At 35.9% G+C, this 64,118-nt stretch overlaps 3 protein-coding genes across 3 annotated transcripts; 1 reads left to right on the plus strand and 2 right to left on the minus strand.

Moving 5' to 3' along the window:
* Positions 1 to 5,442: 5,442 nt before the first annotated feature.
* On the plus strand, positions 5,443 to 10,124 carry LOC113286077 (methyltransferase-like protein 23). Its single transcript, XM_026534794.1, has 8 exons — positions 5,443 to 5,686; positions 5,803 to 5,907; positions 6,148 to 6,234; positions 6,650 to 6,700; positions 6,977 to 7,070; positions 7,174 to 7,258; positions 7,365 to 7,525; positions 9,250 to 10,124. Exons 1-7 carry the CDS (start codon positions 5,555 to 5,557, stop codon positions 7,510 to 7,512), a joined length of 702 nt encoding a protein of 233 aa, XP_026390579.1. The 5' UTR covers positions 5,443 to 5,554; the 3' UTR covers positions 7,513 to 7,525; positions 9,250 to 10,124.
* A 24,001-nt stretch (positions 10,125 to 34,125) lies between these two features.
* Positions 34,126 to 39,911, minus strand: LOC113288986 (probable ubiquitin-conjugating enzyme E2 23). The gene is made up of 8 exons (XM_026538147.1): positions 39,783 to 39,911; positions 37,256 to 39,381; positions 36,833 to 36,976; positions 36,044 to 36,550; positions 35,543 to 35,609; positions 35,297 to 35,436; positions 34,872 to 35,183; positions 34,126 to 34,606 (listed from the first exon to the last, which is right to left on the minus strand). Exons 2-8 carry the CDS (start codon positions 39,353 to 39,355, stop codon positions 34,355 to 34,357), a joined length of 3,522 nt encoding a protein of 1,173 aa, XP_026393932.1. The 5' UTR covers positions 39,356 to 39,381; positions 39,783 to 39,911; the 3' UTR covers positions 34,126 to 34,354.
* Positions 39,912 to 40,705: 794 nt separating this feature from the next.
* LOC113288987 (peroxidase 64-like) lies at positions 40,706 to 42,290 on the minus strand. Its single transcript, XM_026538148.1, has 4 exons — positions 42,003 to 42,290; positions 41,721 to 41,909; positions 41,462 to 41,624; positions 40,706 to 41,352 (listed from the first exon to the last, which is right to left on the minus strand). The coding sequence occupies exons 1-4, from the start codon at positions 42,201 to 42,203 to the stop codon at positions 40,958 to 40,960; spliced, it is 948 nt and encodes a 315-aa protein (XP_026393933.1). The 5' UTR covers positions 42,204 to 42,290; the 3' UTR covers positions 40,706 to 40,957.
* Between the last annotated feature and the right edge of the window lie 21,828 nt (positions 42,291 to 64,118).

Below are 64,118 nucleotides of genomic sequence, written 5' to 3' on the forward strand. Positions count from 1 at the left end.
CTTGCAAAATTGTATATACCTATCAAAAATGAAAACATTCCAAAACATATAGCATCATCATTATTTTGAAAATTAGCCGTGAAAATCAACAGATTTTTAACCGTCAAAAATAAGATTGGTTGATGGTAAGATTTAATATTTCGGAATACGCTCATATTTTGTACGAACACAAACCTTTGTAAGAGGAACATACTGCCAAAATATTAGCTTCAAATCCGCAATTGTTTGGTTTTTATTCACAAAGATGGCGTTTAATGTGTGAGGAGATCCTCAATCAAATTACAACTTTACTTCTTTTACTTAAATAAAAAATTATGTTTCTTCCCTTTCTTTGTTTATTGGATTCAAAGTACCACGAAATAATTTTTATATTCATTTAAAAAAATAAAAAATAAAAAGAGGCAAGACTTAAATGTAGGTAGATAGTACTGATACGAAATGGGATTCGATACATGGATGATCAAATTACAATCAATAAGACTTCGGAATTTTTTCCGGTTCTTGACTATTCCTACAATTCCAGCCATACCATAAATTCTTAAAGAAATACTACAGAGGCGTAATAAGATTAATGCATACCAAATTTATATTGTTTGATTTTTTTTTTTTGCACCACTACAATATTGCAGTAGTGGGATTTTAAAAGATCCAGGCAAGTTATCTTGAAAACCAAAGAATTTTGATCACTTGGAGATAAAATTAACATGTTGAGTAACATAAGTGTTAGAGCATGGCTTGATCGAACTCGCGAGTTTTGCTGTCTCAAGCTTGTTGTCAATATACAAAATTATTTCTTGGTTTCTAGTCTACTAAAGTCAAGTCGCACACTAGGGTTAAAGTATGGTAGTGGAGTATCAAATGTCACTTAATAACCCTCGAAGATTGAAGACTGAAGAACAAACAAAGACATTTACGAGAACTTCATAAACAAAGATATGTGAAGATTGACCTATCCTATTTACTCATGAGTCCATGACATATACCATTTCATCTAATGAGGATATGTCATATAATTTTAATAGATTTAATATTGCAAAGAAGAAATTTCAAGGTCAAGCTTGTCTTGGTTAAACTCTCGAAATATGATTCAAACAATGGAATTTATAGATCCTTAGCAATCTTAGTTAGATAATTCATTGTTCGCAAACTGTTTTTATTTCAAGTTGATCATTTGGAAATTGCACAAGAAACAATGTATACTATCTATGGTTATTAGGAATGTTTCAAATTGATTTATGAGATATTTAGAACTGCTTGGATCAAGGTACATATGCTTGTTTAATTCCGCGAACTGTATATGTTTTGCAAACCCTTACATCTGACGTTCAGGAATGGGTAGGTTTACAAACCTCTGTGGTATGAACACGTGAGCTGTCAGTGTTTGCAAACCTGTCCAGTTTCAGTATTAGAAGAAGTTCATGAACTACTCTATATGATTATGTTTTCTTTTGCTACGATTCTTATAGACACTTCTAAAACAACTTTATTCACAAAATAACTTTGGGATTGTGGATTATTGTTTAATATTGAGTGTTTTTAAACACCTCTATGTGCATGTAAGTTCATGGGCATACTTGCCGCTATTGACTATCATTGTGCACGGTTCTGGAATCCTTGACCATAGTGCATATTCTTTAGTGTAATTTCAAGGAGGAATGGACTTTTCATATGCTTATATGAATTCCGAATAAAAATTTCATCTAAACTGGGAAAGTGTATGTTTGGATCTCAAGTTAATTTAGCTTGAATTCAAATTTATTTGTAGCCTTGAAATTTTATAAATAGAGAGACTCTTGCAATATGATATCTCAATCTCTGGATTTGTGTCCTAGTTACAAAGCTAGAGTCATTCTCTATAACCTAGATTCTTCATAAAACTGTATTCTATATCACGATCTTGAAGACTTCACTTAGGACTTCGTGAAACCCGGTCATATTATCTTTTTACCTGATAGTTCTTCTATCCGTATCTTATTTTACTGGTTATGACATCGCTCATGGTCTTATCTTATTACATTTATAAATTGCATTGAATATATTGGTGGAGGTGCATGCTCCCAATTTTTACATTACTCTCAAAGATTAAAATTTCCAATGTTTTACTACACAATAAAAAGTAGTGTACTTTGAAAAGATTCTTTGTGTCTTAGTAAAATATAATCTGTTGTTGCTAAAAAAGATAATAATAAAAAATACTAAGTAGTTTTCAACCTTTAAATATACCCAAGTATGTTCTGAGTTGGTGTGATCTTTATACTCGGTACGTTACTGAAAAATCTCTCAAGCTTATTGATAAGCAGAGTCTGTATTACTCCAAACTGATCCAACATAAGAATCTCCCAAGTTACAATTTTTGACTTATAAGCAACTTTGGAAGTTGATTTGTTTGGCATCTAAAAGAGAACTTGTTTTCAGAGTTACAAGCGAAAAAACTTGCTTCGGAATTTGAGTACCAGTAGCAAAAATCAATCATAGAAATCTGAAGTAAATTTTTTTTTGCTTCACAAGAAGTTAATTTTTTGTTTTTTAGAAATCATTCTGAAATCAAATTTCTGACTTTTTTATTTATAGAAGTCTTTTTTTTTTAATAAGAAAATTTTTATTGGATAAGTCAAATTACACAGGATTATCCTCGTGTATACATAATTGTATCCAGGTGGAGTTTTATCGGACCATTATTGATCATTTATGATGCCAGTGTCGTATTTGGCCAGAGAGTATGCAACATGGTTTGCTTCTCTATGAACAAAAGTGCAAATCCAACTATCAAAACTATATAGGATACTTAGACTATCGATTACAATGTTTTCAGTAGTCCATTTTATCGACTCAAATCTACCATTAACTGCTGATATCACATTTGAACAATCTCCTTCCATACGAAGATTTCGAATTCCTTTTCTTTTATCCCATAAAACATCCTCCAATAGCGCCTTTCCTTCTGCTTGCTCGGGATCTAAAGCTTTTAAGTGGCAGCATCGAGATCCATTGTTTCACTTGCAATGGAACGACAAGTTAGGCTTACCCCAACATCTTTATTAGCCAATTTAAATGTTGCATCGAAGTTTAATTTGATAAAGGGATTTGTAGGCTTGAGCCATGGTTCAACAGTTCTGTTTACAGTAGAGTTACTGTGTTGAAATCTAGTAGCTTGTGCTCTATTCCATTCAGAATGATATGAATATATCATAAATACTACTTGGTTTATCTTTGGTTTAATGTTTTCAAATACTTTGAGACATCTTGATGTCCAAAGTTCCCACATTATAAATCCAAATCACTCGAATAGTTTGGTGTAAAGAGTACCTGCATTATTATTCTCAAAAAGAGAAACAATCACATCATACAAATCAATGTTAGCAACATCATTATCTAAATCAATATCAATAACTCTCCAAACATTCCTAGTAAATGAGCAATCCAGAAAAATATGTTGGAAATATCCATGCCATTGTTACAAAAAGGATAATGAGTATTAGTATTGGGGAGAAATATAGCTAGTTTTTCATCAGTAGGAAGGCATTGTTGGATACATTTCCATAGAAAATGACGAATGTTGGGGGGAAGAGTTGTTTTCTATAATTTCCTCCAAGAGATTTGGCTTTGATTCCTTATGCCTATTTCAGAATTTCTACAATTCAAAATGGCTTTATATGCCGACTTTACAAAAAATAACCCATTAGAGCTAGGGAGCCATCTCAGGTAATCTTGCCCACTAAAGGGAATTGTGATCTCTATGATTTTTTCAACAGTTTCATCGTCAAACAAATAAAGTAATACATGTAAATTCCAGATTCTAGAATTTTGATCAATCAATTGAGAAACATAAATGATATTAGAAGATTAATTTTGAGTATTATGGGTAGTGGGGATAGATGGAACCCATCTATATTTCCAAATATGACTTTTCTCACTATTATCTACTTTCCAACAAGAGAATTGTTTTAAAATTTCCATACCTTCGCATATGCCTTTCCAAATCCAGCTGCCATTAGTGCTTACCGAATCAGAGAGAGGATCACAATTGTTGAAATACTTACCTTTCTGAATTGTTACCCACAAATCATTAGGAGAATGCATCATTCGCCAAACAAGTTTAGCAAGTAAGGCCTTGTTCATTACTGCGGTTTTCTTAATATTCATGCCACCTAACTCTCTCCCAGGTTGGGCTTCTCTCTCCCATTTTTTCAAGTAAATACCTTTAACACCTTTTTTCTTATTCCACGAGAATCTCATCCGGATGGAATCAATTTTGTTTGTTAGTTTTTTAGGAATTTGGAAAACGGACAAATGGTAAGTTGCCAAACTTCCAAGAATAGACTGAGCAAGAATGGTCCGATCAGGTTGGTTTAGGAATAAAGACTTCCAACTAGCAAGTCTTTCACCATACTTATCTACAAGGGGATTAAAGGACTGAACTTTACTCCTTTACAAGAGTAGAGGCACCTTTAGGTACTTGTCATTGAGAGCTAGTTTTTTAATGTTCAAGATGTTAGAAATATTTATAGAAATCGAAAGGTAACTTTTTAAGTCGAGAAACACAATAACAATTTTTTTTCCTTCTAAAAGTAAACTTGATTCCCAAACTAAAATTTTCTTTTTCACTTAAGAAGTGCCTCTGCTTGTGAAAATTAGTCGGTAGAAGTTGTACTAAACATATCCCACATGACTTTCCCACTCAAGCGACTTTTTAGATGTTGGATCATCAAAAAAACGGTTGGATTCATTCCCCCACTGGTTAATTCACATTCAGTCCAGGACCCACCACTGGTCCCCAAAGGGTTCAAGGCTTCCATATCTGAGTTTTAGATGTGGGACACACCCGATCTAACGTCTTATAAGTCGCTTGAGCAGGAAACCGTGCTGCAAAGTCGTGTTATTAGCTTGCTTTTAGGAAGGTGAAAATTGACTTCTTTTATGGTTGCCAAACACCCTCTTAGAGCAAGTCTTATGGTGGAATCCATCCATCTTCCATCTTCCACGCCACCTCAGCACTTGGAACTGTGGATGGAAGCGCAAGTGTAATATTGGAATAGTAGAAACGCTATTCTTAATGGAGCTAAAAAAATGCAATTAAGAATGGAGCTAAAAAAACGCAATTAAGAATGGAGCTTTTTTTTTCAGCCGTTAGATTTCAACAACTCATTTTAAATCTACGAATAAAAGAAAAACGCCATTCTTAATTGCGTTTTTTTAGCTCCATTCTTAATTGCGTTTAACGCTATTCTTATTGTGGTTTAGATGGATTCCACGAACCCTTCCACGAAACCGTGGAACCTTGCTTGAATTTTCTGTGGAATACCCCAACTTGAAAGCCACTAGACTTGACATTTCATGATTTTTCCACACTTGGAATAGTTTGGATTCCACCGTAAGACTTGCTCTTAGAGTGTTATTAGTACTTCATAATTATATTCTTCTTCCCAGTCCGAGACTCCGAGCTAATTGTCTCTTCAGGACACTCGGAACTTTCTACAAACACCTGGTGTTTGAGATTGAAAAGTACCGCTATTGAGAAAATTTCATCAATTGCTACGAAAAGAAAGGAAAAACAATGAATGAAGATAACGATGAAAAAAGGTCAGCTACATCCCAGAAACAAATGACCACAATTTCGCAACATAGTTTTGGGTTTTCTGAGCCAGGCCAAACTAATGAAGAAGCTTTCTCTATTAGTATCTTGGAGGTAACTTTTCTCTCTATTCTCTCTTTAGAAAAAAAGAACCAAGTAAGGCTTTTTAAATACTTGGTTTGAATACAACATTTCTGCAACTTAATTTGATTTGTGTGGAGTATTTTTAGAACATAGAGGAAGAGTATGGAATGTTTGTGTGGCCATGTAGTATTGTTTTGGCTGAGTATATCTGGCAACAAAGATCATTCGTTACTGGGAAATCTGTTCTTGAGGTACATTTGTCCATACCCATTGCACTATTTCGCTTTTATTTTGTTGCTTTTGTTAGAGACTTCGCAAAATCCTGTATGTAAATTTTTGATTCTGATGTTCAAAATCTACGGGTTGTCATGAAATTTGGTTTTTTTCCCCTCAGCAACAGCTAATTTGTATATCTTTGACTTTGGGTACATAAATTGGTTCATGTAGATTCTATCTCAGCTTTAAAATATTGTGTTCATTTCTTGGAGCAGCTTGGTGCTGGAACTTCTTTGCCTGGTTTAGTAGCTGCAAACGTTGGGTCCGATGTCACATTAACAGATGATTCAACCAGACCAGAGGTGTGTATTGTGATGATTAGTTATAGCTGTTCCATTTTTATAGAGACGTTAGAGTTAAGTAATACGCAATTAGGAATGTCATGGAGCTGGCATGAAGAAATTTTCTAAAGGAAGGAGGCTAGTAGCAGTCTAGCACACATATGAACTATTTTCTCATTCTAAATAATGTTGATTACTTAACACACAGTGTGACCTTACATGGACCACGTGTACAAAGCAAGATTGTAGTGAATATTTTGTGTAAGTGATAGTAATCAAATTGTGAATATGTATTATGTAGGTTGCTCATGAGTTCAAATATCAGTTTTCAAAACTTTTTCTACTTGAAAGTATTTTGCACGTTCTATGTGGTCTTTCGCAAATTTGCTTATTTGTTCTTAGTTATTGCATCTAAAGCATTGGGACTTGCTTCCAGGTACTGGGAAACATGAGAAGAGTTTGTCATCTCAATAAACTCAACTGTAAGGTAAGCCGTCTTTTTCTTTGTTTTTATCATATGTACAAAATCTTAAATCTGCAAAAATAGCTTGTTTTCCTTGAGCACTTGTTATTCGAGGCTTACTCTCAGTCTGATCTTCATCAGACGGTAATTTAAGCTTGGGAGTGTGACCCATTACCCGCAACAAGTAAAAGAACTAGAAGTCTAGAATGCATTCGAACAGTGCAGGTCACGACCACATACCGCACTCCACGGGTTTCCATATTAATATAGCTCTTTAAAGTTTCTCCTTCGCTTGTGTAGATAATGGGAATCACTTGGGGTGAATGGGATCTACCTATATTCAATCTACAACCGAGCATCATCCTGGGAGCTGATGTATTATACGACTCAAAAGGTGCATTTGCCTTTCTTAATGATTGCATGCCTTGATAACCTTACAGCATAAAGTTGTTTCTAATAGTTTTCGATGAAATGCTGACATATTTGTGTTTGCGTAGACTTCGATAATCTCTTCACGACAGTCACTTTCCTGCTTCAGAATACCCCTGGATCCGTCTTTATAACATCTTACCATAACCGAAGGTATTTCTTTCGTCCTTTTACCAATCCTATTAGGTTTTATCTTGGAACAGACTTAAGATTAAGTTATCTACCAATTTTAATCAGTGACTTTGTTTATAATTTGCAGTGGTCATCATCTTATAGAATATTTAATGGTGAAATGGAGCTTAAAATGCACTAAACTTCTTGATGCATTTTCTTTCATGCCATCTTGCAAGTCTTCCAGCCTAACGGGGAACATTCTATTAGTAGAAATAACATTGGATGGTCAATAGTCACGAGCATGAGGTAACCAGCTTATTTCTCTTGTTGAAGTCTTTCCAGTGCGGATTAAGTGGTTGGTGATACTCGTGTTCCAAAACCATGAGAAGCAAATCGGACACCTAAGATCCAAATCCATGACTTCCCCTTCATGAATTGCATGCTCAAAGTAACAATAATTTTGCTGGTGTTAGAATTTTCTTAAAAAACTGTCCTGTGATATTCCATCTTTTGTTTGCTAATAATTGTTTAATTTTTTGTAAAGCGGATGTGGCTGAGATTAGAAATCTGATGCAAAATCTTGACACTAGTATCTCTTCTGGTCAAACTATTAACCATCTCAAAACTGGTGTGTATTTCAGTAAATATGTCCACAATAAGCATTGTAAGATTCTTGCTATGATGCTTAGAGTAAAATGTACAGTATATCTAAAGATGAGAAATACCTAGGAACTCCTCTGTTTTACTACAAGAATAGAGCTTTAAATTTTGAACCATTTTTGGAGAGAGCTTATATAGCTTTACATGGATGGAAGGCTAAAATGCCATCTCAAGCTGGTAGAACAGTGCTTATAAATTCCACTTTGTCTGCTTATCCGAGTTATCAGATGCAATGTCTAGAATTTCCTAAAAAAACTCTAGATAAACTAGATAGGATTCAAAGAGATTTTTGGTGGAATAAAGATAACCCTAGAAAGGCTGTTTACACCAAGGCTCTGTAGCTCTAAAAATAGAGGTGGTTTAGGATTAAAGAATCCTCATAGAGTTAATGTCATTATTGACAAAGTTAGCTTGGAGGATGTTGAATAGCCCAAATGACTTTTGGGTCGGGATTCTTAAAGGTAAGTACTTCCCTAGAACTTATCCCTTCCACAAAAATTGATCTTACAACATCTCTTGATTTTGGTCTGGCATTAAGAAAAGTTTAATGATTATAAAAGAAAATAGCATGAGGGACATTGGAAATGGTTTAGATAATTGGATTTCAGAGGTGGGAATTCGAAGTGATTGGCAGCATGAAGACATAAAATGGGTGTCAGGCCTCATTGATGATTCTGGGAATCGGAATAATAGTGTGATTGATGCTGTTTTTAGTCCTGAGATTGGTGGGAAACTAAAACACCCTGACAAGATTAGATAGACTGGAATTAGAAATGGTGAATTGTCCAATAGAACTCCAACGATAAAACCTGTGTCCTATGGCAGATGTTCTTCCTTTAAAAGCTAAAATTACAGGGTTTAATCAGAAATAGTGACCCATGTTGTCTTATGTGTGATATTCCAAAGCATGAATCTGCTGCTCCTGTTTTTATATTCTGTGACTTCACTAGGGCTGTTTGGTTTGCTTCAAACATTCCAACCCCTATTTACAATTCAGACTTTTTAGCTTAGTGTAAATCTTTGTTTAATGATCCTTTTAAGGGTTGGGAAGAAGTTTTTAGCATCACTTGTTGGCATATTTGGAAACATAGAAACACTGTTATCTTTGAAAATGTTCAACAAAATCCCATTGAATGCATAAATTCCATAAGACAATCCCTTAAGGATTGGAACATTAATCCTAATTTGGGTGATAGTTTACTGTATTCTGGGAATAAAAGCGGAGCCAAAAAAGAAAAAAAGTGGTATCACCAGAGTTAGAATTAATGGTTTCCAAGTAGATGCTTCTTTTAATGAATCTGACAATCTGTATGGGATTGGGATTCTGTATTGGATTGAAAATCAAATCATTGATATCAAAGTGTTTGCAGGTATCACATCAAGTGCAGAAGCCTTTGCGATTCAGAAGGCGGTGAAGTGGGCTTTAAAACTACAACTCAGAGAATCCAAGCTTCAAAGCAATATAGCAAAGGTGTGGTTTTCCTTTTGAACAAGAAGCCTGCAAGTTGTGATTAGAGAGCAAAGACTATCTTATCAAATGTCCAAGGTTTTGAGGAGAATTTTGCAAGATGGTAAGGTAGCCATGGGAGTGCACATTTACTAGAAGTTTGGAGTACGTCCAAAAGTTAAATTACCAAAGTTAACTTCCAACTGGGCCCACCTTGGTATTTTAAGAGAAGGAAACCTCTTCTTTCAAAACCTCCCTACTCTCAAGAAACCAAAAGACTTGTATTCTTTGCTCGTCATGTCATGTGTGCTGAATTAATCTCATATATGCCTTTCAATTAGGTTTTTTTTCTTCTATTTGTGCGGTACCAATTGAAGAGCAGATCAAAAAGATGAATTATATTTGTGCAGAATATGGTGGCCTTCCCGAGGAATTATATTTGGAAAATATTCTCACCATATTACCAGCTAAGGATCTAGCTATGTGCAGTTGTGTCTGTAAGTTATGGTACAAGACAATTTTCAAAGATTCAAGATTTGCTTCTTCTCATCTAATGCAGAATGCAAGTAAATATCGACTAGTTTTTAATCTCCTTAATGTGTTGTTTTGGAAAGATTTCAGGAATTACTTTTTCAATTTAGAAAAGGAATATGATGATGACAAATTTCTAAGTTACAGAGATATTTCATGGAATTTGGATATGATTATTTTCGCAGACAGGAAATAGTTGGTTATTGTAATGGTTTAACTTGTCTTAAATCAGAGAGTAAATACAGAGACAAGGATGGTTCATTTTCTATTGTTAACCCGACCAGGGGCAGGGATGAATCTCTTACCCTCTTCTATGTAACTCCCACATACAGAGACGGCTGGCAATTATGCAATTATTTGTGTCATGGTTTTGGTTTTGATATACTGGCGCAAAAATATAAGGTTGTGATTATCTTCGCTACTCTTTATTCAATAAAAAACAGCAAGTTTTTTGCTACTACTTCGAAAGAAGCCGATCATCAGGAGATTGTTTGCATTGGGAGGAACTAACTCATGGAGAAATATAGTCATTAGTATTTCGCAAGTCTCACCTCCACCATCACCAGGTTCTACTCCTTTTCTTAGTCCAATGTTGACAAAAGCTACGATAGTTACTTACAAATCAGCCACCCTCTGTGGGGGTGATCTTTTTTGGAGGATAACTTATTGTAGTGCCACTTGTAAGAATGATAGGATTGAGATGTTGCTCTTGTTCGACATCCACAGTGAGAAGATTCAGCTCATTGTACTCCCAACTGAATGTAGTCTGACACCCCGACGTCAACAGTGAATGAGCACTGGAATTTGGTGGTTCATCATCATCTTCTCGATTTGAAAATAGAATATCTATGGCGTGGTAGTGGTTCTTGTCGTTGTTCTGTTAAGGTTCGTCTGTCTATATTAAAGGATAAGGTCAATCAAGAATGGAATGAAGGGGAGATATTCTATTTTCAAATCGAGGAGGAAGGCTTACAACCGTTCTGTAGGCACTTAGACACAACTACTACTAAACCTCCTCCTAATACACGTATGCTAAGTTTTTCTGATCAGTTTTTAATGTATTGGTTTGATGGCAAATGTCTTGTATTCTACAATTTGCAAACGAAACACCTCCAGATGGTAAAATGTTGTGGTAAATGGATTCATAATATTTTTGAAACTAAAAAGAATGACGAGCACCTGGCAAAAGGACTTCACCCAGGCGATTATCAGCTGCAGGCTCAAGCAGAGAACATCCTTTCTCTGAAAACCTTCCTTCCTGAAGGAGAGACTAGGAAATTTTATTCTTGGAAAGATTTTAGACAGTGTATACGTAAGGGTAATCCATTTGCAGGTTGGATGAGCACGGCAAGGGAGTTGGTGAAAGTTTATTGCTTCTTCTAGTTACTTCTGTCCTATCGTTGGCATCACAGCACTAGGCAGCTTACTACTCAAACTGTTAAGCTTATGGTTGTTTGTTTGTCTTTTGAGTTCTGGCCTAATAAACTGCATTTCTAAGATATTTTGATAATTCCGTCCAGTCTCTGATTAGTCTGAATATCCTGATCGTTTCTTTCATACTGCATGCGAAATGGCCTTATCAATGTATTATCTCATTGACACTCCCGGAAAAGAAAACGTCTTGCTGCCGCCAAATTAATCAAAGAGAACATATAAACTTATAATTACTTCAGCGACTCGAGGCCAACTAATGATGCCTCAAACATACAACCAAACAACCCAAGACCAAACGACCTACAGTTATCTCGAGGACATCCCCAAACACTGAAACCATATTCGAAAAACTCTTTAGCAGCTTCTAATACTCCTTGAGGACCTTCACCCTGCTCGATTTTCTGAAGATATTTGCTGCGCAAACAAATGCAAGTCTCAAAAGAAACACACCGTGTATATAAAGGAGGAAAATATTTTCAATATTTGAACCACAAATAGTCAACTTGTGTTTTACCTGTCAATCTCATACTCATTATAACCAAGGCCAATAATTCTCTCGGTAATCCCTGGCTTAATTGTTAAGCGTGGTTTGAACATACAGTTCAATTAAACAGAATCTGAGCATGACACCAATGATAAGATGAAAACCAAAGATGCAGGGTTACTAGCAGACGTTTTAAGCCAAAGGCTTGATTAACAAGACACTCATTTCTTGAGTGATAAAATAGTCTTTAAAGTCCCTGAAAAACGAAATTATGAGTAAATGGAAAAGGTGATTAACCAGCATCAAGGGAAACTACTTAATGGAAGTACCAAGTACATAATTTGGAGCACTATAAAGCCAAGCAAACTAAAAAGTTGCTCTACGACAAAATTCAGACTCTGTGAATGTTTAGCTTTGACGTGTTGCCCTTCAGGAAGTTCAAGTTGCTCCTGTGGGCCGTGTATTTCCCCCGTTGGAAGAATGAATACGGCCTTTGTACTTTCAGGAATTTTAAAGTTAACCTGACGGAACCACAACTTGATATCTCGTTGCGCCTGCTCAGCTGTTTTGCTGGTATAAACCGTCGTTCTGCTGACACTGTAGAAACGGAGATATATGAAGAAGCATAAAAAACAGAGGCTTGATGCATTCCGTTAAATATATTGAAAATAGTAATGAGTTATAGGCTTACTAGTAAGACCCAAAGGGATATTTATCACTGAATGCCATCAATTCATTAACTCTATCAATAGAGTTATCTCCCTCCACAATCATAGCAACAACAGGACCAGAAGTTATGTACTCAATCCAATCCTTAAACGTGAATCTACGAAATCCGGTTTCGTTTCAAGTTTCTGATCAATACTACGAAGGTGCTCCCGAGCGAAACCTTCAACCACGTTCATACATCTCATCTCTTGCAAAAAGACAGTCAACAATTCAGACAACAACAAGAAGAACACCAAAGAAATAAAAAAATTTAAAGAAAATCTTTTGTACCTGTAATCTTCAAACCCGGTTCCTCAAATTGGGACAACAAACGACCGAAACATTGATAGTGGAAGTAGATAGGATAGGCCAAGACGAAAGTCTTTTCCAGTTTTTGATCTATCATTCTTTCTTCTGTCCTCCGGCTTTTGTTGTTAGAATACACCCATCCAACTCAAAACCAATTGGTTATGAGTGGAGAGGCCCTAATAATCTCAACACGCCCTTTCACGTGTAGCCTCGTTGGGTCTAACACGTGGACAATTAAATCGGGTGACGCGGAGTAAAAGCGCGGTCAATGACTCGACGCAAATAGCCTGCTCTGATACCATGTTATAATACGGGGCTATGAGTGGAGAGGCCCTAAGAGATTATAACCGCAGGATCTTAGATAACCCAACAATGTGGGACTAATAATCTCAACACACCCTCTCACGTGTAGCCTCATTAGGTTTAACACGTGGACAAACAACTAAATCGGGTGACGCGGAGTAAAGGCGCGGTCAAATGACTCGTCGCAAATAGGCTGCTCCGATACCATGTTAGAATCCAGGCATCCAACTCAAAACCAATTGGCTATGAGTGGAGAGGCCCTAAGAGATTATAAACCGCAGGATCTTAGATAACCCGACAATGTGGGACTAATAATCTCAACATTTGTTGCACTCCTCCATCCTCGATGAATCTACCATAACTATTCACGGAAAAAGAAAAACCAATAATATATCCATATATATATACACATATATGAAAACACAGGAAATCATAATCCCAAAACTCTAAATTAAATACTGAAAACCATAAAATCAATTTTTAGATTGAAAGTAAGGAAAGCATAACCTCTGAGACAAGGTTGTTACGAATTGAATGAAAATTACCTAATTGCAGACGGCAGAGTTGTAGAGGAGATAGAGAGGAACTTTTTTTTTTCTTCTTTACTTTAGTATTTTTCGACAAATAACCTAGACGAACGAAAACAAAGGAACAAAACCTCGTTCGATTGGGGCTGGACTCTGGAGGTTTTAGAGGGAGTGAGACTATGAATCTCACCCAAAATCAAATTTACCGAGGGGGCGTCAAAATTTAATGAAAATACTATATTTCCTTTCTCTAATAAATAATTCTGAAAACCTATTATTAACACTTAAACCCAAGCCCCTTATTATTTCGTTCTCAAAACGTAAAATCCATTTCCTCTCCTCTCCATGACGATAGTCGCTGATTCAGATGGTGGAACCAAACATTACTTGCTTGTAACGAGAAGTTGGAGTACATGTATGTCATGTAGATCAGTCTCTTGTGTTATACGTTATTCAAGAACTATCGGTCAGGAAATAAGAGTTTTTGTCGTTGACTTTGTAGTTTCGCAAGATTGACATCTGAACTTAATTTAGATTAATCTTGTAAGGTAGAATCAATTAGGTATATTTTTAAGTTTTGAAGAGATTAAACCCTAATTCTTGAGAATTGTTTTGATAACTCTTTTTTCTTTGGAGTTCCTTCGAAGCAAATATTTCCATTACCTTGTGAAAAAGAAAGGGTACCAAGTACACCATCAACTTTTTCTCTTGATAGGATTATGAAACTATGTAATATTCCCTCCGTTCTTTTTTAATAGGCCGGCTTGGGATAGCAGGAAGATTAAGGTTTTGAATAAAACCAATCAGTTCCGCCGTAATTCCTGTTTTTTCTTTTTTTTTTCCCTCTCACCCAATAAATACCTCTTTCCGAAAACAAACGAAACTGAGAAACCAATTTTCCAAATTCAAAATTCGAAAGTTAATCACCCCGTCAATAATTTTCCATGGATTCTAATCTGCTTCTGTTTTTAATTTAGGGTTTTCACCCAATTCAAATCTGTTGTCAGATATCTTATTCTTCTTCATCTCCTTCTTTCGGTCGTTTTACTTCCTCCTGCTGGTTTTCACCCAATTTAAATCTGTTCAATTGATTGGTTAGATTGAGGTTTATCAAGAGCTTGGGTTGGTCTTAAAGAAAGTCTGTGTTTAGTTTGTAGGTCTGCTTGGTTAAGTACAAATGCAATAAGATGGGTTTCAAGTAGTTTCTGCTATAGAGGTTCTTCTGCTACGGATTGTGAAGAGAAGTTTGTGATTGGTTTCAAGTAGTTTCTGCTACAGAGGGTGCTTCTGATGGATGTTGGTGATTTGATTTTCATGTATTGATGAAGAAGAACTTAGTGTCGATAAATTCTTTTAGGCAATAACAACAAGTGGCTAATATTCTCAGTGTGTGTCAATGGGGATTCAACCTTTAAGTGTTTGATAAAATTACCAAGTGAAATGGGTTTTGACTTGAATCAAACTCCTGAGGATACTTTATCTCAAGGTAATTTTCCATCAACTACTCCAATTACAATTCCATCTCCAATTACTACAATTCCATCTCCAACTATTATTGATTTAAATCAATATTGTCTCATCGATTTAAACGAATGTTACCCGGAAGAAAATGATGATGGTGATAGTGAAGAAGAAGAAGAAGAATAAGAAGAAGAAGATGAAGAAGAGGAGGAGATACACTGTCCCATTAACACCATTGCAAAACCACAACCTATTCGCCATGGAAATAAGAAGAATAATTTAACTTCTGATATGAAGAGAAGGATTCTTGAAAAATTGATGCAAGGAAGCACATATGGGAGACTTCACAGGGGAGTTATCACTTGCCGCTTGGTTTGATGTTGGTTTTAGAACGGTTTCGAGATTATGGCATGATACAAAACTGGCTAATGCAAATAGAGATGTGGTTGATATCTCTTCTAAGATAATCAATAGAGTTGGTAGAAAGAGAATTGAATTAGATTTACATAGAATTAAGTTGTATCTCTTCGCAAGCGAGAAACAATAAGAGGAATAGCACACGAACTAAACTTGTCAACATCAACCGTACATCGACTAATCAAGGATATAAATCTTCGACCACATTCAAATGCCTTGAGGCCGGGACTTACGGATGAAAACAAGATAGCAAGGGTGAATTTTTTGTTAAATGATAGACAAAGGTATGACCCAATATTCAAATTCATTCATTGACATGTTGGATCGGATTCATATAGATGAAAAATGGTTTTACATTACAAAAAGAGCACAAAAGTATTATCTTCATGCCGAAGAAGAAGAGCCTTTACGCATGTGCAAAAGAAAAATTTTATCACCAAAATCATGTTTTTAACGACCGTGGCACGTCCTCGCTTGGGTTTTGATGGTAAGATCGGAATATGGCCTTTTGTGGTTAAAGAAGCCGCAGAAAGAAGCAGCAAAAACCGCAAAGCTGGGACAATGGAAACCAAGGCAATGAAATCTGTTGATAAAGAGGTTATGAGGTTTTTTTTATTGAGAAATTGTTGCCTGCTATCAAGAAGAAATGGCCATTTAATAATTGTAAGAAAATCTTTATACAACAAGATAATGCAAAACCACATGTCCACGAGAATGATAAAAAAAAATTGTGGAAGCGGTTAGAAGTTATGGGTTAGATATCCAGTTGTTGTGTCAACCTCCGAACATCCCCGACTTGAATGTTTTAGACCTTGGGTTCTTCAACGCTATTTTTGCACTTCATCATACTGATGCTCCAACCACAGTAGACGAGTTTATCGCAAGTGTTACGAGAGCGTTTGAAAATTTCTCAGTTGAAGACGCAAACAATGTTTTCATAACATTACAATCTTGCATGAAGGAGATTCTTAGAATCAAGGGTGGGATTCACTACAGGATTCCTCATATGTATAAATGGCGTTTAATTAGAGATGGCCAACTCCCTAATGTACTTGAGTGTGATCCTCAAGTATTGGATGAGGCAAGGGAATTTATAAAGGAGTATGACATTATGCAACAAAGTTCTTCAGGTATGTGATTTCAAACTTGTTTTTTCTTTGCCTTGTTACTTGAGTCTGCGTGTTTGTGCCTTGGCTTTGTAGATTCTTAACACTTAAAGAAACTGGGGTGTCACAATTGTATTATTGTCTCATTGGTTTCTTTGGATAATTTTGAGGCGTTGGGTGCTAAAAAGGTCTTCATAATTTGATAACCTGAGCATTTGTTATGAATTGGAATCACATTATCCGTGGGTTATAGCGGTAGAGATGTTCCCTGAACTTCTGTTGGATTATCTCTGTGCTGTATTACTTAGACAAAGTTTAGTAAACTCCATGAATTTTTAAATGCCAAGAATTGTCAATGATTTTTAATTATTCACCGTGTACTACCAGTATCGCATTCACCTGATGCTCGTGCAATGAGTTTTATTATCCAAGCTCAAAGCCTTTATGATGAAATGAAGCACTCACTGAATTTGACTGTGCTTGTGTTTTATAAACTTTCAGTTGACCATAAGTTCTTGTCCTTATCCTTAGTGGTTGTAATTTGTTAGCTCTTTGAACCAGTTTGCACTAAATTATCTTCTGTGTCATACCCATTTTCAAAATAGAAGAGTCTTCTTCTTTTCTTTGCTACTAGTGTAATAGGCATGAACCTTGCAGAACTATTATGATATGTTATCCGAATAATGTTAGTGTAGTAATGCTCTGAATCAACTAGCAGAAGAATGACTTGGTTATCTATTTGGTTGTTATATTTTTGTCGCATTCTATTGCGAGAGCCGTGATTCTGTGCCACTGAGTGTTGTTATTAACTTTGCTAAATGGAACCATGTATTTTTTGTCTATTGGGTATTGATCAGTTTTAGACCCTATGAAAGCAAATCAAATGAAGGAGAATATGAAAAGAAAAAGAACGGGCCAGCTTGCTATGGATTTTAAACAAACTATCATTGGAAACGATATTTACCAGAGCTGGCTTGAGGACGCTTCTGACCTTGTCGGAAGAAAGAAGGTTTTAAAATTGCACTACCTTCTATGCAAAATCTATGACTGGGAACAATACTTGGTGACTCTGCAGTCTTTTCCTTGTAGCTAAAAACACCTTTGTACTATTATGTTTTTGCAGAGAGCCAAATCTATCAATAAAACGAAGATGTCACAGCTCATGGACCTCCCTCCAGTAGCGATTGTATGTGGGTTGGCAGGAAAGCATTGCACAGAGATCTATTATCCAAAGCCACTGCTTGAGCTATATAGGAGAAGCATCCACATTCGTCCACCTCGTGATTCAGCACCCAAACCACCTGAACCAGTAAGATAACTCCTCCCACTACTTTTAAGTTTAATAGACCATGATTAAGCTAAATTTGGGAGCCTGAATAGATGATTGCAGTGGAAGAGCTACAAAGTGATTTTGGTTGAACATAGCTAAACTGAACTAGTTACCAGCATATTTTCACTTCTTTATTCGTGGTCATGTGCTTATACTGTATGCTTAGTAGCATTTTTAACTCAACTAGTTACCAGCATTTTTAACTGAACTAGTTACCAACAGTGTGATACTATCAGTTGAAAGAAGTGAAATTGACCTGAACCATCAGTTGACGAGTACGCCTAAGGCTCTCAGTGATGCTTTTTGAAGCATTAGTTATTCCATCCTTGCATTTTAGGGTTTTTGTTTTCTTTTTCTGCGTAATAGGGTTTCAGTGTTGGTTGTTTTTCTAGAAACCAGTGAACTTCCATCTGCGTGACATTTAGCTGTGAATCTTTGAAGACCTAAAATTCTTATGTATGCTGAGTTGATCATCTGAAACCCAATGGTGTTAATTTGGATTCTGAAACATTCTTCGGGCCTCACCTGGGGCTGAGTGAATTGAAGTAAAAACATTTCTGCTTGTCACCTAAAATGGTATAGTCGTTGGGTGTTAGTAGTCGCAGCTTCCTGGCCCTCTTGAAGTGTGTTTGTTAGTACTAATTTCTGTTTGTCTCTTTGTGTGTTCTGATTATGTCGTTCCGCTTATCCCAACGGAAGAAAACAATGTCTTTGGTGTTCAATGGTTAAGGCCATTACTGGAAGCAAACTATTTCATTCCTTGTAGAGACCATGGGGAAGAAATGTCTAAAAGTGGGTGTAATTATTTCTGCTTGGATTTTATGGGTAAATCCATTTGTTCTTACTATCTAATTCATCATAGAGAACATCGCATTGTTCAAGTAAGTTCTCTCAGTTTTTTCGTTTTTTTTTTTTTTTGGATTTTTGAAAACCCACTTCGAAGATTGAACTCTTATAAACATTTTTATTCCACCAATTGCAGATAAGGAGGTCTAACTACCACAACGTTATAAGGGTTAATGAAGTTCAGAAGCACATAGACATTTCTTGTGTTCAACATTATGTAATCAACAGTGCTGAAATTGTTTTTCTCAACGAACGCCCTCAATTAAGACCTGGTAAAGGAGTTACAAATACATGTGAAATTTGTGTCAAGAGCTTGCTTGATTCATTCAGATTTGTTCTTTGGGTTGTAAAGTAATTTCAGTAAACTATACACAGAACCCATCACTTGAATGGCGCTGTAGGTTACGCATCAGCTCCCGTATTGAAAATATTTGAATAATTGTGTCTGCACATACGTACAGGCGAAGAAGATGATGTATGCTATCGAAAAAGCTGTGGAATCTGTGGAAAAGCTTTCCAAGTAAACATGTCAGATCTAGAACTTCAATCAGGCCTCAAGTGTTTTTACAATTCGTCTGTACAGGAAAAGGAGTTAAGCATTAACAATTCGCCAAACAATATTTTAACTTCTGCACTCTCAATTGTTCTTACTCCGTTGAAGTCCAGAGATTGTATTAATAATAATGGTAAATGATGGAAATAGTTGTAAATCATGCACAAGATCAGAAGAAAAAACAAAAAAACACTGCAAATGTATCCAAATTAAAGACAACATGGATTGACAAAAGAAGTAATTTTGTTTCAAAAAAAATAAAAAAGACAAAAGCAGTAATTTGTTGGCCTCAAAATGCAGCTCTTCTAGTTTTCTACAGTATCTGTTTTGTTTGTTAATTTGGAACTCAATTTGGATACCTCGTGTGTATCCTCTCTTTCTTTCCCCCTCTCTTGCAACAAAAACTGCACACAATCAAGCTATTCATAATTAACATCTATTGACATATATTGTTCTTCAGAGTGCTCTGATAAAAAGAAATAACTTAACATACCTAATGGCAATTGATGTTCGTAATGAAATTACACACTTCCAAATCGACTACATGATTGCTTGTTCTTAAGAAATGTTGATAAAAAGAAATAACTTAACAGACCTAATGTCAATCGATGTTCATAATGGATTACATACACTTCCATATACAAATCACAACACCATATGCCTACATCCTTCGGATGTTGGTGTCGAGACATTCACATATTTATACAATCTTAAGGTAACAGAACGCTTTAAGGAAGTAAGACAAGAATAAACAGTTGAAACGGAAGATAAGAGATGAAACTCAAACACAAGCTGGCACTGTAAAGAATTACTGACCTCATATGGTTCTGTAGTATTAAGACATTCCATGAAGTCAACTTGAGTTGGCAACAGTGTACGTCCTAAATCGCCCCTCAACGCCTCTTTGATTCTGTTTGCCAGCACCAGCACCATAGCTTCCTGCATGATCAGAAGAATCATCATCCATCTTTAGACCATCAACTCCTGGAGATGTAGCAGCACCTGGCATCTGAGCATCATCACCCATATTCCATTTCCCATTTGATGCAGCAGGACCCATAATCCCACGATAACCAGCACCTGGCATTCCCACGAAACCCCCATTCAAGTAACCAGGATACATTGCAGGACCTCATAAAGGCATTAGACTCCTTCGAGAGCCAACCATCGCAGAGCTATTCCATAGTGAACTCTTGGGAGACACAATTGGGGGTCCCTCCATAACCTACTTCTCCATATCCACCCGTAGGATATCCTCCAAGATACCCACTAGCTCCACAAGGTTACCCTCTAGCAGATGTTGATTTGCCATCCAACACCATTAGTAAACCTGGAAACTCATTCTGGTTCGTATTCACCAATATTGTCTTAGCTAAAATGGAACAATCTAACATAAAATTCTCATTTGGGACTTTCTTCAAACAACTTGTGAGCGTAAAATTCTCATTCGAGTTACTCATTTCTTTTAATCCGATTTGTTCATCAACGAAAAGCAGCAACGATTCAAGTTACTGAAAATTCTCATACTTTTGCCAAGAAAAGATGGATATATCAATTTATGACATGCAATTGAAGAAAAGCAAACAGAAGAGAAGGGTGAAATCGATGGGAAAGAAAAATCACCCCGAGAGTTGAGAAGAGTAGCTGTTACGATGATGGTTAGGGCACAACATTGGGTTTGCTGTTACGATGATGGTATTTGCTGTAGTGGTGGTGATGGTGTTGTTGGTGGTGATTTGTGTGGGAGAAGATGAAGCTGAAGGAGGCCTATAATGGCGGTGAAGGTGTTTCGGTGATATAATGGTAGTGGAGGAAAAACGATTTTATGAAGGTTAAAACCGTAAAAGTGAAACCTAGTACCTCCCAAATCCCAATTAAAAAACCAGCCTATTTTTTTGAAACATCTATTTTAGGAAACCATCCTATTAAAAAAGAACGGAGGGAGTACTTTTTAACAATCAAAAGATGCGGAAAAGTAATAAGCACACGCACAAGATTTTTTTTAACGAGGAAAATGCATATGCAGAAAAACTGCGGGACATAGTCCAGATCTGAACACCAAACTGTATTAAGACGCTACAGGCACTAACCTACTATCAGACTTCAGATTGGAATGTAGTTGAGACTGAATTCACCCTCCAAAGAATTTAAGTGCAGTCGTGCTCCTTGCGTCGCTTGAACCTCGCAAGGATCTATGCAATTAATTCCCTTAGCTAACGTCCTTTACATCCTAAGAGTTGCTTCAACCTAAGTGAAGACTTTTGGTACCAATCTTTCTCTAACTGATAAGCTTATTTGATTTCCCGTTGGATCGAATAGATCAAGGCTTGGAAATCTATTTGCAATAGACAAAGATAGCAAACCTCATAAGTCCGGAACACTTACACTCAGTTAGCTGGGAAGCCTGGATTATCTCTTAAGAACTATCTTAAACCTATCAATAAAGAAGAGTTATAAATATCTATCTTGAGGAATCACAAAGTCTGAGACGAAGAGAACTTTGTGATTTCTATCTATCTCGTTCTTGAAGGAGATTAATAAAAACCTCGACAACATAAAGAATAAGATTGGGATACACAGACTATCAAGTTAAAGATAGTTGGACCTGGCTTCACGAGTCCCTAAATGAAGTCTTTAAGTCGTGAACCTGATTATGTTTCTCAAAGGAAACTTAGGTTAATAGAGGACGACTCTAACATACAACTAGGGCATAAAATTGTCAGGAATTGGAATTTCCGGTTGTCTGAGTCTCTCCATATATATACTTTCAAGACTACGGGTTGCTTAGAATTCAAGCTAAAATAACTTGAGACTCAAGCAAACACTTTCTCGGTTTAGATGAAACTCTTGCTAGGAGTTCATGTAAGCATGTGAGAAGTTAATTTGTCTTGAAATTACATAGAAGAATATACACTCTGGTCCAAGGTACCGGAACCGTGTATAATGATAGTTCATGACAAATATGCCTTAATCATGTTCATTTAACACTTAAGAATTAAATCATGATTCGCAAAAACATAGTGATTAATGATCAAAGATGTATTAGAGGTGTTTTTGGGAGTTGTAGCAACGCCAAACATATTTATGAAAATAGTTTATGAGCATCTACTTAATTCGTATGTTCGTGAATTCAGAGAGGTAAGGGAACTCGTACCAGGTAAGCATACCCTTAAGATATTACCAAACTCAGATCCTTGGGGAACATTCATTGTACCCCCCACCACACACAATTCACGAGTTCAGAACCATATGGTACGCTGGTATGCGTACTTACCCCATTCTGGAACTTCAGATTTTTAGGGTACGTGTATTGGGTATGTGTACCTACCCCATCCATAATTTCTACTCTCTTTCACAGTTTGAAACATTTACAATCACCATATATGTGAAATATCATTGTTTGCACAATTTCCAAATGATCCTTTTGAAACAAAACTAGTTCTTGAAATAATAGATTGATAATGATCTACCAACAACATTTCCTGAATCATCTTTCGAGATGTTTAACAAGACAAGCTTGACTAGAAACTTCTTCTTTGCAAATCTACTAAAATCATACGACATAGTCTCATAACGATAGAATGGTAATGCCGTGAGTAAATCGAATGGTTCAATATTCGAGAGTTATTCAGTGATGTATGATACTCAACTATCGTATTTTAATCCTAGTTCGAGACTTGACTTTAGTAGACTAGAAATCAAGATATAGTTTTGTACATCTAACATCGACAACAAGCTTGAGATAGCAAAACTTGCGAGCTCGACCGAACAGTGCTCTAACATCAAAGACATATGAGGATCAAATATTCCCAAAAAAACATTGGAGGATGTGGCGGTTTACAAATGAAAAATGGAATATAACTTTACATTAAGCACGATAAATCAAAATCTCTGACACGAATTCTTTTTTTCTTCATCTTATTTTCAAATCGGTTATTAGTCCTTCAAAAGATGCATGAATCTCTTAGATGATTGAATTGTCATAATGTGCACCAACTTCATTAAATGCAGAAGATAGCTTAAGTAGTATCTTAGCCAACATCAACTTGAAACCAACTGATGTTGACTTGTCACTACTGTTACCAGTTAGTGAAGCATCATCACCCGTAAGAGAGATAATTCAGTATCTTTTCATATAGGTTTCAAAGGATTTAAGGATGTGATGACCTCGCATCTTAAAATGGTCCTTAACAAGCTCTTCGAAATCCTATACCAGTTACAAACATTAAAATTTTATTGTTAGATAAGTAAAATAGCGACCCCTAATTTGGGACTTGTCTTGATTTATACCTAGACGTTGTTTGAATTGTCTTGTGGTATGATCTTCCTTAGTAAAATAATCATTCATCATTTTTCATCATGCCACTCATCCCAGTCTCGGTTAAGTCTTGTCGTGTATGCACTTCTTTAGGCACCAGTTGTCGATAATATGTCTACGAGCATCCAATGTCAATATTTGAAACAATAGCACATCCTTTTTTTTTCGTCACTTGAAACATCCAAATCTGTTTTGTGATGTTAATCTCACATAGGAACGCATGAGACTCATATTGTACCTTACAGTGACAACTTTATCTTCAATTTTTCAATACCATACACAAAATTTGGTTCAGTCAACATTCAACACCAATAGAATAGTTGTTCATAACCATTTCATTCAACATTGATCACCGATGCATCACAAAATAAACAGTAATCATGGGTTTTCAACTACATCGAATTGTGATGAGTTGTATTACAACTAACATATCCAAAATTAATAATTTGATAATTACAAACCTATAAGTAGAATGACTTATCTATGAAGATTTTGAGGATGAAATTCGATTAAAAGATGCATCGAACTACCTATATGTATAATAGATCCTTTTAATTTCATGCAACAATTCAACTTAAAACACCTTCAAAATCAAAAGAGTCCAAAGAAAGGTTAATGAGAATTGAAAAAAAAGAACAAAAGACAAATGAGGCAAAAATGCACGTCTTCCGGTTGTAATAACCTTGAAACGATACTGAGTTTCCGTCAGGTCAAGGTCGATCCATTGACCTTGATGGGAACTAACAAAAACTTAGTTTTCGTATTTGAACTGAAACTCAGTTTGTCACCTTAAATTAGGTTGTTATAGTAATTGGTTTTTCTAGTCGTCCTGACTTGGCTTCGTCTCTTATTTATGGCCAAAAGAATCCCCTCTATAGTGATTAGAGAATAAATTATTTATATTCAAGGAAATCGGAAAAGAAATACCCCATATAAAATATTTATGGAAAATGTTTAGTTACTTGAAATAATATTATTAGGTTGTGTTTGATAGGAGTTAATCTCGTCGAATTAAGTTGTTTTCCATTGTTTGGCTGCAACAACAAAAAAAATCATAGAGTTGTGGGCCCATTTATAAAAAAAGTGTGATCTAAATTATGTATTAAACTTAATTCGAAAGTCTTTCCTTACCTGATACCGATTCTATGGGATATACATTCTATGAAATTGTTCCCTTTCTATGGTACCAAACACGACCTTAGTCGAAAACATGATTTTTCTGGAAAAGCAAGAGGACTGGTATCACAGATTTCTTTTTCAAAAGATAAATGAGAAGTATCCGCTCAGACAGTTTTGAGTCCCCTAAAAATGAAAGTAGTACCCTAAAAATCATTTAAGTGTCAATGTCATTCATCCATATTTCCAAATTTACCCACCAATACAACTGGGTTAAGCCAAAACAATTTAATGGTGGAATCCAATCCACTTTTTTGATAACCAGGAAGTTACAGTTTTTAAAAGAAAGAAAACAAGGTATGACAGTACGGAAGATCTTGCAACTATACCCCCACCAAAACCCCATCAGCTGCTAAAACCAAAGACTTGTGAGGATCAAATATTCCCTCAAAAACATGGGAGGATTTGGCGGCTTGCAAATGAAAAATAGAATAACTTTACATCAAGCACAATAAATGAAAGATCAGACCTCGTACTGACATGCAACCAGGGACGGTCCTACTAAATTGATGCCCCGAATTTAATCTTCGGGATGTTGCCCCTATATAAAGCTATATACAGAATAACAAGAGAAACTAAATATTTTTTAGGCCATCTTCTTAACACAACTAAGCAACTATTTTTTTTTATTAGATATTGACTAAAAATATAATAGAACGAAAAGATGAAGTCAAAAAATATATATTCCCTCAGTTTCAAAAAGACAGTCTGTTTTGACTTTGTCAAGATATTAAGGAGACCACAACCCTTATTACTTTGTCAACAATTTACATGCCTACCCTTATTACTTGCCTAATTTGTTTCAAAAAAAAAACTGTCAGTAATAAAAGCTACCAAAAATTGTTATGGGATTGTAAATAGGAAATACAAAAAGGAATGGAGGACATATTTGTTTCCTTAATCATACAAATTTCATTAATATTTTAGATTGGGTCCCATTAAAAAAGAATTTATGAATATAGAAACTTAAGGGTATATTAGAGAGCTCATTGGGAAAAAATAACTATAAACAGAAGCTGGACACAATTTTGAAACAGACGAAAATGGAATAGAGGACGGTCTTTTTGAAACAGAGGGAGTATTAAATAAGAGTGAACATATCGGCGTAAAACTTTATAAAATAATAAGACTCTTGGATCACTTTATATTACCACAATATGTTTACTATATGCAATAATACTAACTTAATTATAAAAATATGTTTTTTGTGATAAACACATAATAAATAAATGTGATTTATTTTGAAAAGCATGGAAAATTGTGATATAAATTGAGTCTCTTCATTTTAAACCCATTATATATTTTGCTACATCAGTTGTGTCCATTTATTTTAAACTCGTTGCTTTGCACTTTGTTGTATAAGTTGTGTCTCTTCACTTTAAACCCATTATTTGAAAAAAGATATTATTGATTCTTGTGAAAGACATGTCTATAATTTAGCAAAAAACACGGAGATGAATTATGTGTCCCTGCATTTTAAAATTATTGTTTCCTTTATTTTAAACACATTATTATGCCACATGGCACTTTAAATTCTTAAAAAAAATTAATACTAAATGTAGTGTTACCAAATAAAAAAATAAATAAAATGATCCTCCTTTATATGATAACTATTGATTGATTGATTCACCTAATACCCTAAATTTAATTTTAACAAAAAAAAATAAAATCGATTAATCAAGATAGGATGATTAGTGAAGTGAATTGATAATTTGTTATAAGAACTAATAAGTTACCTAGTTACCTTGTATTGTTTTAAAGGAATATTAATTCCCTAAATCTTTTGTTTCAAAGAGTAAATAAGATTTCTTTATCTAGGTAGATTTTATAAAACAAATTTTTTTGCTACCCCTTTCAATAGTTCAATATTACCAGGAATACCAACAAACTATCTAATGGTGTATTCGATCAAGAGTTTTAAGTATAAGTGTGGATTCTTGTTTATATGGATCTATAAGATTTCATTATATATCCATGTACTTATGTTAAACTATTATGGATTAAAGTGGAACCTTTTAGAGAAAGTTCAAAATCAGGTTGCCTATAAGAAACGCAGTTAGCGTTTAATAAAATATCTGATTAAAACTTATTTCCATGGTCTTCTAATCAATTGTGTTTCTAGCTTGCACATAGTTGAAAGAGGTAAAATAAGTTACCAAGTTCATGGGTTTGCTATCAAAGTGAGTTTTGATTAATATGAATATTTGGGGTACTTTTTTGATTGACATTTATCATAAAAACGGAAAAATTGAAAAAGTAAAATTTATTTTGATGATTTACCAAGGAAAACTGATATGACTTGAACTACTATAATAGTATAAAATTATGGGCTACTGACGAAGTGGTAAGAATGATGTTTATTTGCAGTTGTCTCACTGAATAAGGGAAACTGATATCATTGTCGATAGATAGTTATCTCGAGTGTTATGTTCGTGATATAAATTTTCTCTCAAGAACCCATAAAATTCTCTTCCCGTAGCTAGAGATTTGGAGAGGAAAAAAAGGTATTTTGTTCCATAATTTGATCAGAAAAATTCACAAAAGGTCTTGGATCATAAAAACATATAATAAATTATATAGGAAAGATTTTTAGGAACATTGAAGTATCTAATTTGAATACCTCGGATCTTTGTGGAATTAAATATTCATGATTTTGAATGCCTCGGATTTGTATAAAACTATATAATTCTAATTTTTTTTATGGGAAAAGATCAGTATACAAGGGTTACAAATTCATTTTTATCAAAAACATTAGTATCTATACTAGCTTTTTGAACTTTTTGATGCAGTTTGGTCGACATATGCTGAAGATTTTTAATCCTTGCTTCCTTGGCAATGTAATCCGCTGTTGAATTATGCTTCCTCGCAATATATTTCACTTTATCTTGAGGCAGTTCACTCAAAATTATCCTTACTTCCTGCATAGTATTTTCTAGACCTGGCAATTAGGGTCCAAACCCGCGGGTCAGTCCTAACCCGACCCGCGTAAACCCGGCCCGCTCCAGCCCGCTCATTAAACAAGCCGGGTTAGGGTTAATGTTTCCAGGACCCGCTGGTAAACGGGTTGAACCCATCTAACCCGCGGGTTAACCCGCAAACCCGTTAATAGTAAATTAATATAGAAATCAAAGATATTTTTACCTCTTACCTGAGTTACGGGTGACTTTTGACATGTTACCTAGGTAACCAGTCATACATAGTGTATTTCTAAGACTTATCTTCAGCCTGCTTATCTTCAAAAGTCCAACTCCAAGTTTCTAACCTGTTTCCTCTCCTTCTAGCTTCTACATAAACTTACTCTAAACCAAATCCTGATAGCTGATACAATAGAAATTAACTATAAAATTCCTCCAGAGTCCGGAGCTTTAGATTGTGTTATGGATTTGGTTTATGTTAAGGAGGTAAAGAATTAAAATTTGTTTACCATCTCATTTTTCTTTCAGGGGTTAATGTAATTTTTTACTGGTTTTGATTTATTTTGATCTGATGTTTAGGTGTTTTCTCATTGAAAAAGTTGAAAAGGATATTCGATCATCGGGTTTGCTAAAGGGTAAGTCTTAGTTAATTTCTGTAATTTTGGGTCGTACCCTAATCTCATGAATATATGGAATTTTTTTTTGATATATATGAAAAAGTTTAAACTCGTGATGTTAGTGGTTAATCTTGATAATCGTGTGCAGATCTACACCTATTGGAGTTGGACTGATAATGGTGTTGTTATTTTGTTGTTAATCAATCGATACTAGTACAAGTTCAGTAGAAACATATATCTTGTCTTCAGTTTCTTTTGTAGTCAAAGTGCTTGTTTTTTTGTCTGAGTGAAAATTATAGTTTGGTTTAATATTTATGATAATGGACTCAACTAGTTTGGTTTAATATTTATATGGATGTGATGACTATACTCGTGTATCTTGTGCTAATAGTAATGGCTATAACATGTTGCTAGTGTTCAAGATATAAATTATGTACCATTGTCTCCATTCGATAAAATTAAATATGATTTTAAGTCTTTCAATTTTCTTATAGCTTCACAAAATGGCCGGTGTACAAAATGATGACGATGTTATGAGTGAAGAGGATGTTGATATAGTAGATTCGGTGAACGAATGTGTGACTATTAATTCTAAATCAGTGGTTCCAAAAACAAGGAAACAAAATCTTACATCAAGTGTTTGGCTTGACTTTACATTGGTAGAACAAGATGATGGTACAGAAAAGGCGGTGTGCAAAGATTGTGGCCAGAAATATGTTTATGATGGTAAGAAGGGTGGTACATCAACTATTCAAAGGCATAAGTGCCTTAGGCGTCAAATGCAAGATGTGGGGCAAATGTTGTTATCTGCAAAGAATGGACAACAAGTGTCTACTCGTGCACGCAAAATAGATCAGACAACGTTCCGGGAGTTTGTTTCCAAATTAATCATTGCAAGAAATCTTCCATTAAGTTTAGTGGAATGGACAGAATTTAGGGACTTGTGTGCTTATCTAAATGATGATGCTAAAACCTTGTCAAGAAATACTTCGAAAGCTGACATTCTTAAAGCTCATGGGATGCGAAAAGAAGCTATTCGCAAGAGATTGAAATGTGTTACAGGTAGAATATCTCTAACATCAGACATGTGGACCTCAGTTACCACTACGGGGTATATAAGTTTAACTGTGCACTTCATTGATCAAGACTGGAAATTACAGAAGTTGCTTCTAAATTTTTCTCCACTTCCACCGCCCCATTCAGGTAAAGTCCTTTCTGATGTTGCTTGTTTGGGATATATCTCTAAGTTATAACTCTTGAAACTATATGTTATTTATGTATGAGTCATGAGGCAACTATAACTGTCATTTGAAATCAAAAGTAGATTCTGAAGTCTTTTTACAGTTACATAGTATGTAATGTATACCTGAATTGATGTTAAAAGATGAATGGTTATTTGTTTATCAATGGGTGTAACATATTCTAATCTGATTAGTTGATTTATTAATGGGTGTTACATTTTTATTCAGGTGAAGCCCTTGCTGCTAAGCTATTTGTTATGTTGGAATATGGGGGAATTGTAGAAAAGGTATGCAACATCACTCTTGATAATGCTGCATCAAACGACAGGTGTATTAAAGTTATGAAGAGTCGACTTGTGGCTAAGAAGATTGTTTTCAACAAGGGAAAATACTTTCATGAACGTTGTTGTGCTCACATATTGGCTCTTATTGTGAAAGATGGACTGACAAAGATTGATCCAGCAGTGATTAAGGTAAGGAAGTTGGTAATTACATTAAAGCATCCCAAATAAGAAAACAGAATTTCTTTGAAACTATTGAGACCTTAGGAATTTCAGTAAGGATGGGTCTTCGCCGAGACGTTAAGACAAGATGGAATTCTACGTATCTTATGTTGCAGAGTTACATAGCATATGAAGATGTTTTTACTCATCTGAAGTTGATGGATAAAGACTATGAGGGCTCTCCTACCGAAGAAGAATGGTTTCAAATCAAGGTGGTTACAAAATTTCTCAAGGATTTTTACGATTTGACAACTCTATTTTCTGGAAGTAAGTATCCTACTTCTAATTTATACTTCGAAGGAGTTTGTCAAATTCAAGTCTTATTGGAAAAAGAGAGCACCAATGAAATTCAGTTTATTAGAAACATGGTAAAAGAAATGCGAGAAAAGTTTGACAAGTATTGGAAAAAGTTGAGTCCATTGTTGTCCATGGCAGTAGTTTTAGATCCTCGACTAAAACTTGCATTTGTCAAATTTACTTACCAAAAGTTGTATCCTGATGAGAGTGAATTGAAGAAGGAAGTTGATCTTGTCCGTAGTAGAATGACAGCACTTTATAAAGAGTACTTTAAATCATCAAATTCAAGAGATTCCACATCCAATGGAACTTGGGATGCAGGTACTCTAAATAGTGAGAATTCATCCCATTTAAGAACCATGCATATGCAGGTAACATTTGCTTGACAAGTTTTCTAGTAATAATTTCGGAAAACAATTAGCATTACATTATTTGATGATATTTATCAATGTTTATGCAGGAATTTGCTGCAGCACAAGAAAGTGGTGGTCTGCAATCTGACAAGTCAGAATTGGATCAATATTTAAGTGAGTCAACACTCCCACCGTCGCAAGAGATTGACATCTTAAGCTATTGGAAATCACAGGAACGGCGGTATCCAGTTCTTTCAAGAATGGCGGGAGATATTTTAGCAGTTCCTATTTCAACCGTTGCTTCAGAATCTGCATTTAGCATTGAGGGAAGGGTAATTGACCGATTTCGCAGTTCCTTATTGCCCGAAACTGCTGAGGCATTGACAACAACTCGTGACTGGGACTATGGAGTTGATAAGTGGCAGAAGTCGTGTATGTTGCAAGTTTAATCAACATCATAAATAAAATTGTTTGTTGTTTATTTTTATTTTTGTGTAGGAGCTGAAGATGTGGATGATGCGAATGATGATGGGATGAGCGATGAAGATATAATGGGATCTGATTCACCCAATATTGATGAGGCAGTAAGTTCTTATGCATCTAATTAGTATGCGTACTTCTTCAATACAGAACGGGTAATTATGCAAATTCTATGTAGTTGACTTGAATTCATTCTTTTGTTTAATTCACTTTTGATGAAAATTACAGATTCATATTGGATAGTTGGAGCATCCTAAAGTGATCATAAACTGCTAAATCACAAAGAGACATGGAAAACAGAATGTTTTTTGCACACTAAAGAAGATTCGGACGAATCTGAACTTACCGGTCTCTCCAATTTTTGTGTAGATATGGATGGAGAAATATATACTAGTACATAAATATATTTATATATATGTATATCGAGAGTCTTAGGTTATGATTCAAGACCAAGTTCACTATTTTAGACTAGTTCAGTAATTATACAGTCCACTTTTTTGTATATGAAAGAAATCAACATTAACTTGAACTTGGTCACTTGGAGTTGGAAGATTACTTCCTTACGAATCATAACCTTAGTAGTTATTAACCAATGTGATATATTTTGTGCAGGAAATGGTTATTATCTTTTTATGGTGTCCTCGTCACTGATGAATGATACTGCAATCTTTTTTTTGGAGGTTTAGTTTTCTTTGTTAAACTTGAACACTTGGACTGGACTTGAATACTTCAATGCTAGAGTCTTCCCAATGATCATGGAGCTCTTTTGTAATGTTGTTGTTGTAAAACTATTGTAATTTGTAAGCTTATTTGTTTCGGAGTAGTTTCAACTTTTAAGACTTACAATTTAGTCGTATTACATAAGAAGTTCAGCTACATCATAAAACCTAGAGCCAACCCGCCAACCCGACAGAACCAACCCGCCTAGGGTTAGGGTTGAGCTTTTTAGACCCGTTATTTATAGGGTTAGGGTTCAGTACTATCAACCCGTAACCCGACTAACCCGCCACGGGTTGACCCTAAACCGACCCGTTGCCACCTCTAGTGTTTTCCGTTGTCCACGAAAAGTCTGAGCTTACCTTGTTTATGTTGTCTGCCAGGACTTTGCAGTCTGTGACTATTGAAACACTAGAAAAAACATTTTCTTTTAGCCAAGTAATAGCCTTTAGTAAAGATTTTTCTTCTGCGTGAAATGCTGACGTAGCCCACTCTGAACCTGCTGATAAGTGCATGAAAGTATCATGATCCGATGAGTATAGGATAAAGGCATAATCCATCGACCAATCTTCTTTCTTAAAGGACACATACACAAAATATCCAATCTGAATTTAGGTTGGACCAGGAATAATTGATTGAGATTTTTTTGTGTAGTTTTCTATCATCTTGAAGGATATTCGAAGGGGTAGATTGTGAAAATCTATTAATTTTTCCTATTAGATTGATCGGGTCTGGATTTATTTTCTCAAAAACAATCGAACATCTATATTCTCAGATGAACCAAATAATGGTTGATATTCTTTTTTGTAAATTGACTAAATCAGGTTCCGTATTCCACCATCTTACCCAATAAATAATCGTGTCTGTTTTGCAATTTAAGATTAAATTTTTGAGGGAGAAAATAAACCAAATTGTTTTTGGGAAAGGACACTCTTTGAAGAGATGGTATTCTGTTTCTTGCGCTTGATTATTACACATCTGACAGTTCGTGTCAATATCTGGATTGTGAGATCCCAGTCTAGAAGAAGTTGGAAGAGATTTTTGAGCCAATATCCTAATGAAAAGTCTTATTCTTGGGATTGCCTAAATTTTCCAAATTTCCCCTCAGGGAAAGTCTAAAATGTCATTATTATCTTGATCCTGCTTGGTTAGAAAATTATAAATATTCTTAACCGAGAATTTCCCTGAATGATGATGCCTCCATCTAATAATGTCTTGCTCTTGTCTCGTTGGATTTATAGCTTGATTTTTTTTTCCTATCCTCCGGGTAAAAAAATTTGTTTAGTTTTTCCTGATCCCATTTATTTTGTTCTGTTATTACCTCTTGTACCATTTTTGGTGCATAATCTTGTAAGTTGGTAATTTTGTGGAAAATATGCGCATTAGGAATCCATTTTCCCTCCCATATTTTTACCGATGCTCCATCTTTGACTTGCCAAACAAAATTTTCCTTAATCAGTTCTAAACCTTTTTGGATGCTCGTCCAAATTCACGACAAATTCGAAGTTCTAGAGGATTCAAGTGGGTGTGAATTTGGGAAATACTTGGCTTTAAGAAGTTTATCCCACAATTGATCTTGTTCAGTGATTAACCTATTGGCAAGTTTTGTGTGGGGAGCTATATTAATTTGATGCGGGTTTTTAATTTCTAAACCTCCTTGAGAGATAGGCTTGCATATACTTGTCCAAGCTCTTATGAAATCTCCTTGCCTTTTTCCCCTTCTTTTTTCCACCAGAAGTTTCTTTCAATTCGGTCAAGCTGCTCTAGAGTTTCTTTTGGCAGAGCTATGACTTGCATTTGACAAGTTGGGTAGGCTTGAAGAATCGATTTAATCAAAATGTCTTGTCCGCTTGAGATCTGGAATAATATTTTTGAAGGAGAGGCTCAAAGTTGGCTTTTCGATTCTTATCAAAGAAAATAGGTGTACCCAAATATCTATCATTTTTAGTCATCAAAAGGACTTTTAGAATTTTTGCTATAATTTTCCCATGTTCGGATGGATACGGGGACTAAAGTAAACACTTGATTTTTGTAAATTAAGGCCAGTGATTTTCCCAAAAAACAGTAAACTGTCCAGAAGGTTTTTAGCTTCCCCTAAATCCGCTTTGGTGAATTGTTGCTAGTTTGAATACCACGAATTTATACATAATCTCAATTATCTATAAATGGAATACACCCCTAAAAAGGTTTCGACTTTTTTGTTAAAAACTTATATCATTAATCCAATATATCTTAACAAAAAAATAACATAAAAAATGATGCCCCTAAAAATATGTTGCTCACTTTATGACCTCAGGGCCGGCCTGCACGCAACAGAAATTCTTTTCTTCTTTCTTCTTCTTTCTTTTTCCCAAATCGGCTGTTAGTCCTTCAAAAGATGCATCTTTCTGTTTCTATTTCTGTTATGAATCTCGTAAATGATTGAATTCATCACAATGCGCACCAACTTCACTTAATGCAGAAATTAGCTTTGGCATTATCTTAGCCAACATCAACTTGAAACCAACTGATGTTGAGTTGTCACTGCTGTTATCAGTTAGTGAAGCATCATCCCTAAGAGAGCCAATTAAGTATCCGTTCATATATGTTTCACAGGCTTTAAGGATGTAATGACCTCGCCTCTTAAAATGGTCCTTAACAAGCTCTTCGAAATCCTACACCAGTTGCAAACATAGAATTTCATTGTTAGATAAGTGAAATAACTAGACCTGTCAATGCAAAGAGATAACCAAGGACCAACAAAATGTGAAGAAAATAAAGATAAGAGAGAACATAATTTCCTTCTTGTTTTCTACGCATCACCAAGGCCTTACAGCTTTGCTTTAAACCATACCCTTAGGTTGTTATAGATACAAAATATTGACACAAAGAAAAATGGCTCATGGTAAATATAAGAAATTATAAAATATGATGTATCACCTTGGGAGGCTTTCGCATAAGATACATCATTGACTTGCAGTTAAGCAAAAAAGTGTTCTCGTTGTATGATAATGAGTTCTTCTCTCCTTCGGCTGTTCCGACCTGCTTATCATACCCAGCTTCATTGAAATATGGCCTAGAATTCAGCACCAAACCCTGGAGAGAGACTAGGACTTGAAGAATGCTGGAAGATGATGGGTCCCAAACTTCATTTCCTCTGCCAGTCCAGGTATTTAAAAGGCTAAGACACACTTTGCCTTCCTCATACAAATTTGGGTTTATCCGCCAGCCACCAGAATGATAGTATACCGACTGCAGTATCATAGAAACTTTCAACATGTGAACTTTCTTTTCCCCCAAATTTTTACTTAATCCAACTAAAGACGAAAATTGACTTGACAGATGCATTTTGAAAATTTTCTTACCGGTGGAACTTGAGGATATTCTGGAGGAAGGTGAAAATCGAAAACAAAGAGGCCATCTTGGTAAGGTGTCCCATATGCTCCGACAATTACTGCCCTTATCAGATCCATTCGATCTTCATAAACCCGCACATATATGGTACCTGTAAGAAAAGCATATGAGCTTTCAATCTACAGGTTCTGTTCCGTAAGAATATGAATCATGGACGTGTGTATAATTTTAAGAAATTAATATGTCATCAAACATACCCGGAAGGTTTTTCTGAAGGATGGTCCAGTCTTGCTGAACCTTCTTGAGCCACTTCCTTCCATTATTCTGAAAATTGAGAGGCCACACCAGATTTAGATATGATGACATATGCTACTTCGTTAAGAACATGTGGTGGTATAACAGGTAAATACTGTGCACAATCGAACTAACAGAACCAAAACAAATTCCGACGTTTGAAATACGCCATAAAGAACTCAAAACTACACTGATGTGATACAAATTCAGGGACGAAATATTCAAACAAATGGGAACAAAACAGACAAATAAAAGAAACATACGTCCAAACCGTGCAGTATATTCCATTTCTTACTCGTTGTAGGTTATAGCTTATTCGTTATAGCATATACCGAATATATACACACTACCTAGGTGGAACTAGCACAGGTGTCAATGGCCAACTAATAACATTTCTGCACAGAGAAGTCCAAATCAAAATTAAAGAACAAAACATGAATCAAGGAGGAAAAAACAAAGTCTACCTGTCCGTTTTCTCCCAAATAGTAATGGTCAAGAGGATCTTTGGCCGTATCGAATCGTCTAAAGGAGCTAGTATCATCTTCACCAGATGCTGTCATGCTGGGAGAACTAGGATCTTCGGTCGTCAAGCTGCTGAAAGCCTCGGTTACCTTCATAACCTCCATGCCCTCCAACAGAAGACCAAGTCCCTCGGCATTTACGTGTGCAGCTTGTGCACCACAACTATCGCCATTATTATCTAAAGAGCTACTTGGTTCACCAATTGCTGTTTTTCTCTCAGGGAAATCATTAATCCCCAGTAATGTAGGATCACTCCCACCAATGGAATCTGAAGACAGAGGATCAACCTGCCTTTTTCCTAGGGAGAAAATCCCAACAGCGAGCCGGGTAACAAAGTCAAGGGCAGCAAGAGGAATTGAAAGTGGCCCATTTCGATTAGAGCTGTTCTCTTCTGAGTGAACTAGTGTTTCTTCCTCACCATTGATGTGAACATTTAGCTGTGGAGCTTCCTGTAGATTAACCATTAGCATCTCATTCATTAACAAAAATAGAAGAAAGAAATAGCACACAATAACATGGATAAAGGTACTCCTCCATAAGATAGATAGCACCACAGTTTAAGTCCCCAATGATTTCTTCCGTAGTAAAAATATATAAAGATAAGAAAGCGGAAATGGGAGTTATTACAACATTTAACAGGTAACATCCTCTGGTGAAGGTTCCTAAGCTTCCAAACTGGTGACTTGAAGATCATCCACAAAAAATAGCGTTTAAATAAAAGAAAGAAATACCTCTTCAGCATTCCCAAGGGGATCCATTTCATCTTCTTGAACTGTTTCCCAACTTGCTCCTCCATCATCACTTTCTTCACTCCCCGCTCCAATAGATTCCTCGTCATCTTCCCGACCAACCACGTAGATTGCTTGAGGCCCAACCTAAGACAAATTACCAGATCAGTGTGGTGGGTTTTCCCTTAAATGATGCTTAAAATGCTTTTCCTAATTTTATTATTGTTTATAATGTTGCCACTTCTAGATAAATTAGTTCCTAACCCCATTATTAAAACATTCGAACGGATGCCTTTTTTAAGGGGCAGTAAAAGTAAAAAATGTGAAACAAAATAAGAATTCTAGTTATTTGAAGATAGGATCTATAAAACCTTGGCATTAGAAGATAAAGAAGCAATAAATCGAAGAATTAGGGGTGAGACATACCGTTGAAACCATGCCATCAGCCCACGTAACTTCAATATCCCCGTTCTTAAGACCAGTTATGTTTCCTACCCAAGAGAGATCTGAAAAATCCCCATGAGAGTCATCGTTTGACTTGTCTTCTTCTTTGGATGATCCCAAATGCTTTTTCACATCCGGATTTGTTCCGTGCAAATCAACCTGCTGTTCAGTGTCCTCGGTCGAAACACAAACTGGAGACAGCCTTACAACTACGTCCCCATGGCAGTAGTCATAGTCAGGATGCACATCAAGTTCATATACACTTACCACTTCCTCCTCATCAAACTCTCTTGGGTCTTCAGGCCTGGCAACTGGCTTCAACCACCTCACAGATGCTGTTCGCTCCTTTGCATTAACACTCTTCACAACCCCAACACGCCTAACTTCAGAAACGTCATCGTCGTCTGAAGCTTTCTCCACCACATACTGCTCAGCATAAAATTCATGATCACCAGGACTTTCGACTGGAATTAAAGTTGTTGACACAAGTCCAACTTCAGTGTTTCCATTTTGCCACACGACGTCAACCCTTGTCTTTGTATTTGCAATCACTGATGCTCTTTCAAAATTGTCTTCTTTTCTTCTAACTTTTTTGTCTCTCTTCACCACGACTTTACGCAGCTTTTTGCGCTGAAGAGGCCGACCTTCATGCATAGGACCCTTGGATACCGTTGAAGAACTGCTATAAGAGCCTGATTTTAGTGAGGTGGTACTTTCTATATGTACACTATTTACATCCAGATTAGGGACTGCATCAAGATCCATGGACTCAGTGTGCCCTTCATATTTCTCTTGATCTTCACCAGAATCTAATCCATCCTCAACTGGAAGATCAGACATTGTCTGCGAAGAATCATTCTCAACTGGGATGGACGACACTGGTGCAGGAGATGAAAGAAGACAACAGTCACCCACTTGCCAATTTGCATGTTGTAAACAAGATAACAGCTTTAAACCTTTTGGACTCTGTTCCTCGGCTGGAGGAATTGGGGATTCAGAACCATACCCAGAGCTAGCTGAAGCTATCCAGTAGACAAAAACAGAACCTACAGTAACTTTAGTAACAAGTCCTTCCAAACGACTAGCTTTCCATGAACCAGAAAGCCACTTACCATTCTTGAAAATGGAAGAAGTTGCCTTGACTCGCTGGCCTGGGTAGTAAGGAAAATGGCCATCTTCAAGGATATTCTTGACAATTGGCTTGAGCCGCAAGGGGTCAACTTTCACAAGTTTACAAACCGCCCCATCATCAAATTTCACAGTTACATTATCCAGAACATCTTCCACTCTTCCCAACCAATGTCCACAAACTATATGGTCTCCAACTGTAAAATCCCTTACACGTTTCAAATCTTTAGAGCAGATATCCTTTATGACGGACCCATCTGCAGCTTGTAAATCAACAGAGACATTGACATCCACTACAATACCAACTTGTCCCGTTGCATCTGCGGCAGATGCAACTATATCCCCATGCAGAAACCCCCTATCAATCACTTCCACATCACTAATAAGGTGAGTTGTCTCCGAACGATCCATCCACATAACTCGAACTTGGTCAGCTGGAAGAGGGGGGCTCTTCTCATCATCGCTTTCCTCGTCTTCCTCATCGTCGACCATCTCGTCCGAGTCGGACCCATCCCCATTTTCATCCCCATCCTCGTCATCCTCCTCCTCACCCTCCTCATCCCCATCCTCCTTGTCCTCCTCATCAGCGACAACAGCCTTAACCTCCTTCTCATTATCACCACCTTTGATATCAGCAGCGCCAGCTGCATCATCATCATCGTCGTCTTCGTCCTCACTAGTGTCACTTTCATCTGAATCCGTATCACCAGCAACCTCAGTCACAATCCCAACAACACCACGATCATCTTTGAGAAACCTAACAACATCTTGTCTGTAGATATAAGTAGTACCATTGCCAACATTTCCTTCAGCCACCTGTTCAACTGTTTCCTTGCTCTCAGTTGACCCAACCAAAACCTCATCCTTCGCCAGCGTTAATCCCTTATCATCTTGCATATCATCCTCCTTAGATTCAGAGACATTGGCATCATCAGGGAGATGCTCCTTCCCCATCTTGAAAAACTCAACTAGCAAACCACCTATTGTAAACACACAAGAATCAGATACTATTCCACCAATAACAATCTGAAAATCCCAATTTCATAATAACAATAATAATCTTATTCAAATCGACTAGAGATTGCAAATAACAATAAAACCCTCACAAAAAGCTCGATTCTTTAAACTAAAGAGTAATCCGATTTTGAAAAAAGCCCTAGCGGCAGCTCAAACTTATACAAAAGAGAATCGATGATTCAATCAAATAAACAACAATATTAACCTAATTAATCAGCAAGAAATCGGTTCAAGATTGTTCAACAAAAGCATTGAGTTTGCACAAAAATCAGTCGATGATTTACAGGTATTACAGACAACCAATAAAGATTAAGATAATCGGATAAATTATAAAGATGTTGGTGATGATGATGATTGGATTTACCTTTGAATCGAGGATGCAGAGAAAATGTTCTTGGTTTTCTTTTTTAAAATAGAGTAATGGAATGGTTCTTCTTCACCAAGACGGTCCTGACTGCTAGCAAGACTGATTTGAGCGGGTGGAAGAAGGAAGCTGAAAAACTATTAAGCGATGCAGGCAGGGATACATTCGTAATTTTGATTTTCTATGGGTACTTTTTTTAAGTATCTGACTATTTGTTGTGAAAATACATACGTACCCCTGATCGTTCCAGGAAGTCCGTGGTGCACACCGCCGCTTGTCGTATCGGCCGGTACGTATCTGTATATGTTGGCACTGATCCGAGATTCTCAGTTTGTCTGCAGATGATGTGAATAATTGATATTGATTTGGTTTTTCGTATTCGTATAATTTTTTTCTACGGATGCCATTGATTTGACGGTGACGGTGGAAATGGCTTCCTTGCTGCTTGAAGTGAACAAATGGTTCCTTGCTTAGATGTGGTGATGACTTTGGAGAATTTAAAAGCAAGGTAGGGTTTTACCCAAAGGCAGCAGCTTGGTTAAGAAAGATATATATATATATATATATATATATATGCCTTTGAGTATAAGCGTAAAGCGTGTTTGATTGTAGAAGAATAAAATTTGAAAATGAAATTTATAGGGAATGTTTTTCAATTAATTTTGAAACAATGAAATTCATAGGGAATGTTTTTTAATGGCTTTATAAGCTTTAAAGTCTGGATGTAGAGATCTCTGATAGCGATCCCTGTGGCCATGGGTATAATTCCCATGTATGTTTGGCAACTGCGGAATGAGAATTCAGACAAATATGCATGTTTCCGATAAAAGATAGCACTTGCCTAATCCTTCCATTTCTGTCACTTTGCACATGATTTTTCATTAAATGGATGACAAAAATAAAAATAAAAATAAGAGACCTACTAAATATGAAAGACAACTCCAATTCTCCATTAGACATTTTTTTTTTTGTTTTTGCACTGCTACAATGATACTTAAAATTTTTACTAGTACATAATAATGTAATTAATTTCAAAGCCCACACATATTTCTTCGACATATGATGATAGGTACACCCACTTACTTCATGGATAACCACTAACTCACATTTTCAATAAAGTACTCTAATTTAAATGCATGATGCATGACAATAAACTTGTTTAATACCCATTAAGCTTAATTAACAACTCTGCAATTCAATCTGACTTCTTGACCACCACTGATGCTGCTCATCTTAATCATGGACTTAACAAATGCATCCTTGAAAGCTTGTTTTGAGTTTGCAAATTTGTTGACTAGGCCTTTAGTTTTTGGCAAAGCCAAGAGAGATGCGTCAGAAGAGAACAAAGAGTTCCCCTGCAGAAGTAATTTGTAGTAGGTGTTGTCGAATGTGGTGGCGGACGGATCCATGGTTAGACCCGCATTCTTCACTTTGTTGTGTTTTGGACAAACTCTCTTCAAGCTCGCTGCAAATGCAGGACGTAGTGATGGATCAACATCGTGAGTGGCGTCGAAGTTGTGGATTCTACTGTTGAATGATGAACAATGAGAGAACCCAAGTGTGTGTCCTCCTGCAATTTCACAATGCAAAACCTCAGTTCGAATTTCCAAATATCTACAATATGCACCCAAGGCCGGTCGGTGTAACTGCGGTGTAAGAAGTAAATTCGTGTTATATACCTGAGAGAGCCACTAGATCGTTCAAGGAGAGACCTCTCTGAGAGAAACTTTGTTGTAACTGAGAGAAGTTGAATGAGGGTGCTGGTAGTGATCTTGTTTCACTAGCCTTTGAAACTCTTCCATCTTTTCTTCCTTTGGGCACATCCCAATTTGGTCCACCAGACTACAAAATTAACATTAGAAATAAGTTTTGACCATCAAAATCAAACATCTCAAGAAGGGTTGAGAAAAATTAGCGCAAAGTGCTGGATAAGCTTACTAATACGACGGCATCTCTAGCTGCAAGAGCTAAGATATCAGCACATGAGACCACACCAGGACATGCCTTCTCCAGAGCTTTCTTAGCATTCTCGATAACATAAAATGCATGTAAAGAAATGTTAGGAGGTCCATCCTTTTCAGCAGTGTTACCTCCCGCTGAATTCAACAAGACCGATCCATCGCAACCCTGCAAATCACCAATCAATACATATAAGTATCGTTTTAGATACAAACCAAGAGTACTTGTATGCATAAATCTAAAAGAATAATATGATATTACCCTAATGAAACAATCATGGAAATGCATCCTAAGAATCGCTGCAGCGACAGTTTTGTCTTTGTTAAACGCACTTTTCATGGCATCGGTAACGGCTGTATCGACTGTTGGGCAAGTCTTGGCGTAGTAATTTGAGCTCAGAGCATCACCAAAAGAAGAAACAAATGAGAAGATCAAGAGAAAACTCAACACTGCTGCTGCCATGACTACTTAAAATGTTATTGAATACTCAGATTTTTCTTTCTTCTTCTCTTTGTTGTGTTGAAATGAAGTGAAACCAGAATAGTATTTATAGATGAAACAGCAAGAGGAGGAAGTGCTATAGTGAGTGAGAGAGACTGTACAGTGTTCAGATAGTAGTGATTAATGGTGGTTGTGATTTTACATATTTGGTGAGCTAAGATTCTTTGATAATGGAGTAGTATTATTTAAGCATCCTTCATTACAAGACAAATTCATGTCACATTTCAGTTCTGTTACTTAGACAAATCTTTTTACTGTAATCTCTAATAATTAAGCTCTTAACTAATCTCTAGCCTTTTATTTTGGTTGTTTAAGATTAGTCACTGATCACATCTAATATTATTGGATAATGAAATATATCAAACACCAATAAGATCATCCCACCTGTAACCCAAAAAGCAAAAGAAAATGGCTGTATTTTTACCTTAAAGGTTAAAATCAGAGGAAAAAAAAAAAGTTCATTACATTTTTTTTGTATATAATCTTGCATTTCAAGGAATAATAATTACACTAACAAATCCATTATTGGTTGTTATAGGCCTGTAGCAATCAATAAAATTGATATATTATTTGAAGATTTTTATTACTATTAACAGAAAAACAGGCAATATACCTACACTAATTAGACTCTAACCAATCCCTAAGTTTACCATGTCTATAATCTAATGCATACTTTTGAGCCTTCACATATCAACTTTTCCTTGCTACCTAGAAAAGCGGCTCTCTAGGTACAGCAGACAACATGATAGAACCCATGCCCTATAAACCATAAAAGTTACCCTATACTCGATTGTATCAAATTGACAAGAAGAGTTACATAAACCAGGCCCCTCGGTTATTAGTAACGATGCGGCGTGTTTTCAATTTGTATTTTTTTATCCGGGACATTTAGCCGGTTCTGCTCAAAGATAATTAGAGGATTAAAGTAAGACTGTTTCGGCGTGCACTCTATCACGACTCAATTTGTAAACCCTTTCTAATCCTAATTTTATTTTTATGGTTTTACATAATTGAAATTTTATCAAACTAGTAGTATTAACTATTATCATGAACAACATAAATGGTGGTTAAAGTGGAGTTATCAAAGCAGTTAGGAATGTCTAAAGCTTGGTCTATAAGTTTTCCACTTGCTTTCTCTCCATCACTTTCACAGTCTATATTCATTTAACTCCTCTTCTTTTTTTGGCTTACAGATATCAATTATGTGATTAACTGTCTTGATTAATAAGTGTTAAAATGTTTTTAACAAAACGATTAAGATTGATGATGATTTTTTTTCTTTTAATGTTCAAAATGGATGATGTTTGAATTGACCTGGTATGCAGGGAGCTGGGCGCCAACCCCTGTGCGTGTCAGTCATTGCATATGGCATGAGTCGCACGACCACCATTTGACACTTTCTTGTGTTCAGTACAGAGAAAGAATCATCAACTAATCCTCTCTTACTATTCGAACGAGATTGTGTCCAACACTGGATTCCATGATGATGAGACAATATTATATATTGTATGTCAATTTTCTGTTTCTTTTTTAATGTAAATATGATTTTTGTTACCCAAACCAAACTTGGACGATGTCCATTACAAAATGATTCAAAGAAGCTATCTTTGTCAACTTGTGGCATATTTCAAGTAGAGAAAAAAATACCTAAAGATTTCCGAATACCTTTGGCTAAGACATCAACAATGTTGATATATTGCCTTCTAAGACAAATAGGATAACAATATCTAAAGCAACAAAAAAAAGACTAGGTTATCTTTCATGATTTTTCCAGCCCTTCGTCCTAATGAAATATTAAAAATCCTTAAAAGCACTGACGCAGTCTCCTATAAAAAAAATCATGTTAAGCATGTAACAGTTTCAGTTCCTAAAAACTGTCAGTCAGGTGAAGACTGTAACGACACATCAAAAATAGGCGTATAACTAGTTCCTAATAAGTTAGTTATTTTCATGTTATTCAAAGTTGTTATGTTCAACAACATTCATCTGTGTAACAACATGAGATTCAATCTCCAAGTATAAATAACAAAGATATCTCCACTAGCTCTGTGTGGAAGAATTCACCCAAAATACATCACAAAACCAACAACATACAAAAAAAAAACTAATTATCAACAATGGCAGAAAATACAAACAGTCTCCGTTAAGTACAGATTCATCATCTCGCCACCTTAAAGCATACTGAGACAAATCATTTACTCGGGAAGGCTCAATTTAAACCTATCCTAAAGGGTTATGATCTCACAGGTTTCATAGATGGAACCAAACAAAAACCAACAAGAACTCTTCCTGAAAGTGAAGATATCAATCCAGAATTTACTGTGTATGAATCTCAAGATTCTCTGATAGTTGGATGGTTGAATTCAACTTTAACACCTGAAGTTTTAAGCACAGTTGCAAGACTTGACACAACAAAACAAGTCTGGGATAAATTGGAGTCGGAGTATGCACCAAAAAATTTGCTCACCATATGAGTCTCAAGAAACAGCTTCACAGCTTGTCCAAAGGTAATAAAACATTGAAGTTTGAAAACCTATTTGAATGATGGTAAAAGTTTGTTTGCTCAGTTAGCAGAATCGGGATATACAGTATCTGTAGATGAAAAGAAGCACGCCATCAGCGATGGACTAAATCAGAGTTATGATCCAATTGTAACTGCGTTAAGTATGGTGGAGGGGATGGAAATCGACACCTTCTACTCTCATCTTCTCACCTTTGATATGAGGCTAGAGCAGCAACTTTCATTGTTACAGTCCCCCGTTGCTAATGTAGCAGTTTCCAACTCCGCTTCTTCTAGCAATCCAAGGAGGTTCAATAACCAGAAGAGAGGGTCTTATCAACCCAACAACAACCAACCAAATTTTCGCCCTCAGCAGCCTCAAAGGAGCAGCCAATTTGATCAGGCATGTCAGATATGCAAGAAAAAAGGGCCATATCGGAGACATATGCTGGTTTCGTTATGAGAAGCCAAACAACAACACTCAAAAAGCACCAACAGCTTATATTGCGTTACCTGGAGGAAATGCTGAAAATCAATGGGTGACAGACACTGGATCCACCCATCATCTAACTGCAGACATGCGCAATCTGACAATTCCTAATGAATACAATGGTACTGACCAAATCCATGTTGGCAATGGTAATGCACTGGATATTGCAAACATTGGTATGAATCTTTTACGTTTAAGTCAAGATCTTTTCAAATAAACAATATTTATCATGTGCCTCAAATCAAAACTAATTTGTTGTCAATCTTGCAGTTTTGCAAAGACAATGATGTTTATTTTGAATTTCACACTTCGTTTTTTGTTGTAAAGGACAAGCGCACAGGGATAACGCTGCTGAGAGGGCTCAATAAGAATGGGATTTATATTTTTGAAGGATTTAACATGTTAAATCAACCAATAAAAACACAGGCACTGGTCTCCTCTTCTCTTCCGCTATGGCACCAGCGATTAAGACATCCAATTATGCGTATTGTCTCCAAGATATGTCATCAGTTTTCCCTTCCAGTTCAAAATAAAATTTTTGAGTTTTGTCATTCTTTCCATGTTAGTAAAAGAAAGAAGTTATCCTTTTCTTTTAGCAACACTGGTTATGACAAGCCTTTGAGCTTTATTGTCTCAGACATATGGTTTCTCCTTCTTTACGAAGAACTGGTTTTCGTTATTATATCTTGTTTATGGATGTCTTTTCTCACTATACCTGGGTCTTCCCTCTAGTTCAGAGATCAGATGCATTACAAACCTTCATTATGTTCCGCAAGCAAATAGAGAACTTAACAGATCATAAAATAAAAATATTCCAATCTGATAATGCATTAGAATATAAAAAGTTTACTTCATATCTCAATGAGTCGGGGATTCAACACAGATTTTCGTGTCCACATACTTCCCTCAAAATGGTTTGGCAGAACGTCGTATCAGGCATGTCACAGAATCTGGTTTAGCTCTACTGTTTCATGCACATATGCTTGAGTCTTATTGGGCAGATGCCTTCACCACTGCTTGTTATCTCATAAATAGGCTTCCAAAATCTAGCTCAGAAACAAAAACTACACTAGAATTGTTGTTCCACAGGTCACCAAACTACTCGTTCTTGCGAGTATTTGGATGTTTAGCTTATCCTTGTCTTAGATAATATAACAGTAACAAGCTTGAACCCAGGTCGTTACCTTGCGTATTTATTGGCTATAATAATGCATACAAGGGCTACTTGTGTTTACATATGTTAGATTTAAGTTTGAGGGTGGGGAAGAAACTTTTTGTTAGCTCTTAGCTGCAACAAATAAACTCCAGAGTCTAGAAATTTATGCTTATTAAGGTTGGCACTAACCAATCTAAGTGGATGGGAACATCTTGGTTGTAGGAGTTGAGGAACCAATCTGATTGGATGGAAACATCTAAAGAGTCTATTCATAAAAGCACAGAGCTCAGGTGTTAGAATTAAAAAAACATGATAGTTTCGCCATATCTTGTTGAATCCTAATCCTTCTGTTTTTATTTTTTAAGTGATTTGATGGGGCACACGATTCAAGTTGTTACCTTTGCTAGGGTGGAATAGAGTGATTGAGATACCAACAAACAAAATAAAATAAAATAATAATAATAATAATAATAATAAAAAGAAAAAAAAGACCAGACCATTAGACCAACCGGAATAAATTCAATAAAGTCGACCATTGGTCCCCTTGTATATGCCAGTTGTGTTGACTTAGAGTTAGGTTTATCGACCACTGGTCCCCTTGTATATGCCAGTTGTGTTGATATTAGTCAGACCGGTATCTCAGTCCATTAGGATAGGTTCACCTTGGCAGAGGCCTTCATACAGATATGGGAAACACCGTTCACTTTTAACCATCTCTTTATCCATCTTTCCATGTGATTGGTTGAGTCCAGTTATGATGTCTAGAAACTATATGAGTAGAGCTCTGTCACTTATATATGAATTATAGTATGTTGAGTGCAAACTCGTGTACAACAATTGGAAATTCTCATCAGGGTACTTCCTCCTATAGTCAATGTTTGTATGCCAACCAAGGAGATTCTTTAGTGCCTTCCAAGGTTCTGCGTAGATAGCTAAGGTATGGAGTAAACCCTCCGTAGATAGAGTAATGGTTTTGTGGGTACACCTCTGGTAAACCCTCCGGAGAAAACACTCCGCCATTAGGGCCACCTAGCGGCTTAACGGCTTGCTGCACGTGCTAAGTGTAGTCATTTTTTAGATTAGATTTGCTCGAGGACTAGCAAATAATAAGTTTGGGGGTATTTGATAGACACATTTTTGTGTCTGAATTGTCCTCAGTGTCTCTATTGCTAGTGCTTGATTTTGTACTTATTATGGTGTTTTTATGTTTGTGTATGTGTTTTTGGAGAAATACACTTGTGTGGAAAAAGTTGCTCAAAAAGTGTTATTTGGACCCCTGGAGGACATTTGCTATACGGACCCCAGATTTGGCTAAGGGACACCCAAGGTTATGCGTAGCCCAAATTCATCCTCAGCACCCAAATTTGTCCTCAGCACCCATCTGCTATTCGCACCCCAGAAAAGGATAGGGGCACTTCATCTTCAACATTTCAAAAAAATGTTTTGGCGGGAAAATATTTCCATTCACTAGCAGATTTTTCGATCGGATTTTAGAGGAGTTTTTGTGCGATTCAATCGCTGAAACTTTATGGGTAGTTGTGATATGTCCTAACAGAGCTGGTATGGGTGTTTTTTCGATCAAATTTGGAAGGATAACTTGGTTTAATCCAAACAGGGAGTTGGAGGTAAAACATGAGCTTGCACGAGTTGTGAGGAATTTAGACGTGTTCTGCTCATGTTTGATGACTCGAGCAACACTTTGGACCGTGACAAAGATAAATAAGGAGATTCTGCAGATGTAGAAACGCGTGAGAAGCTAAATCAGGGAAGACAATATTCCCAGAATATTTTCTTTACTGCCTGAGTTCAATGAAGAATATTGAGAATTATGGCGTGATTAAATGAGGCTGAGGAGTATAAATAGATTGCTGGGATCATAGAGAAGGGGGATGGAGAGTTTGGGGTCGAGAGGAGAGCTCAGGAGGCCAGAATCAAGAGTTTACAGAACTCTATTTCTGCTGCTGCACCAAGAACACGAAGAACAAAAGACCACCAGAGGCAGTCGTTTATGAACAGTGACAACGAAAACCACCCGAGGGTCGCAGAGTTACAACAACAGCAGTTCTTTTCTATCGTTCTTTTTAACAGTGTTTTGCAACAATTATAAACGTTGCAAACACCCAATTTTCATCATTTTCTCCATTTCATCATTTGTACACCTACTTTGAGCAATGAAATCAACTTTTGAGCGTGTTTCCAACATCATGATGAGCTAAACCCAATCCTTGGGGCTATGGAGGAAGCCATTGTTTCGGTAAAAGAGATATATTTCTATTAATTAATTACAACAACTCTATTATGATTTTTGCATTGAACTAAAAATTGTTTATATGATTTTGATTAGTTAGGTGTATTTTCTCTTGATAGAATATGCTTGCTTTTTGGGTTTTGATATTCTATGCTCGGATTAACATCTATTTCTTTTGGAAATCTACATGTTTAGGCAATACTATTAGAATCAATTTGAATGTTGAGTTGCATAATTATTGTTTCATTAAATCACTAATATCAACCAATGGTGGAATCCTAACCCTATTCTCTCCATAATTTTCACAACATCTTTTTAATTTAGTTCGCTATTTTTATTTACTAAAAAAATATAAAAATCCGCTTTCACAAGTCTTGAACGAATCATTTTACTACAACAACTTTGAAAATACATCAGTGGCTACTGTGTTTATTTTGGCAGCAGATTAATTTCATGGAGTTCAAGGAAACAAAAAACTTTGTCAAAGTCTAGTACAGAGGCATAATACAGAGGGATTTATATTGTTACTTCTGAATTAATTTGGATACAATCTCTCCTTCGTGAACTAGGTATATCAATCTCCACTATCATTCTATGGTGTGATAACTTAGGTGATACTTATCTCACAGACAATCCAGTGTTTCATTCTCGTACGAAGCATATAGAGATTTATTACCATTTTTTCAGAGAAAGGGTTGCAAGTAAACAGCTACATGTTCGTTTTATCAGCTCAAGAGATCAATTGGCTGACATTTTCACAAAGAGGTTGTCATCACCAAGGTTTCAATTCTTAAGAGCCAAGTTGCACATTCGATAACTCAAGCACAACTTGAGGGGAGGTGTTAAGCATGTAACAACTTCAGTTCCTAAAGACTGTCAGTCAGGTGAAGACTGTGACGGCACATCAAAAGTAGGCGTATAACTAGTTCCTAATAAGTTAGCTATTTTCATGTTATTCAAAGTTGTTATGTTCAACAACATTCATCTGTGTAACAACTTGTAACAACTTGAGATTCACTCTCCAAGTATAAATTACAAACATATCTCCACCAGTTCTATGTGGAAGAATTCACCCAAAAACCTTTTTTAACTAATCATTTGAAGTTTCTGTCATTTGCAAAGCCCACATCACGACTTCCTTTACCGCGATACATTTCACCTCTTCCAGACCAATAGTTATTCCTGATCAAGATTTAGCTTGAATGTACCTCCTTTCTTCATCAATAAATAAGATTGCTCCTCCACAATGTCATCATATCAAAAGTCAAAAGACTCATCTATTAGCATAACGTATCTCTCTTAAATATACTCTCTAGGTCAAAGAACAAAGTGTTATAATTTATGTACAAAAGCATATTACCACTCTTTCTACAGTAGTATAGCAGATTGTTAAGCTCGATCGAACTCGCAAGCGTTGATATCTCAAGGTTGTTTGTCAAGTTTAGTTGATCAAAACTATAAGTCTTGATTTTTAGTCTACTTATAGCTATGTCTCGGATTAGGATAGAATGTGTAGTTGAGCTTTAGACTTCACGGCGTTCACCGATTGAAGACGAAGATCTACTGAGAAGAGCTTGGAGGAACTTCATCAAAAAAAGGTATGTGGAGACTAAAACTTATCTATCACTCAGAAGTCTATTCTATTCTATCTCCTAATGAGACTAAGTTGTATAGCTATATAAACTTTTATATTATACACATTCGATATTTCGAGCTGAGTTTAACTCGGTTATCTATTTCTCGAAATATGTGTTGGAAGCTTTTTGCTTTAGCTACGTTCATCATATTCTTGACGAGTTTAGTTGGAAACAAAATAATAAGTCAAAAGATGATCACGTGAAAATTTCCTTGAAACATCTTACATGATTTGTGTGAGACAATGATTTGATGTCGACTCGGAAAGATTCGTATTTGATCATTCGATCACTTGAAAATTACTTATAAGCTAATGGTTTGTGTAAGACAACTATTGTCGTCTTATAAGAATGTTTCAATGATTGAAATGGGAGTTTAGAACAATTAACCTTTGTCTGGATACAACAAAGTATGCATACCAGTATGCAAACTGTTGTGTTATGATTCAGGTCCGGAAACCTTGTTTGCATACCTATTATGCAAACGCTGCATACCAGTATGCGAACGGTTCTACCTGAGTTAAGGTCCGGGAAAGCAGTATGCATACCTGTTTGCAAACTGCTGGACAAGACCAAAGTCCGGAAGCTATAGTTTGTGAACCTGTTTGCAAACTTAGTGGTTAAAGTTCTAAAATCGGTTAAGTATGTTTTCTTACTCATGAACAAATACATTTATGAATTAAGGAATGCAATCTTTGCAAACCGTGGCTTAATGTTCATGAATTGATTCTTATGAATCAATCCGATTTTAATTCAATTGGTCCATATCTATTTCTGTGAAATAGTGAACAATTGAACAACTCTATTTGAAACGTAATTAGATTCAATTGATTATATCATGATTGATTGATCATCGTAGTTGATCAAGAAGTGTTAGATAAATGTGGTTAAGACAAAATTATTCATATGGCTTACTTCAGTTAACTATTATTTAGCAAACTCAATATAAACGTTTAGGTATGGTTTCCCATATCTAAGTGAAAGTATATTTCATTTGTGCATAACAAGCTAAGACCATCTAACGATGGAGAGATATTGCTTTGGTTTTAAGCAGACTTAGCTTGAATCTTAAATCAGGTTTTCATCTAACGGTGAATATTGAATGCTTTGTTATTAAGCTTTCTTATCTTTAATTGAAAGCAAACCCTGGTTTGAAAGACTATATAAGGGAGAACTCTAGCAACTGGAAAACTTAATCCCGACACCTTCCTGTGTCCTAGTTACGACTAGAGTCGATTCTCCTTTAACCTAGGTTTTTCCAAAACCATTATAGGTTAACGACTTGAAGACTTCATTTGGGATTCGTGAAGCCATACCCAATTATTTTCTTTGTAGTTGCGTGATATGATCTTACTTGTTTTATCATATTGAGTTTTATCTTCTCTAATATTTTCTCGAGATTTATCTACGATAGGTAAGATATAAAAAGTAATCACAAAGCTCTTCGTCTCATTCTTTGTGATTCCACAATAACTTCTCCTACTACCATATAGTTAAGTTATTGTGTAGTGATTGATACTTTTAGGCTGATCTTCAGGATTATAATACTGGATTATCAATTGGTTCATGTTCACCTTGATTTATGAAAAGACGGAAAAAAAAACTGCATAGTTACTTCTGTGGGAGACATATTTATCTATCAGAATAGTCTTATCTGTGGGAGACAGATTTGTTTATAAGTCTTCGATTTTGGGTCATATTAACTCTTCGTTGTGGGTGAGATCAGCTAATGGAGTCAAGTGTTTATAATCCGGCGTGGTTCAAGAGGCGGTAGGAATGCGACTGTACCTTAATCGGTGTGAGACTTGGTTAGGGCTCAACTACATTCCAGTTCGAAGTTAACTTGTAGTAGGATAGTGTCTTTAGCGTCTTAATACAGTGTGGTGTTCAAATCTGGACTAGGTCCCGGGGTTTTTCTGCATTTGCGTTTTCCTCATTAACAAAACTTCTGGTGTTTGTGTTATTTCTTTTCTTCATTATACTTGTTTATATAATTGAAATATCACAGGTTGTGCGTGGTTCAATCAATTGGTAAATTCAACCTTGATTGTTAGATAGTGATTGATTGGCACTTGGGCATTGGTCTTTGGTACCGTCCAAGTTATTTATCATATCAATCGAGCTCACAGATTTCTATCTGTTCAATTGCAGATTGTATTGAGAAACTGAGATATAACTCCTTGGTATATTTCTTGATTGAGCTCGCTTTACAAGCTGGTGATCTCGGAATTATATATTGGAGTTAGTCCATATAGATTTCAAACAAATTATTGGGTGTGGTTGTTATACCCCCGTTTTTTCAATTGGTATCAGAGCAGGCAAACACGCTAAGACCTCATAAATCTGTGTTTATAGCAATCTGACTCTATGGACAGAAGTGTTATCTCAATGAACGTAGGAGATATAGAATATTCTTCCATCTCTGATTTGATTAAATCTGTAGAAAATATTCTATCTCATCCTCTTCCTGGAATATAATCGCTTGAAGAAAGACTCTCTCAATAGGCTAAATCATGTTATGATGAATAATGTTCTTGTTAGTGTTGATATTGATTCATTGATAAGTGAGTGCACTGTTCCTTTTCCTTGTAGTACAACGAGTCATGTATTGGTTGTAATACAAACAGAGCATAAGCCTCATTCAACTGAGAATATCTCTCTAGAATAGAATTCATTAGATGAGTGTATTCCGGAAAAAATTTATCATAATGGAAGGACTGTGATTTTTAGCAGAAATGTTAAAATGTCTCTCTCTTCCAAGTAAGTTGCCTTACGTTGTGCTAAAAACAATTCTCAGTCCTTGCTGATAAAAGAGTATAAAACAAGACATCAAAGACATAAATTTTTTAACTCTTTCGGTTCTTTGAAGTCTTGTGAGGTTTCCACTAATTCATCTTTTTGGGTATTTCTCAACCCATTTGGGTGCAAAAGCTGCTGGAAAGAGGTTCTCTCTTGGAGTCAAGATACTAAATATAATAAAACGTTTTGTTCTCAGACTTCATCTAAACAGGTTTTTAAGTTAAACCCATTTAGCTCTTGATCTATCTTGTGCGGTGCACATGTGTGAGCTAAGCCATGAACCAGAACTTGTTGGTTCTGGGTCGTGAACTTGTTATACCGGTTCAGGAACTGTTTGGTCAGTTGCACATATAAAGAGAAGCTTTTCTCTTGTTTTCTTCTCCACCTTATCTTGTTCGAGAACTCTATAAAAAAAACTCAACAGTTCGCTAACTCTTAATATCCAAAACCTCTTTTCTCAACCGCTTTGAATGTTCTTGGTATCATTGGATTCACAGCAAAAAAACTACTCAACGGGTTAGTCTACGTCTCTCTTTTCCTTCTAGTCCGGAGCTTCACCATTAACGGAAATTCGAGTACCCGGTAAGTTCTTCATCATCACTTTAATTTTTTCTTAAATGTTCAATGGCATCAAGGAAGAGACCAAGTTGTGGTGAGAGTTCAGGTGCTCAAAATTATGAAGATACTTATGTTGATCCAAGCATGCAAACTAGGTTCACTGACAGGGAGGCTCGTAATTTTTATGTGGAATATAGTACAAAAAGCCTATTATGGAAAGGATTTATGATTCCTCAGAACTTAGGGTAGAAAATCTTCCTGGTTTCTTTAAAGATCATGAATAGCGTATAATTCTTCGTCCCTTGGGAACAACGCATATATAAATAACAACTAAATTTTATGCAAACCTGCATGACCCTGACACAGTCAACTTCACTTTCAAGACCATTGTTTGAAATAAAATTATTCTTATGAATCGTCAAATGATTGTCGATCTCTTGAACTTGTTCCGGGTTGGTGATTTCTAATTACTGCAACCTGAGAATTTGAGACCATCTTCAAATATTCTTTCAAACTTTCTTCTTGAAAAGGATGTATCCTAGAAGGATGGTAAGATCGATGTTCATGATGCTGAGTTATTTCTTAAGGTTGCTGGAAAACTTTTGGTGAAAAACTTGATGCTTAACATAATTGACAAATTGTTGTGGACCAGGTCACTTGCTGAGTTGGTCTACTACATTGTTGAAGGGAGAAATATTAGTTTTCATGGCCCTGTTATTCGTCAGATGATAAGTGTAAGACAGACTTCAAAGAAGACTCCAAGCTTTCCTTGTCTCAGTTGAATGATTTAAGTCATTACGACATTATTTCTCTTGGAACCATTCTTGGAGGACCAAAAGTCTTGTCCATGAAAAGCATCGAAAACATGTGCAGAACTCCAGCTAGAACTTCAACACCTTCTAATCCTGAGATCATCCATCTTCGACAACAAGTTGAATGTTTGCAGGAGTAAGTGGATTATGCTTTGGAAGCTTATCCAGAACTGATTGAAAAGTTTGATGAAATTGCTAAGGACTTATATGAGAACTTGGATTAACTGCTTTTCATTTGTTTTTATTTGTTATAATTCTCCTTATGATATTTCTGTTGAACTTCTTATGTCGAACTTATTAAAACAGTTATCTTTTAATGGTTGTAATAACTTTAATGGTATTTTAGCCTTGAATGATTTTATCTTTCAATTAAATTGCTAAATGTGATAAATCCATAAGAAATTTAAATGAATATGCTTAAAAGTTAAGTCTATTATGTCTCTATGCAAATATTGATAAAAGATAGAATAAACTTTTGAATATTCCGCGGTATTGATCTTTCCCTGATCCACTTTTATGTGAAAGTATTGTATGGCTCCGTAAGTTTTCTTATATTGAGCATTTTCGATTAAATTAATCTATAAGGTCTGCTTGTGATTAATATATTTGAGTTTACTGGATACAAATTCATGTTTCATGTAATTTGTTAATGTCCAAATAAATCCTTCTTTTCTTGTTAAAAGTAAGGTCACTCTTGTTGTTCTTTCGGGAATGACATTTTATGGGGGAGAGTTCTTAATTGAACTTGTGCTTAATTATCAAATCTTTGTAGGGATTGCGGATGTGGAAAATTGTAGGAGTTATATTGTATCTTCATACATTCCTTGATGAATACACTAAGTTTCGACTATGTGAAATCATCGAAACAAAGTTGATATGTTCTCCTTTAGTCATGAATTATCTCTTTGGGAATTTCATTATGATCCCATAATTTTCGTACATTTTCCAATTTATTGACAAAAAGGTGGAGATTTATTTGGTAGTTCACACTACATATATATGGTTTATGGATCATTATGTAAGAGGGAGTGGATTTCATTGTGATATGGAAGTATTGACTAAGAGGGAGTGACAAATATCACTGTAGTATTATTGTCAAAGTTCTGATACAATTGGACTTTGATGTTGTGTAATAATACTATGACATTGTATAACAATGATTGAGAACATATGTTTTTCATATGTTTTCTTATTTTTATGGATACGGGTCTTCAACAACAATGATGCTGAGTTGAACACGTTCAGAATCACTACAGTACTTGGAGTGGAGAAAAATTCAAGGAATGTTGAAGAACCAAGGAAATCAAACATGATGGATGAGAATCTACAAAGTTTATTTATTTTGTAATCCATATATATTGATAGTTTTGTCACTAAAATTGACAAAGTGGGAGATTGTTAGAGCATTGCTAGGGCGAACTCGCAAGCGTTTATATCTCAAGCTTGTTTGTCAAGTTTAGTTGATTAAAACTATAAGTCTTGACTTCTAGTCTACTTAGAACAATGTCTCAAATTAGGATAAAATGTGTAATTGAGATTTACATTTCACGGCATTCATCGATTGAAGACGAAGATCTACTGAGGAGAGATTTGAGGAACTTCATCAATAAAAGGTATGTGGAGACTAAGACTTATCTATCACTCAGAAGTCTATTTTATTCTATCTCCTAATGAGACTAAGTTGTATAGCTATATAGACTTTTATATTATACACATTTGATATTTCGAGATGAGTTTAACTCGTTTATCTATTTCTCGAAATATGTGTTGGAAGATTTTTGCTTTAGCTACGTTCATCTTATTCTTGACGATTTTAGTTGGAAACAATTTATTTGTTGGAAAAAAAATAATAAGTCAAAAGATAATCATGTGAAAATTGCCTTGAAACATCTTACATCATTTGTGTGAGACAATCATTTGATGTCGACTCGGAAAGTTTCATATTGATCATTCGATCACTTGAAAATTACTTATAAGCTAATAGTTTGTGTGAGACAGCTATTTTCGTCTTCTAAGGATGTTTCAATTATTGAAATGGGAGTTTAGAACTATTAACCTTTGTATGGATACATCACAATACGCATACCAGTATGCAAACTGTTGTGGTATCATTCAGGTCTAGAAACCTTGCTTATATACCTAGTATGCGAACGGTTTTAACTGTTAAAGTCCAGGAACCAAGTCTGCATACGGGTACGCGAACGGTTCTACCTGAGTTAAGGTCCGGGACAGAAGTATGCATACCCATTTGCAAACTTCTTGACAAGACCAAAGTCCGGAAGCTATAGTTTGCGTACCTGTTTGAAAACTTAGTGTTTAAAGTTCTAAAATCGGTTAAGTATGTTTTCATACTCATGAACAAATACACTTATGAATTATGGAAGCAATCTTTGCAAACAGTGGCTTAATGTTCACGAATTGATTCTTACGAATCAATCCGATTTTGATTCAATTGGTTTATATATATTTCTGTGGAATAGTGAACAATTGAAAAACTCTATTTGAAACACAATTAGATTCATTTTATTATCGTTCATCATTGATTGATCATCATAGGTGATCTAGAAGTGTTAGATGAATGTCGTTAATACAAAACTGTTCATATGGCTAACTTCGGTTAACTATTATTGATCCAACTTACACGTTTAGGTACGGTTACCCATATCTAAATGAAAGTATATTTCATTTGTGTGTAACAAGCTAAGACCATCTAACGGTGGAGATATATTTCTTTGGTTTTAAGCAGACTTCTCTTAAATCATAAGTAAGGTTTTCATCTAACGGTGAATATTGAATGCTTTGTTAATAATCTATCTTAGCTTTGATTGAAATCAAACCCTAATTTAAAAGACTATATAAAGGAGAAATCTAGCAACTGGAAATCTTAATCCCGACACTTTTATGTGTCCTACTTGAGACTAGAGTCGATTCTCCTTTAACCTAGGTGTTTTCCAAAACCACTATGGGTTAAAGACTTGAAGACTTCATTTGGGATTCGTGAAGCCAAACCCAACTATTTTCTTTGTAGTTGCATGATATGATCTTACTTGTTCTAACGTATTGAGTTTTATCTTCTCTAAGATTTGCTCGAGATTTATCTCTGATAGGTATGATATAAAAAGTAATTACAAATCTCTTCGTCTCATTCTTTGTGATTCCACAATAACTTCTTCTACTACCATATAGTTAAGTTATTGTGAGGTGATTGATATTTCTAGGCTGCTCTTCGAGAGTATAAAAACTGGATTATCAATTGGTTCATATTCACCTTGATTTATCAAAAGACGGAACAAAAACTTCATTGGTACTTCTGCAGGAGACATATTTATCTATTAGAATAGACTTATCTGTGGGGGAATTTTTTTTTTATAAGTCTTCGACTTTGGATCATATCAACTCTTATTTGTGGGTGAGATCAACTAAGAGAATCAAGTGCGCGGAATCTGACATGGTTCAAGAGGCGTATGGAACGCGATTATACCTTAATCGATGTTAGACTTGGTTATGGCTCAACATATTCCATTACAAAGTTTACTTGTAGTAGGTTCGTGTTTGTAGCGGCTTAATACAGGGTGGTGTTCAAATCTGGACTAGGTCCCGGTTTTTTTTTTTTGCATTTGCGGTTTCCTCGTTAACAAAACTTTTGGTGTCTGTGTTATTTCTTTTCCACATTATATTTGTTTATACAATTGAAATGTCACAGGTTGTGCGTAGTTCAATCAATTGGTAAATCCGACCTTGATTGTTGGATAGTGACTGATTGGCACTTGGGCATTGGTCTATGGTAACATCCAAGTTATTTCTCATATCAATCGGGCTCACATATTTCCATCTGTTCGATTGCAGATTGTATTGAGAAATTGAGATATAACTCCTTGGTATATTTATTGATTGAGCTCGCTTTATAAGATGGTGCTCTCGGAATTATATTGGTGTTAGTCCATATAGATTTTCGAACGAATTATTGTGTGTGGTTGTTATATCCTCGCTTTTTCAATTGGTATCAGAGCATGCAAACACGCTATGACCTCATAAATATGTGTTTATAGCAATCTGACTCTATGGACAGAAGTGTTATCTCAATAAATGCACCACCAGATCCAGGAGATACAATTATCTGTAGAAAATATTCTATCCCATCCTCCTCATGGAATAAAATCTCTTGAAGCATTTTCAGAAGTTGAAAGACTCCTTGAGAATCTTTGTCTTGATGTTGAGAGTGTTCTCCAAAAGGAACAAGACTCTCTCGATAGAATAAATCATGTTTTGATGAATAATTTTCTTGTTGAGGTTGATATTGATTCATTGATAAGTGATTGCACTGTTCCTTTTCCTTGTAGTACAACGAGTCATGTATTGGTTGTAATACAAACGGAGCATAAGCCGCATTCAACTGAGAATATCTCTCTAGAACAGAATTCATTACATGAGTCTATTCCGGAAACAATTTATCATAATGGCAGGATGGTGATTTTTAGCAGAAATGTTAAGATGTCTCTCTCTTCCAAGGAAGTTGCCTTATGCTATGATAAAAACAATTCCCAGTCCTTGCTAATAAAAAGTACAAAACAAGAATCAAAGACATAAAAATTTTCACTCTTTTGGTTGTCTGAAGTCTTGTGAGGTTTCCACTAATTCAGCTTTTGGGGTATTTCTTAACCCATTTAGGTGCGAAAGCTGCTGGAAAGAGGTTCTCTCCTGGAGTCAAGATACTAAATCTGATCGAACGGTTTGTTCTCAAACTTCATCTAAACGGGTTTTTAAGTTAAACCCCTTTAGGTCTTGACCTGTCTTGTGCGATTCACATGTGTGAGCTAGGTCATGAACTAGAACTTGTTGGTTCCGTGTCCTGAACTTGTTATACCGGTTCAGGAACTGTTCGGTCGGTTACACATATAAAGAGAAGATTTTCTCTTGTTTTCTTCTCCATCTTCACTTGTTTGAGAACTATGTAAAAGAAAACTCAAGAGTTCTCTAACTCTTAATCTCCAAAACCTCTTTTCTCAATCGTTTTGAGTGTTCTTGGTACTGATGAGTGCCAAATATTGTATAATTTTATCCCTTTTTGTTGGCATTTAACTCATCTTTTGCGCAGTAATTCTACATTTTATCCCATATTCTGTATTTTCATTGTTTTCAAGAATAAATATTTTTCTTACTTAATTTTGCATTTTTAGGTAATAAATAAAGTTTGGATGAATTGCGGAGCGGAAAAGAGCTGAAGAGTGGTGAAAAGACGGGAGGAATTACGCAAGGAAGCCGCGAAGAATGTCGTGCACAAGACCAAAAGGCTAGAAGTGGGCTTGAAGAGGAAGAATTGTTCTTAAAGAAGATATGGGCTTGGCATACCCAAGGCCCAAAACCCTTACCCAAACCCATTTTCTATATCCAAGCCCGTCTCGTATTTCAGCCGTCAGATCGAAGCATTTCAGCATCCTACGGTCGCTCCATCATCGCACATCAAACTCCGAAGCCCCCGCTTTACATCACAACGCCCATCTCCATCTTGGGTCGTCCGTTTTGCTACATCCCTTCATCCGACGGTCGCTACACGCTTACCTCCGTATCGCCGTTGGATCCACCTACCATCTTCCCATCCATCGCTCCTTGTCGCAGATCATCAAACCTCGCAGAACCCGCCTAACACCCAAGTATCGAACACCCTATACCCAGCCAAACGCACCTTTCTTCTTTCTTCTCCATCTCTTCTTCCTTCAGAACCCGTACCACCACCATGTCCGTCTCCATCACCACCATCTTCTCCCCAAATCACTCCACCATCTACGCCACCAAACCAACCCTAAACCTAAGCCCATCATCACCATCACGTGCTATCTCTTTATCAACCACTAATTTCTCCAATTTCTCATCTCTCTTCTCACTGAAACCCTAGGTGAGAAATTGGGTATATAAGTGATGTTAAAGCAACAATTGGAGCATGAGATGAACGAGAAGAAGTAATTGGAGAGTGGGTCGACGAGATGGAGTGAGTATCTCAACACATTAGGTAAATCAATTTTACCTAATTTTCTGTTTTTGGGGAAAAGGGGTTGGAACCCTAATTCTGATAGGGGGAGTATATATTTGTAATGTTTTGTGTGAGAGAAGGGGGGGGATGATCTCTGGACTAGCCAGGAGAGAATTAGAACAAATTTTATGCAATTTCAATTCCAGTTCTCTTTATCACAGTTGATAGTTGAATGCTATGTGTGTTGTGTTTGAACTATTTTGTTTGATGAATGATGTTGTTATACTTATGTTGAGCATGAGCTAAGTAGCACTAAGCTAAGGCTCAGTTGAAGCCTTGTGCACTGTCAATTGACAAGTTGCTAGGATAGTTATCCTGATGTGTGTTTTGATTGAGCAATGGGAAGAGACTAATGCTCTTAGTGCCTGTGATTGATTGTACTGTCAAAAGACAGTCAATGCTAGGGGCAACCTAGTGAGCAAATTAGTCTTCCTCACATTCTAGATGTATGCATAGGATTTTTAACTCAACCTAGAAACATGTTGTTTGATTAGGACACAAGGTGGATCCTAAGCCTTGGCTTAACCACAAATCCCTTTGCAGTCACTTAATTTCAGTTCTATTTTGTTCCCTGCTAAATTTACTGTTTTTCTTGCCTGTTTTCCTTGCAATTTGTAGCTGTTGTGCACTGAAGTCAGTGCACAATCTCACCCCTGCCCTTGGCTTACAGCCTTGGTTCCTTGCTGTTGTTATTTTATATCATCTGCCATCTAATCCTTGCTGTGCTGCCATCTTGTGTTAACTGTTTTAGTTCTTTGTATCTGCCTTCATCTATCACTGCTCACTGCCATAGTGCTTTGCACCCATTGATAGATTAGGAAAACTTCTTTGAAGCACTCCTACTCCCTGTGGACTGATCCCTTTCTTATCCCTATATTATAAACTTGGCCTTGTATACTTGCAAGAGTTTTTGTGTGTTTTCCATTGGCACACCAGGTACCAGTGGATTCACAAAAAAAAACTACTCAACGGGTTAGTCTCTGACTCTCTTTTCCTTCTAGTTCTGGAGCTTCACCATTAACGGCAATTCGACTACCCAGTAAGTTCTTCATCATCACTTTAAGTTTTTCTTCAATTTTAAATAGCATCTAGGAAGAGACCAAGTTGTGGTGAGAGTTCAGGTGCTTAAAATCGTGAAGATACTTATTTTGATCCAAGCATGCAAACTAGGTCATTGACAGGGAGGCTTGTAATTTTTATGTGGAATATAGTACAAAAAATCCTATTATGGAAAGGATTTGTGATTCCTCAGATCATAGGGTAGAAAATTTTCCTGGTTTTCTTAAGGATCGTGAATGGGGTATATTATTCGTTCCATGGGAACATCGCATATAGAAATAACAGCTCAATTTATGCAAACCTGCATGACCCCGACACTGTCAACTGCACTTTCAAGACCATTGTTTGAAATAAAATTATTCTTATGAATCGTCAAATTATTGACGATCTCTTAAACTTGTCCCAAGTTGGTGATTTCCATTTACGACAACCTGAGCATTTGAGACCATCTCCAAATGTGCTCTCAAACTTTCTTCTTGCAAATGATGTATCCTGGAAGGATGGTAAGATCGACGTTCATGATCCTGAGTTGTTCTTTAAGGTTGCTGGAAAACTGCTGGTGGAAAACTTGAGACCCAGCACAATTGACAAAATGTTGTGGACCAGATCTCTTGCTGAGTTGGTCTTTAGCATTGTTGAAGGGAGGAATATTGATTTCTTTGGCCTTGTTATTCGTCAGATGATAAGTGTAACACAGACTTCAAAGAAGACTCCAGTCTTTCCTCGTCTCATTTCAAGGATTTGTAGTCATTACGACATTATTTCTATTGGAACCAGTCTTGGAGGACCAAAAAGTCTTGTCCATGAAAAGCATCGAAACATGTGAAGAACTCCATCTAAAACTTCAGCACCTTCTAATCCTGAGATCATCCATCTTCGACAAAAAGTTGAATGTTTGCAGGAGCAAGTAGATTATGCTTTGGAATCTTATCCATAACTGATTGAAAAGTTTGATGAAATTGCTAGGGACTTTTATGAGAACTTGGATTAACTGATTTTTTATTTGTTTTTGTGTGTTATAACTCTTTTTATGATATTTCTGTTGAAATTCTTATGTCGAACTTATTAAAATTGTTATCTTTTAATGGTTGTAATAGCTTTAATGGTATTTTAGCTTTGAATGATTTTATCTTTCAATTAAATTTCTAAATGTATTAAATCCATAAGAAGTTAAGATGAATATGCTCAAAAGTTAATTCTATTATGTCTCTATGCAAATATTGATAAAATATAGAATAAACTTTTGAATCTGATCCACTTTTATGTGAAAGTACTGTATGGCTCTGTAAGTTTTCTTATCTTGAGCATTTCCGACTAAATTAATCTATAAGGTCTTTTTGTGATTAATTTATTCGAGTTTTCTGGATACAAATTCATGTTTCATGTAATTTGTTAATGTCCAAAGAAATCCTTCTTTTCTTGTAAAATTAAGGTCGCTCTTGTTGTTCTTTCGGGAACGACATTTTATGGAGGAGAGTTCTTAAATGAACTTTTACATATTTGTTAAATCTTTGTGGAGAGTGCGGTTGTGGAATATTGTAGGAGTTATCTTGTATCTTTATAAACTCCTTGATGAATGCATTTATCTTCGGCTATATGATGGCATCTAAAAAGTTGATATGTGCTTTCTTTTGGTCATGAAATGTCTCTATGAAAATTTTATTAGTATCCCACTAGTTTTCGTACCTTCGCCAATTTTATTGACAAAAAGGGGGAGAATTAATGTGTATTTTACACTACAAATACATATGGTTTTCGGATCATTATGTAAGAGGGAGTGGTTTCCATGTGAGATGGAGTATTGACTAAGGGGAGTAATACATATCACCATAGTATTGTTGTCGAAGTTGTGATACAATTGAACTTTCATGTTGTGTAATAATATTATGACACTGTTGACAATGATTGAGAACTCTTGTTTTCTCATTGTTATAGCTACGGATTTTCAACAACGATGATGCTAAACTTACAGCCTTTGGAATCATTGGAGTACTTGGAAGTGACAAAGATTTCGACTAATGTTGAAGAACCAAGGAGATCATGCATGTGGAAGAGAAGCTACAAAAGTGTATTTATTTATTTTGTATTCCATATGTATTGATAGTTTTGTCACTAAAATTGACAAAGGGGGAGATTGTTGGAGCACTGCTCGGTCGAAATCGCAAGCGTTGCTATCTCAAGCTTGTTGTCAAGTTTAGTTTCCAAAACTGTAAGTTTTGATTTCTAGTCTACTCATAGCTAAGTCTAAGACTAGGATAGAAAGTGTAGTTGAGCTCTAGACTCCATGACGATCATCATACAAAGACGAAGAACTACTCAAGGAACTGGTGGAACTTCATCTACTAAAAGGTATGTAGAGACTTGAAGTTATCTGTCACTCAAAAGTCTATCTACTCTATCTCTTATCTCGAGACAAAAGTCGTATTTCTATATGGACTATGATTGTACACATTTTCTATTTCGAGCCGAGTTTATCTCGCTTATCTATTTCTCAAAATATGTGCTGGTAAGCTTTTGCTTTGGCCAAGTTCATGTTTACTAGTGACGAAAGTCATATTAGTTTCAATTACTTGAAAATCGCTTTGACGAAAA

The sequence above is a fragment of the Papaver somniferum genome, chromosome 6 (assembly GCF_003573695.1).
Source record: "Papaver somniferum cultivar HN1 chromosome 6, ASM357369v1, whole genome shotgun sequence".
Lineage (NCBI taxonomy): Eukaryota > Viridiplantae > Streptophyta > Magnoliopsida > Ranunculales > Papaveraceae > Papaver > Papaver somniferum.

Coding starts and splice junctions, on each gene's coding strand:
- LOC113286077 (XM_026534794.1), top strand. CDS start 5,555: ATGAATGAAGATAACGATGAAAAAAGGTCAGCTACATCCCAGAAACAA. Junction 5,687..5,802: donor TCTCTATTAGTATCTTGGAG/GTAACTTTTCTC, acceptor GAGTATTTTTAG/AACATAGAGGAAGAGTATGG. Junction 5,908..6,147: donor CTGGGAAATCTGTTCTTGAG/GTACATTTGTCC, acceptor TTCTTGGAGCAG/CTTGGTGCTGGAACTTCTTT.
- LOC113288986 (XM_026538147.1), bottom strand. CDS start 39,355: ATGGGGAAGGAGCATCTCCCTGATGATGCCAATGTCTCTGAATCTAAG. Junction 36,551..36,832: donor CCCTTGGGAATGCTGAAGAG/GTATTTCTTTCT, acceptor GTTAATCTACAG/GAAGCTCCACAGCTAAATGT. Junction 35,184..35,296: donor AATATCCTCAAGTTCCACCG/GTAAGAAAATTT, acceptor ATGATACTGCAG/TCGGTATACTATCATTCTGG.
- LOC113288987 (XM_026538148.1), bottom strand. CDS start 42,203: ATGGCAGCAGCAGTGTTGAGTTTTCTCTTGATCTTCTCATTTGTTTCT. Junction 41,625..41,720: donor CTAGAGATGCCGTCGTATTA/GTAAGCTTATCC, acceptor TTAATTTTGTAG/TCTGGTGGACCAAATTGGGA. Junction 41,353..41,461: donor CGATCTAGTGGCTCTCTCAG/GTATATAACACG, acceptor GTGAAATTGCAG/GAGGACACACACTTGGGTTC.